Source organism: Leuciscus leuciscus (assembly GCF_965113295.1).
Source record: "Leuciscus leuciscus genome assembly, chromosome: 6".
In the NCBI taxonomy this organism is placed as follows: Eukaryota; Metazoa; Chordata; class Actinopteri; order Cypriniformes; family Leuciscidae; genus Leuciscus; species Leuciscus leuciscus.
In genome coordinates this window covers 2,420,031-2,480,978 of record NC_138730.1, presented here as the reverse complement: position 1 = coordinate 2,480,978, position 60,948 = coordinate 2,420,031, and the positions used below count along the sequence as shown (strand labels likewise).

Sequence of the window (60,948 nt, the reverse complement as noted above, 5' to 3'; positions counted from 1 at the left end):
CATCTACAATCACATCTGAGATTTCTCAACGGCAATCGGGTGAAAGAGACAAATTTAGCCGTCTAGCCCCATTGACTCCCATTCATTTTGCACTCATGGCGAGCGCCCCCAGTGGAACTCTGGTGGTACTACAACCAAAATTCGGTACAATAGGGCTTAATAGGGAGTGGACAGGCTCTCCGTAGACGGGCTCTGATAATAAGAATGATATAGAGCAGAATAACAATAAAAAAAGAATAATAGCATTGTTAGTTCATGTTAGTAAACACATTAACTAAAGTTAACTGATTAACCTTATTGTAAAGTGTTACCAATCATTCTAAAACACTGATTTGGTGCTCAGTTATTATCTGTTATTACTTAAGCTTTAAATATAAATCTTTTGTAACACTGTCTTTACTCTCACATTTGATTATTAATGCCTCTTTACTGAATAAAAGTATTTAAAAATATAAATCCAAACTTTTGAATGTAGCATCACGATTTCCACATGGAAAACTGTACAGATATAATTTTTGGCCTGACTGTCATACAAGTGACACTGAAGACTGGGGTAACCATGCTGAAAATTCAGCTTTCATCACAGGAATAAATAAATTACAGTTTACAATATATTACAATAGAAAACCATTATTTATAATGTAAGAATATTTACTGTTTTTGCTGCTTTTTGAATAAATGCAGCCTCGTGAGCGTACACATCTTTTTTTTTTTTAAGATAGTGTATGTGTTGTTCCTACATCGCTATTATCATCAGTCACTCGTTTAGTCATTTGCCAATGTGACTGCACTTATGTAGAATACAATTATTTATTTAAAACTAAAGTGTCTATAGAGTTATTCTATGTGATTAACTGTTTTAATGTAAAAAAATAAAACCTTTTGCAGTAGCAAGTATCACTTGGTGCATCTTAAACAAAGCGGGTTTGTCTGATTGGCTCAAATCAACCTGACATTAGAAGCGCGCGCCTGCGAGCATATTGTGCACTTCCGGGTGTCACGCGCCAGCGGAGCAACGGCCATTGATGAATGAGCTCAGACTCTCTCCAGATATTATTATCATAGACTGCGAGAGGAAAGCGGGAGTAACGGTAACTGTATGATTTACAGTAGTTTAATCGATCCGACAGTAGTTATGACAGCTCTGGTAAAGCCAGTGAGTGCTAGCCTGATCTGATTCTCATGTTTTCTCCGCTAAAATATCTGTTTATGTCGGCAGTATATGTGCTGAATGATTAGGCTAACGTTATATAGAAAGTTCCAAATACTGAACCGTGCTGTCTGATATCGGAATGGTTATTTTCAGCATAAATGAAGTCGTCCATAAACACGAGAGTAACGTACAATACTGAGTTTAGAAATAAGATTTCGGGCGATTCGATCATTTAAAATCCATTCAGTCATTGTATTTGTTCTGTAAATGTAATATATATAGATCTTTGTTATTATTAATTCCAAGGACACACATATGTGTAACGCTGACAATAGTGGAAATCAAGAGAGAAACATGACATTACCGTGATAGTAGAAGATTTTTTATTGGATATGTTTGTATAACTTAAAAAATTGTATTAAAAAAAGAGTTTTATCATTCATATACAAAACTAAAAATACTGAATATGTTATAATAGAAACACTGAAAGTCTTAATACAGTGGCATCGGTGCTTTGAATAGCTTTCTAAAGCTTTTCACAGAAACACGATCAGAGAAAAGGTTCAGTGTTATTTCACACAATCAGCTGTGAGTTTATGGTCCATATCCTCTCATGGCACACACCTTTTTAATATTCATGAGGGACATGTGACCATCATAATGATGAATTCAGCGCTAAATACTAATAATGACGTTCTGCTCCAACAGTTTCCAGGTGTAAAAGAAGAACGAGTGACAGGATTGTAAAGATGGAGTTTATTAAAGAGGAGAGTGAAGACACGAGTGATGCAGAAACATGCCGAGAGAAGGATGAAGAAACTGAGGAACAGAGAGGTCGGTGATCATTCTTCACTCTTCATTAATGACTGTTTGGTGAAAATCACAGGAGCATTTTTCTTTCATTTACTAATAATCACATTTGTTCCACTCTCTATGTATAGTGAGGGTTTGTCTTTAAAAACCCAAACAATGAATACAACGTTTTTTAGCATCTCGTGTCTCTCTTTCAGAATGATCTCTTTGCATCTTGTTGTGTTCTGGTGCTTAAACAAACGGCATATCTTTATTTAAAGCAGATGATCATTATAAAATGAGCCCAGAAATGATGTATAGCGTCACTTGCACATTTGATTTAGACATTATTGTACATTATATCTGCACACAAGAAGTGTACTTTGTAAATTTTTTGCCAATTTGGAAAACTTAAAGAGAAAGTTTTTATTTATATTCGTTGGACTATTTCCAGACTTCTATTTGGATATATTTTTAAAATGCATTTTATTCCTGTGATGTAAATCATTACTCCAGTCTTCAGTTTCACATAATCCTTCAGAAATAATTCTAATATGCTCATTTGATGCTCAAAAAACATTATTATTATGAATGTTGATAACAGTTTTTTCAGTTCAGGATTTTTTGATGAATAGAAAGTTCAAAACAACAGCATTTATCTGAAATAGAAATCTATTGTAACATTATTCACTACCGTTCAAAAGTTTGGGTTCAGTAAGAGTTTAGTTTTTTGTTGCTGTTTTTTTGTTTTGTTTAAAAAAAAAGAAAAGAAATTAATACTTTTATTTAACGAGGATGCCTTATATTGATCAATAGTGACAGTAAAAAAGACATTTATAATGTTACAAAATCTTTCTATTTCAGATAAATGTTGTTCTTTTGAACTTTTAGTTCATCAAAGAATCCTGATTTTTATTTTTTACACAACTGTTTTCAACATTGATAAGCAGAAATGTTACTTGAGCATCAAATCATCATATTAGAGTGATTTCTGAAGGATCATGTGACACTGTAGACTTGAGTAATGATGCTGAACATTCAGCTTTGATTACAGGAATAAATTGCATTTTAAATTATATTATATATTATACATTTCTTTTAAATTGTAAAAATATTTCACAATATCACTGTTTTTGCTGTAATTTGGATCAAATAAATGCAGCCTTGGTGCGCAGTAGAGACTTGTATGAAGGTAATATGATGCCATAAAGAATCGCATGCGTTCATAAGATTGCAAGCGTATAAATTTGCATGCGCAAATTTGTAAAGGTGTAAATCGCCTTTCATGTGTAAGAAAAAATAAATATTTGCAGCATTTTACTGTTATTCGTAAGTGTAATTCATGTTTTGTGAAACTGCAGCTTCATGCTAACACAAAATAAATAGGATCTGTATTCTTCTGACTTCCATTTTTCCGCGCTTACACTTTTGGCAATGTTTTTGCGCACAAATACGGCCAAAAGCATGGCAAGCCTTTGAACCGCAATTTGCAAGCGAAAACAACAGAGTCAGGAACTGCAAAACAGATTCATTGTGTAAAATCAAACTTTGTGTAAAAAAATAAACTGTTGCAAATGTCTAAATGACTTGTTGTGTACATGAGGCAAAAAAGTTCCCGAAATAACCCGTTTGTACAGTTGCGTCTTTCTTTAACCTGCGCTTCCAGTTTTGGCACGATTCTCTCACTCATTGAGTTTTGCAAGCATGAAGAGGAGGGCGGGTACACCTTCTTCACGTAGCTGATCAAATGAGCTTCTCACTGACTCGTTTTACTCTTATCTGATTGGTTCATAAAACATGCCAGTCAACAGAACACATCTTTATCTTCATTTGGCTCAGAAACGTTCTCGTTGCCGAAATTAGGGATGGACCCGAATATTCGAATATTCGTTCGGTGGGTTTTTTTTGCACACCTGGCATCCCCCTCGAAACGGTTCTCATTCGTGCTTGAATATGTTCAACAATATAAAATCTGACGAAATACAATACTCTTTTTTACAATGATCTTATATAGCCTAGCCATTTTTAATAGGATGGACAGTTGAAGAAACCCAACCTCGTTATTTGCTTCTTCGTGGCCTAGTAAAGTGTGCCTGCAACGGGAGTATTCTCTGGCTAGAGCGCAGAACAGCGGAGTGTGTGTGGACAGAAGTGCAGAACAGTGGAGTGTGTGTGTGTGGACAGAAGTGTAGAACAGCGGAGTGTGTGGGGACAGAAGTGTAGAACAGCGGAGTGTGTGTGGACAGAAGAGCAGAACAGCGGAGTGTGTGTGGACAGAAGAGCAGAACAGCGGAGTGTGTGTGGACAGAAGTGCAGAACAGCGGAGTGTGTGTGGACAGAAGTGCAGAACAGCGGAGTGTGTGTGGACAGAAGTGTAGAACAGTGGAGTGTGTGTGGACAGAAGTGCAGAACAGCGGAGTGTGTGTGGACAGAAGTGTAGAACAGCGGAGTGTGTGTGGACAGAAGTGTAGAACAGCGGAGTGTGTGTGGACAGAAGTGCAGAACAGTGGAGTGTGTGTGGACAGAAGAGCAGAACAGCGGAGTGTGTGTGGACAGAAGTGTAGAACAGTGGAGTGTGTGTGGACAGAAGTGTAGAACAGCGGAGTGTGTGTGGACAGAAGTGTAGAACAGCGGAGTGTGTGTGGACAGAAGTGCAGAACAGCGGAGTGTGTGTGGACAGAAGTGCAGAACAGTGGAGTGTGTGTGGACAGAAGTGTAGAACAGCGGAGTGTGTGTGGACAGAAGTGCAGAACAGTGGAGTGTGTGTGGACAGAAGTGCAGAACAGCGGAGTGTGTGTGGACAGAAGTGCAGAACAGCGGAGTGTGTGTGGACAGAAGTGTAGAACAGCGGAGTGTGTGTGGACAGAAGTGCAGAACAGTGGAGTGTGTGTGGACAGAAGTGTAGAACAGCGGAGTGTGTGTGGACAGAAGTGCAGAACAGCGGAGTGTGTGTGGACAGAAGTGTAGAACAGCGGAGTGTGTGTGGACAGAAGTGTAGAACAGCGGAGTGTGTGTGGACAGAAGTGCAGAACAGCGGAGTGTGTGTGGACAGAAGTGTAGAACAGCGGAGTGTGTGTGGACAGAAGTGTAGAACAGCGGAGTGTGTGTGGACAGAAGTGTAGAACAGTGGAGTGTGTGTGGACAGAAGTGCAGAACAGCGGAGTGTGTGTGGACAGAAGTGCAGAACAGTGGAGTGTGTGTGGACAGAAGTGCAGAACAGCGGAGTGTGTGTGGACAGAAGCGCAGAACAGCGGAGTGTGTGTGGACAGAAGTGTAGAACAGCGGAGTGTGTGTGGACAGAAGTGCAGAACAGTGGAGTGTGTGTGGACAGAAGTGCAGAACAGTGGAGTGTGTGTGGACAGAAGTGCAGAACAGTGGAGTGTGTGTGTGGACAGAAGTGTAGAACAGTGGAGTGTGTGTGTGGACAGAAGTGCAGAACAGTGGAGTGTGTGTGTGGACAGAAGTGCAGAACAGTGGAGTGTGTGTGTGGACAGAAGTGCAGAACAGCGGAGTGTGTGTGGACAGAAGTGCAGAACAGCGGAGTGTGTGTGGACAGAAGTGTAGAACAGTGGAGTGTGTGTGGACAGAAGTGCAGAACAGCGGAGTGTGTGTGGACAGAAGTGTAGAACAGTGGAGTGTGTGTGGACAGAAGTGCAGAACAGCGGAGTGTGTGTGGACAGAAGTGCAGAACAGCGGAGTGTGTGGACAGAAGTGCAGAACAGCGGAGTGTGTGTGGACAGAAGTGCAGAACAGCGGAGTGTGTGTGGACAGAAGCGCGGAACAGTGGAGTGTGTGTGGACAAGTGCAGAACAGCGGAGTGTGTGTGGACAGAAGTGCAGAACAGTGGAGTGTGTGTGGACAAGTGCAGAACAGCGGAGTGTGTGTGGACAGAAGTGTAGAACAGCGGAGTGTGTGTGGACAGAAGTGCAGAACAGCGGAGTGTGTGTGGACAGAAGTGTAGAACAGTGAAGTGTGTGTGGACAGAAGTGCAGAACAGTGGAGTGTGTGTGTGGACAGAAGTGCAGAACAGCGGAGTGTGTGTGGACAGAAGTGCAGAACAGCGGAGTGTGTGTGGACAGAAGTGTAGAACAGCGGAGTGTGTGTGGACAGAAGTGCAGAACAGCGGAGTGTGTGTGGACTAGGGGTGGGCGATATGGTAAAAATATCATATCACGATTTTTTTCAGGAAAATCACGATTAACGATTTTATCACGATTCTTTTTTATGTTGGTTTTACTATTTTGTGACTGAGCATTACAGCCAAACTAATGTCCATATTTTAAAAACAAAGCCTTAGGTAACAAAATATTAAATAAAAAAGAATGGCAGACGGGGCGAAGATAAAAAATATTTGTCATTATTTTCTTTGTTATTAAATATTAAGATCAAAGATACACATTACACACACAACTTAATATACAAATTAAATAAACAGGGCTTTGTTTTCAGCTACAGTAGGTGTATTTAACAGTAGCATAGAAGAAAGTAATTAAATGAACAAATATGAAAATAAAACAAAACATAGACTTCACTGTATAAATTATAAATTGATACTTATTAAAGCTACTATTAAAGTTATCAGTCAAGAGCAGTGAGTGATTTTCTCTTTGCATTTTGTTGTTTTATTAACAATAAAGGGATAGTTCTCCTAAAAATTCAAATTGTCATAATTTACTCTCTCAAGTTGTTTTAAACTCGAATAAGTTTCTTTCTTCTGTTGAAAATAAAAGTTATTTGGAAGAATGTGACTTCCATAGTATATTTTTCTCCTATGGAAGTCAATGGGGACCAGCTACTGTTTGTATAGCCACATTCTTCAAAATATTAATATTAGAAAAATATTAGAAACTATTAGAAGGAAATTAATACAGGCTTGGAACAACATTATAGTGCGTAAATAATGAGATCATTTTTATTTTTGGGTGAACTACCCCTTTAAGGACAAACGGCAGCGTGTTTACTATTGCTACTGTCTCTTTAAGAGCTGCACTCGACGCGTCTTTTATACACGCATTTGACAAGCAGATTTTCTCTCAATTTTCTCAAGTTTGCTTTCACTTTAGACATCACCGACTTTGTTTATGTAAACCTTGTGTGTATTTGACAGTATTAGCACAATAAGACTCGAAAGATAACTTAGACCAGTATCCAGGCGCTGGTACACAGGCTTTTAGTGCATGTGAGCTTCACATGTACGCGCTGAGAAACGCACACGTTAGAACAGCGCTTCAGCACGCGAATTAAATGTTTAACCGACAAGGCATTAAAGCACATGCAAATTATGAACTTTTGTGAACTGTAGTGTCCCGTTCCGCTGCGTTAACATTTGATCTGATACGTGGCGTTGTTCAGTATGTTGGGACAGAGGCGCCAGAACAGTAACTGAGGATGCGCGATACTACGATATTTCTTCAAAAGCAGATCGTGGAGACATTTTAATCGTCCACGATCAAAAATCGTCATATCGCACACCCCTAGTGTGGACAGAAGAGCAGAACAGCGGAGTGTGTGTGGACAGAAGCGCAGAACAGCGGAGTGTGTGTGTGGACAGAAGCGCAGAACAGCGGAGTGTGTGTGTGGACAGAAGTGCAGAACAGCGGAGTGTGTGAGGACAGAAGTGCAGAACAGCGGAGTGTGTGTGGACAGAAGTGCAGAACAGCGGAGTGTGTGTGTGTGGACAGAAGTGTAGAACAGTGGAGTGTGTGTGGACAGAAGTGCAGAACAGTGGAGTGTGTGTGGACAGAAGTGTAGAACAGCGGAGTGTGTGTGTGTGGACAGAAGTGTAGAACAGTGGAGTGTGTGTGGACAGAAGTGTAGAACAGCGGAGTGTGTGTGTGTGGACAGAAGTGCAGAACAGCGGAGTGTGTGTGGACAGAAGAGCAGAACAGCGGAGTGTGTGTGGACAGAAGTGTAGAACAGCGGAGTGTGTGTGGACAGAAGTGCAGAACAGCGGAGAGTGTGTGGACAGAAGTGCAGAACAGCGGAGTGTGTGTGGACAGAAGTGCAGAACAGCGGAGTGTGTGTGGACAGAAGTGCAGAACAGCGGAGAGTGTGTGTGGACAGAAGTGTAGAACAGCGGAGTGTGTGTGGACAGAAGTGTAGAACAGTGGAGTGTGTGTGGACAGAAGTGCAGAACAGTGGAGTGTGTGTGGACCGAAGTGCAGAACAGCGGAGTGTGTGTGTGGACAGAAGTGTAGAACAGCGGAGTGTGTGTGGACAGAAGTGTAGAACAGCGGAGTGTGTGTGGACAGAAGTGTAGAACAGCGGAGTGTGTGTGGACAGAAGTGTAGAACAGCGGAGTGTGTGTGGACAGAAGTGTAGAACAGCGGAGTGTGTGTGGACAGAAGTGTAGAACAGCGGAGTGTGTGTGTGGACAGAAGTGCAGAACAGCGGAGTGTGTGTGTGTGGACAGAAGTGCATGAGAACAGCGGAGTGTGTGTGGACAGAAGTGTAGAACAGTGGACAAGTGTAGAACAGCGGAGTGTGTGTGTGGACAGAAGTGCAGAACAGCGGAGTGTGTGTGTGTGGACAGAAGTGTAGAACAGTGGAGTGTGTGTGGACAGAAGTGCAGAACAGTGGAGTGTGTGTGTGTGGACAGAAGTGCAGAACAGCGGAGTGTGTGTGTGTGGACAGAAGTGTAGAACAGTGGAGTGTGTGTGGACAGAAGTGTAGAACAGCGGAGTGTGTGTGTGGACAGAAGTGCAGAACAGTGGAGTGTGTGTGGACAGAAGTGCAGAACAGCGGAGTGTGTGTGTGTGGACAGAAGTGTAGAACAGCGGAGTGTGTGTGGACAGAAGTGTAGAACAGTGGAGTGTGTGTGGACAGAAGTGCAGAACAGTGGAGTGTGTGTGGACAGAAGTGCAGAACAGTGGAGTGTGTGTGGACAGAAGTGCAGAACAGCGGAGTGTGTGTGGACAGAAGTGCAGAACAGTGGAGTGTGTGTGGACAGAAGTGCAGAACAGCGGAGTGTGTGTGGACAGAAGTGCAGAACAGCGGAGTGTGTGTGGACAGAAGTGTAGAACAGTGGAGTGTGTGTGGACAGAAGTGTAGAACAGCGGAGTGTGTGTGGACAGAAGTGTAGAACAGCGGAGTGTGTGTGGACAGAAGTGCAGAACAGCGGAGTGTGTGTGGACAGAAGTGCAGAATAGCGGAGTGTGTGTGGACAGAAGTGCAGAACAGCGGAGTGTGTGTGTGGACAGAAGTGCATGAGAACAGCGGAGTGTGTGTGGACAGAAGTGCATGAGAACAGCGGAGTGTGTGTGTGGACAGAAGTGCATGAGAACAGCGGAGTGTGTGTGGACAGAAGTGCATGAGAACAGCGGAGTGTGTGTGGACAGAAGTGCAGAACAGCGGAGAGTGTGTGTGGACAGAAGTGCAGAACAGCGGAGTGTGTGTGTGGACAGAAGTGTAGAACAGTGGAGTGTGTGTGTGGACAGAAGTGCATGAGAACAGCGGAGTGTGTGTGGACAGAAGTGCAGAACAGTGGAGTGTGTGTGGACAGAAGTGTAGAACAGTGGAGTGTGTGTGTGGACAGAAGTGCAGAACAGCGGAGTGTGTGTGTGTGGACAGAAGTGCATGAGAACAGCGGAGTGTGTGTGGACAGAAGTGCAGAACAGCGGAGTGTGTGTGTGTGGACAGAAGTGCATGAGAACAGCGGAGTGTGTGTGTGGACAGAAGTGCAGAACAGCGGAGTGTGTGTGGACAGAAGTGCAGAACAGCGGAGTGTGTGTGTGTGGACAGAAGTGCATGAGAACAGCGGAGTGTGTGTGTGGACAGAAGTGCAGAACAGCGGAGTGTGTGTGTGGACAGAAGTGCAGAACAGCGGAGTGTGTGTGGACAGAAGTGCAGAACAGCGGAGTGTGTGTGTGTGGACAGAAGTGCATGAGAACAGCGGAGTGTGTGTGTGGACAGAAGTGCAGAACAGCGGAGTGTGTGTGGACAGAAGTGCAGAACAGCGGAGTGTGTGTGTGGACAGAAGTGTAGAACAGTGGAGTGTGTGTGGACAGAAGTGTACAACAGTGGAGTGTGTGTGTGGACAGAAGTGCATGAGAACAGCGGAGTGTGTGTGGACAGAAGTGCAGAACAGCAGAGAGTGTGTGTGGACAGAAGTGCAGAACAGCGGAGAGTGTGTGTGGACAGAAGTGTAGAACAGCGGAGTGTGTGTGGACAGAAGTGCAGAACAGCGGAGTGTGTGTGGACAGAAGTGCAGAACAGCGGAGAGTGTGTGTGGACAGAAGTGCAGAACAGCGGAGAGTGTGTGTGGACAGAAGTGTAGAACAGCGGAGTGTGTGTGTGGACAGAAGTGCAGAACAGCGGAGTGTGTGTGGACAGAAGTGCATGAGAACAGCGGAGTGTGTGTGTGGACAGAAGTGCAGAACAGCGGAGTGTGTGTGGACAGAAGTGCAGAACAGCGGAGAGTGTGTGTGGACAGAAGTGTAGAACAGCGGAGTGTGTGTGGACAGAAGTGCAGAACAGCGGAGTGTGTGAGGACAGAAGTGCAGAACAGCGGAGTGTGTGTGGACAGAAGTGCAGAACAGCGGAGTGTGTGTGGACAGAAGTGCAGAACAGCGGAGTGTGTGTGGACAGAAGTGTAGAACAGCGGAGTGTGTGTGGACAGAAGTGCAGAACAGCGGAGAGTGTGTGTGGACAGAAGTGCAGAACAGCGGAGAGTGTGTGTGGACAGAAGTGTAGAACAGCGGAGAGTGTGTGTGGACAGAAGTGTAGAACAGCGGAGTGTGTGTGGACAGAAGTGTAGAACAGCGGAGAGTGTGTGTGGACAGAAGTGTAGAACAGCGGAGTGTGTGTGGACAGAAGTGCAGAACAGCGGAGAGTGTGTGTGGACAGAAGTGCAGAACAGCGGAGAGTGTGTGTGGACAGAAGTGCAGAACAGCGGAGAGTGTGTGTGGACAGAAGTGTAGAACAGTGGAGTGTGTGTGTGGACAGAAGTGCATGAGAACAGTGGAGTGTGTGTGGACAGAAGTGCAGAACAGCGGAGTGTGTGTGGACAGAAGTGCAGAACAGCGGAGAGTGTGTGTGGACAGAAGTGCAGAACAGCGGAGAGTGTGTGTGGACAGAAGTGTAGAACAGCGGAGTGTGTGTGGACAGAAGTGCATGAGAACAGCGGAGTGTGTGTGGACAGAAGTGCATGAGAACAGCGGAGTGTGTGTGTGGACAGAAGCGCAGAACAGCGGAGTGTGTGTGGACAGAAGTGCAGAACAGCGGAGTGTGTGTGGACAGAAGAGCAGAACAGCGGAGTGTGTGTGGACAGAAGCGCAGAACAGTGGAGTGTGTGTGGACAGAAGTGTAGAACAGCGGAGTGTGTGTGGACAGAAGTGTAGAACAGCGGAGTGTGTGTGGACAGAAGTGTAGAACAGTGGAGTGTGTGTGGACAGAAGTGCAGAACAGCGGAGTGTGTGTGGACAGAAGTGCAGAACAGCGGAGTGTGTGTGGACAGAAGCGCAGAACAGTGGAGTGTGTGTGGACAGAAGTGTAGAACAGCGGAGTGTGTGTGGACAGAAGTGTAGAACAGTGGAGTGTGTGTGGACAGAAGTGCAGAACAGTGGAGTGTGTGTGTGGACAGAAGTGCAGAACAGCGGAGTGTGTGTGGACAGAAGTGCAGAACAGCGGAGTGTGTGTGGACAGAAGTGTAGAACAGCGGAGTGTGTGTGGACAGAAGTGCAGAACAGTGGAGTGTGTGTGGACAGAAGTGTAGAACAGTGGAGTGTGTGTGGACAGAAGTGCAGAACAGCGGAGTGTGTGTGTGGACAGAAGTGTAGAACAGTGGAGTGTGTGTGGACAGAAGTGCAGAACAGTGGAGTGTGTGTGTGGACAGAAGTGCAGAACAGCGGAGTGTGTGTGGACAGAAGTGTAGAACAGTGGAGTGTGTGTGGACAGAAGTGCAGAACAGCGGAGTGTGTGTGGACAGAAGTGTAGAACAGTGGAGTGTGTGGACAGAAGTGTAGAACAGTGGAGTGTGTGTGGACAGAAGTGCAGAACAGTGGAGTGTGTGTGGACAGAAGTGCAGAACAGCGGAGTGTGTGTGGACAGAAGTGCAGAACAGCGGAGTGTGTGTGGACAGAAGTGTAGAACAGCAGAGAGTGTGTGTGTGGACAGAAGTGCAGAACAGCGGAGAGTGTGTGTGTGGACAGAAGTGCAGAACAGCGGAGTGTGTGTGGACAGAAGTGTAGAACAGTGGAGTGTGTGTGGACAGAAGTGTAGAACAGTGGAGTGTGTGTGGACAGAAGTGTAGAACAGTGGAGTGTGTGTGGACAGAAGTGCAGAACAGCGGAGTGTGTGTGTGGACAGAAGTGCAGAACAGTGGAGTGTGTGTGTGGACAGAAGTGCAGAACAGCGGAGTGTGTGTGGACAGAAGTGTAGAACAGTGGAGTGTGTGTGGACAGAAGTGCAGAACAGCGGAGTGTGTGTGGACAGAAGTGTAGAACAGTGGAGTGTGTGGACAGAAGTGTAGAACAGTGGAGTGTGTGTGGACAGAAGTGTAGAACAGCGGAGTGTGTGTGGACAGAAGTGCAGAACAGCGGAGTGTGTGTGGACAGAAGTGCAGAACAGCGGAGTGTGTGTGGACAGAAGTGCAGAACAGCGGAGTGTGTGTGGACAGAAGTGCAGAACAGCGGAGTGTGTGTGGACAGAAGTGTAGAACAGCGGAGAGTGTGTGTGTGGACAGAAGTGCAGAACAGCGGAGTGTGTGTGGACAGAAGAGAAGAACAGCGGAGTGTGTGTGGACAGAAGTGCAGAACAGCGGAGTGTGTGTGGACAGAAGTGCAGAACAGCGGAGTGTGTGTGGACAGAAGTGTAGAACAGCGGAGTGTGTGTGGACAGAAGTGCAGAACAGCGGAGTGTGTGTGGACTAGGGGTGGGCGATATGGTAAAAATATCATATCACGATTTTTTTCAGGAAAATCACGATTAACGATTTTATCACGATTCTTTTTTATGTTGGTTTTACTATTTTGTGACTGAGCATTACAGCCAAACTAATGTCCATATTTTAAAAACAAAGCCTTAGGTAACAAAATATTAAATAAAAAAGAATGGCAGACGGGGCGAAGATAAAAAATATTTGTCATTATTTTCTTTGTTATTAAATATTAAGATCAAAGATACACATTACACACACAACTTAATATACAAATTAAATAAACAGGGCTTTGTTTTCAGCTACAGTAGGTGTATTTAACAGTAGCATAGAAGAAAGTAATTAAATGAACAAATATGAAAATAAAACAAAACATAGACTTCACTGTATAAATTATAAATTGATACTTATTAAAGCTACTATTAAAGTTATCAGTCAAGAGCAGTGAGTGATTTTCTCTTTGCATTTTGTTGTTTTATTAACAATAAAGGGATAGTTCTCCTAAAAATTCAAATTGTCATAATTTACTCTCTCAAGTTGTTTTAAACTCGAATAAGTTTCTTTCTTCTGTTGAAAATAAAAGTTATTTGGAAGAATGTGACTTCCATAGTATATTTTTCTCCTATGGAAGTCAATGGGGACCAGCTACTGTTTGTATAGCCACATTCTTCAAAATATTAATATTAGAAAAATATTAGAAACTATTAGAAGGAAATTAATACAGGCTTGGAACAACATTATAGTGCGTAAATAATGAGATCATTTTTATTTTTGGGTGAACTACCCCTTTAAGGACAAACGGCAGCGTGTTTACTATTGCTACTGTCTCTTTAAGAGCTGCACTCGACGCGTCTTTTATACACGCATTTGACAAGCAGATTTTCTCTCAATTTTCTCAAGTTTGCTTTCACTTTAGACATCACCGACTTTGTTTATGTAAACCTTGTGTGTATTTGACAGTATTAGCACAATAAGACTCGAAAGATAACTTAGACCAGTATCCAGGCGCTGGTACACAGGCTTTTAGTGCATGTGAGCTTCACATGTACGCGCTGAGAAACGCACACGTTAGAACAGCGCTTCAGCACGCGAATTAAATGTTTAACCGACAAGGCATTAAAGCACATGCAAATTATGAACTTTTGTGAACTGTAGTGTCCCGTTCCGCTGCGTTAACATTTGATCTGATACGTGGCGTTGTTCAGTATGTTGGGACAGAGGCGCCAGAACAGTAACTGAGGATGCGCGATACTACGATATTTCTTCAAAAGCAGATCGTGGAGACATTTTAATCGTCCACGATCAAAAATCGTCATATCGCACACCCCTAGTGTGGACAGAAGAGCAGAACAGCGGAGTGTGTGTGGACAGAAGCGCAGAACAGCGGAGTGTGTGTGTGGACAGAAGCGCAGAACAGCGGAGTGTGTGTGTGGACAGAAGTGCAGAACAGCGGAGTGTGTGAGGACAGAAGTGCAGAACAGCGGAGTGTGTGTGGACAGAAGTGCAGAACAGCGGAGTGTGTGTGTGTGGACAGAAGTGTAGAACAGTGGAGTGTGTGTGGACAGAAGTGCAGAACAGTGGAGTGTGTGTGGACAGAAGTGTAGAACAGCGGAGTGTGTGTGTGTGGACAGAAGTGTAGAACAGTGGAGTGTGTGTGGACAGAAGTGTAGAACAGCGGAGTGTGTGTGTGTGGACAGAAGTGCAGAACAGCGGAGTGTGTGTGGACAGAAGAGCAGAACAGCGGAGTGTGTGTGGACAGAAGTGTAGAACAGCGGAGTGTGTGTGGACAGAAGTGCAGAACAGCGGAGAGTGTGTGGACAGAAGTGCAGAACAGCGGAGTGTGTGTGGACAGAAGTGCAGAACAGCGGAGTGTGTGTGGACAGAAGTGCAGAACAGCGGAGAGTGTGTGTGGACAGAAGTGTAGAACAGCGGAGTGTGTGTGGACAGAAGTGTAGAACAGTGGAGTGTGTGTGGACAGAAGTGCAGAACAGTGGAGTGTGTGTGGACCGAAGTGCAGAACAGCGGAGTGTGTGTGTGGACAGAAGTGTAGAACAGCGGAGTGTGTGTGGACAGAAGTGTAGAACAGCGGAGTGTGTGTGGACAGAAGTGTAGAACAGCGGAGTGTGTGTGGACAGAAGTGTAGAACAGCGGAGTGTGTGTGGACAGAAGTGTAGAACAGCGGAGTGTGTGTGGACAGAAGTGTAGAACAGCGGAGTGTGTGTGTGGACAGAAGTGCAGAACAGCGGAGTGTGTGTGTGTGGACAGAAGTGCATGAGAACAGCGGAGTGTGTGTGGACAGAAGTGTAGAACAGTGGACAAGTGTAGAACAGCGGAGTGTGTGTGTGGACAGAAGTGCAGAACAGCGGAGTGTGTGTGTGTGGACAGAAGTGTAGAACAGTGGAGTGTGTGTGGACAGAAGTGCAGAACAGTGGAGTGTGTGTGTGTGGACAGAAGTGCAGAACAGCGGAGTGTGTGTGTGTGGACAGAAGTGTAGAACAGTGGAGTGTGTGTGGACAGAAGTGTAGAACAGCGGAGTGTGTGTGTGGACAGAAGTGCAGAACAGTGGAGTGTGTGTGGACAGAAGTGCAGAACAGCGGAGTGTGTGTGTGTGGACAGAAGTGTAGAACAGCGGAGTGTGTGTGGACAGAAGTGTAGAACAGTGGAGTGTGTGTGGACAGAAGTGCAGAACAGTGGAGTGTGTGTGGACAGAAGTGCAGAACAGTGGAGTGTGTGTGGACAGAAGTGCAGAACAGCGGAGTGTGTGTGGACAGAAGTGCAGAACAGTGGAGTGTGTGTGGACAGAAGTGCAGAACAGCGGAGTGTGTGTGGACAGAAGTGCAGAACAGCGGAGTGTGTGTGGACAGAAGTGTAGAACAGTGGAGTGTGTGTGGACAGAAGTGTAGAACAGCGGAGTGTGTGTGGACAGAAGTGTAGAACAGCGGAGTGTGTGTGGACAGAAGTGCAGAACAGCGGAGTGTGTGTGGACAGAAGTGCAGAATAGCGGAGTGTGTGTGGACAGAAGTGCAGAACAGCGGAGTGTGTGTGTGGACAGAAGTGCATGAGAACAGCGGAGTGTGTGTGGACAGAAGTGCATGAGAACAGCGGAGTGTGTGTGTGGACAGAAGTGCATGAGAACAGCGGAGTGTGTGTGGACAGAAGTGCATGAGAACAGCGGAGTGTGTGTGGACAGAAGTGCAGAACAGCGGAGAGTGTGTGTGGACAGAAGTGCAGAACAGCGGAGTGTGTGTGTGGACAGAAGTGTAGAACAGTGGAGTGTGTGTGTGGACAGAAGTGCATGAGAACAGCGGAGTGTGTGTGGACAGAAGTGCAGAACAGTGGAGTGTGTGTGGACAGAAGTGTAGAACAGTGGAGTGTGTGTGTGGACAGAAGTGCAGAACAGCGGAGTGTGTGTGTGTGGACAGAAGTGCATGAGAACAGCGGAGTGTGTGTGGACAGAAGTGCAGAACAGCGGAGTGTGTGTGTGTGGACAGAAGTGCATGAGAACAGCGGAGTGTGTGTGTGGACAGAAGTGCAGAACAGCGGAGTGTGTGTGGACAGAAGTGCAGAACAGCGGAGTGTGTGTGTGTGGACAGAAGTGCATGAGAACAGCGGAGTGTGTGTGTGGACAGAAGTGCAGAACAGCGGAGTGTGTGTGTGGACAGAAGTGCAGAACAGCGGAGTGTGTGTGGACAGAAGTGCAGAACAGCGGAGTGTGTGTGTGTGGACAGAAGTGCATGAGAACAGCGGAGTGTGTGTGTGGACAGAAGTGCAGAACAGCGGAGTGTGTGTGGACAGAAGTGCAGAACAGCGGAGTGTGTGTGTGGACAGAAGTGTAGAACAGTGGAGTGTGTGTGGACAGAAGTGTACAACAGTGGAGTGTGTGTGTGGACAGAAGTGCATGAGAACAGCGGAGTGTGTGTGGACAGAAGTGCAGAACAGCAGAGAGTGTGTGTGGACAGAAGTGCAGAACAGCGGAGAGTGTGTGTGGACAGAAGTGTAGAACAGCGGAGTGTGTGTGGACAGAAGTGCAGAACAGCGGAGTGTGTGTGGACAGAAGTGCAGAACAGCGGAGAGTGTGTGTGGACAGAAGTGCAGAACAGCGGAGAGTGTGTGTGGACAGAAGTGTAGAACAGCGGAGTGTGTGTGTGGACAGAAGTGCAGAACAGCGGAGTGTGTGTGGACAGAAGTGCATGAGAACAGCGGAGTGTGTGTGTGGACAGAAGTGCAGAACAGCGGAGTGTGTGTGGACAGAAGTGCAGAACAGCGGAGAGTGTGTGTGGACAGAAGTGTAGAACAGCGGAGTGTGTGTGGACAGAAGTGCAGAACAGCGGAGTGTGTGAGGACAGAAGTGCAGAACAGCGGAGTGTGTGTGGACAGAAGTGCAGAACAGCGGAGTGTGTGTGGACAGAAGTGCAGAACAGCGGAGTGTGTGTGGACAGAAGTGTAGAACAGCGGAGTGTGTGTGGACAGAAGTGCAGAACAGCGGAGAGTGTGTGTGGACAGAAGTGCAGAACAGCGGAGAGTGTGTGTGGACAGAAGTGTAGAACAGCGGAGAGTGTGTGTGGACAGAAGTGTAGAACAGCGGAGTGTGTGTGGACAGAAGTGTAGAACAGCGGAGAGTGTGTGTGGACAGAAGTGTAGAACAGCGGAGTGTGTGTGGACAGAAGTGCAGAACAGCGGAGAGTGTGTGTGGACAGAAGTGCAGAACAGCGGAGAGTGTGTGTGGACAGAAGTGCAGAACAGCGGAGAGTGTGTGTGGACAGAAGTGTAGAACAGTGGAGTGTGTGTGTGGACAGAAGTGCATGAGAACAGTGGAGTGTGTGTGGACAGAAGTGCAGAACAGCGGAGTGTGTGTGGACAGAAGTGCAGAACAGCGGAGAGTGTGTGTGGACAGAAGTGCAGAACAGCGGAGAGTGTGTGTGGACAGAAGTGTAGAACAGCGGAGTGTGTGTGGACAGAAGTGCATGAGAACAGCGGAGTGTGTGTGGACAGAAGTGCATGAGAACAGCGGAGTGTGTGTGTGGACAGAAGCGCAGAACAGCGGAGTGTGTGTGGACAGAAGTGCAGAACAGCGGAGTGTGTGTGGACAGAAGAGCAGAACAGCGGAGTGTGTGTGGACAGAAGCGCAGAACAGTGGAGTGTGTGTGGACAGAAGTGTAGAACAGCGGAGTGTGTGTGGACAGAAGTGTAGAACAGCGGAGTGTGTGTGGACAGAAGTGTAGAACAGTGGAGTGTGTGTGGACAGAAGTGCAGAACAGCGGAGTGTGTGTGGACAGAAGTGCAGAACAGCGGAGTGTGTGTGGACAGAAGCGCAGAACAGTGGAGTGTGTGTGGACAGAAGTGTAGAACAGCGGAGTGTGTGTGGACAGAAGTGTAGAACAGTGGAGTGTGTGTGGACAGAAGTGCAGAACAGTGGAGTGTGTGTGTGGACAGAAGTGCAGAACAGCGGAGTGTGTGTGGACAGAAGTGCAGAACAGCGGAGTGTGTGTGGACAGAAGTGTAGAACAGCGGAGTGTGTGTGGACAGAAGTGCAGAACAGTGGAGTGTGTGTGGACAGAAGTGTAGAACAGTGGAGTGTGTGTGGACAGAAGTGCAGAACAGCGGAGTGTGTGTGTGGACAGAAGTGTAGAACAGTGGAGTGTGTGTGGACAGAAGTGCAGAACAGTGGAGTGTGTGTGTGGACAGAAGTGCAGAACAGCGGAGTGTGTGTGGACAGAAGTGTAGAACAGTGGAGTGTGTGTGGACAGAAGTGCAGAACAGCGGAGTGTGTGTGGACAGAAGTGTAGAACAGTGGAGTGTGTGGACAGAAGTGTAGAACAGTGGAGTGTGTGTGGACAGAAGTGCAGAACAGTGGAGTGTGTGTGGACAGAAGTGCAGAACAGCGGAGTGTGTGTGGACAGAAGTGCAGAACAGCGGAGTGTGTGTGGACAGAAGTGTAGAACAGCAGAGAGTGTGTGTGTGGACAGAAGTGCAGAACAGCGGAGAGTGTGTGTGTGGACAGAAGTGCAGAACAGCGGAGTGTGTGTGGACAGAAGTGTAGAACAGTGGAGTGTGTGTGGACAGAAGTGTAGAACAGTGGAGTGTGTGTGGACAGAAGTGTAGAACAGTGGAGTGTGTGTGGACAGAAGTGCAGAACAGCGGAGTGTGTGTGTGGACAGAAGTGCAGAACAGTGGAGTGTGTGTGTGGACAGAAGTGCAGAACAGCGGAGTGTGTGTGGACAGAAGTGTAGAACAGTGGAGTGTGTGTGGACAGAAGTGCAGAACAGCGGAGTGTGTGTGGACAGAAGTGTAGAACAGTGGAGTGTGTGGACAGAAGTGTAGAACAGTGGAGTGTGTGTGGACAGAAGTGTAGAACAGCGGAGTGTGTGTGGACAGAAGTGCAGAACAGCGGAGTGTGTGTGGACAGAAGTGCAGAACAGCGGAGTGTGTGTGGACAGAAGTGCAGAACAGCGGAGTGTGTGTGGACAGAAGTGCAGAACAGCGGAGTGTGTGTGGACAGAAGTGTAGAACAGCGGAGAGTGTGTGTGTGGACAGAAGTGCAGAACAGCGGAGTGTGTGTGGACAGAAGAGAAGAACAGCGGAGTGTGTGTGGACAGAAGTGCAGAACAGCGGAGTGTGTGTGGACAGAAGTGCAGAACAGCGGAGTGTGTGTGGACAGAAGTGTAGAACAGCGGAGTGTGTGTGGACAGAAGTGCAGAACAGCGGAGTGTGTGTGGACTAGGGGTGGGCGATATGGTAAAAATATCATATCACGATTTTTTTCAGGAAAATCACGATTAACGATTTTATCACGATTCTTTTTTATGTTGGTTTTACTATTTTGTGACTGAGCATTACAGCCAAACTAATGTCCATATTTTAAAAACAAAGCCTTAGGTAACAAAATATTAAATAAAAAAGAATGGCAGACGGGGCGAAGATAAAAAATATTTGTCATTATTTTCTTTGTTATTAAATATTAAGATCAAAGATACACATTACACACACAACTTAATATACAAATTAAATAAACAGGGCTTTGTTTTCAGCTACAGTAGGTGTATTTAACAGTAGCATAGAAGAAAGTAATTAAATGAACAAATATGAAAATAAAACAAAACATAGACTTCACTGTATAAATTATAAATTGATACTTATTAAAGCTACTATTAAAGTTATCAGTCAAGAGCAGTGAGTGATTTTCTCTTTGCATTTTGTTGTTTTATTAACAATAAAGGGATAGTTCTCCTAAAAATTCAAATTGTCATAATTTACTCTCTCAAGTTGTTTTAAACTCGAATAAGTTTCTTTCTTCTGTTGAAAATAAAAGTTATTTGGAAGAATGTGACTTCCATAGTATATTTTTCTCCTATGGAAGTCAATGGGGACCAGCTACTGTTTGTATAGCCACATTCTTCAAAATATTAATATTAGAAAAATATTAGAAACTATTAGAAGGAAATTAATACAGGCTTGGAACAACATTATAGTGCGTAAATAATGAGATCATTTTTATTTTTGGGTGAACTACCCCTTTAAGGACAAACGGCAGCGTGTTTACTATTGCTACTGTCTCTTTAAGAGCTGCACTCGACGCGTCTTTTATACACGCATTTGACAAGCAGATTTTCTCTCAATTTTCTCAAGTTTGCTTTCACTTTAGACATCACCGACTTTGTTTATGTAAACCTTGTGTGTATTTGACAGTATTAGCACAATAAGACTCGAAAGATAACTTAGACCAGTATCCAGGCGCTGGTACACAGGCTTTTAGTGCATGTGAGCTTCACATGTACGCGCTGAGAAACGCACACGTTAGAACAGCGCTTCAGCACGCGAATTAAATGTTTAACCGACAAGGCATTAAAGCACATGCAAATTATGAACTTTTGTGAACTGTAGTGTCCCGTTCCGCTGCGTTAACATTTGATCTGATACGTGGCGTTGTTCAGTATGTTGGGACAGAGGCGCCAGAACAGTAACTGAGGATGCGCGATACTACGATATTTCTTCAAAAGCAGATCGTGGAGACATTTTAATCGTCCACGATCAAAAATCGTCATATCGCACACCCCTAGTGTGGACAGAAGAGCAGAACAGCGGAGTGTGTGTGGACAGAAGCGCAGAACAGCGGAGTGTGTGTGTGGACAGAAGCGCAGAACAGCGGAGTGTGTGTGTGGACAGAAGTGCAGAACAGTGGAGTGTGTGTGGACAGAAGTGCAGAACAGCGGAGTGTGTGTGTGTGGACAGAAGTGTAGAACAGTGGAGTGTGTGTGGACAGAAGTGCAGAACAGTGGAGTGTGTGTGGACAGAAGTGTAGAACAGCGGAGTGTGTGTGTGTGGACAGAAGTGTAGAACAGTGGAGTGTGTGTGGACAGAAGTGTAGAACAGCGGAGTGTGTGTGTGTGGACAGAAGTGCAGAACAGCGGAGTGTGTGTGGACAGAAGAGCAGAACAGCGGAGTGTGTGTGGACAGAAGTGTAGAACAGCGGAGAGTGTGTGTGGACAGAAGTGTAGAACAGCGGAGTGTGTGTGGACAGAAGTGTAGAACAGTGGAGTGTGTGTGGACAGAAGTGCAGAACAGTGGAGTGTGTGTGGACCGAAGTGCAGAACAGCGGAGTGTGTGTGTGGACAGAAGTGTAGAACAGCGGAGTGTGTGTGGACAGAAGTGTAGAACAGCGGAGTGTGTGTGGACAGAAGTGTAGAACAGCGGAGTGTGTGTGGACAGAAGTGTAGAACAGCGGAGTGTGTGTGGACAGAAGTGTAGAACAGCGGAGTGTGTGTGGACAGAAGTGTAGAACAGCGGAGTGTGTGTGTGGACAGAAGTGCAGAACAGCGGAGTGTGTGTGTGTGGACAGAAGTGCATGAGAACAGCGGAGTGTGTGTGGACAGAAGTGTAGAACAGTGGACAAGTGTAGAACAGCGGAGTGTGTGTGTGGACAGAAGTGCAGAACAGCGGAGTGTGTGTGTGTGGACAGAAGTGTAGAACAGTGGAGTGTGTGTGGACAGAAGTGCAGAACAGTGGAGTGTGTGTGTGTGGACAGAAGTGCAGAACAGCGGAGTGTGTGTGTGTGGACAGAAGTGTAGAACAGTGGAGTGTGTGTGGACAGAAGTGTAGAACAGCGGAGTGTGTGTGTGGACAGAAGTGCAGAACAGTGGAGTGTGTGTGGACAGAAGTGCAGAACAGCGGAGTGTGTGTGTGTGGACAGAAGTGTAGAACAGCGGAGTGTGTGTGGACAGAAGTGTAGAACAGTGGAGTGTGTGTGGACAGAAGTGCAGAACAGTGGAGTGTGTGTGGACAGAAGTGCAGAACAGTGGAGTGTGTGTGGACAGAAGTGCAGAACAGCGGAGTGTGTGTGGACAGAAGTGCAGAACAGTGGAGTGTGTGTGGACAGAAGTGCAGAACAGCGGAGTGTGTGTGGACAGAAGTGCAGAACAGCGGAGTGTGTGTGGACAGAAGTGTAGAACAGTGGAGTGTGTGTGGACAGAAGTGTAGAACAGCGGAGTGTGTGTGGACAGAAGTGTAGAACAGCGGAGTGTGTGTGGACAGAAGTGCAGAACAGCGGAGTGTGTGTGGACAGAAGTGCAGAATAGCGGAGTGTGTGTGGACAGAAGTGCAGAACAGCGGAGTGTGTGTGTGGACAGAAGTGCATGAGAACAGCGGAGTGTGTGTGGACAGAAGTGCAGAACAGCGGAGTGTGTGTGGACAGAAGTGCATGAGAACAGCGGAGTGTGTGTGGACAGAAGTGCATGAGAACAGCGGAGTGTGTGTGGACAGAAGTGCAGAACAGTGGAGTGTGTGTGGACAGAAGTGCATGAGAACAGCGGAGTGTGTGTGGACAGAAGTGCATGAGAACAGCGGAGTGTGTGTGTGGACAGAAGTGCATGAGAACAGCGGAGTGTGTGTGGACAGAAGTGCATGAGAACAGCGGAGTGTGTGTGGACAGAAGTGCAGAACAGCGGAGAGTGTGTGTGGACAGAAGTGCAGAACAGCGGAGTGTGTGTGTGGACAGAAGTGTAGAACAGTGGAGTGTGTGTGTGGACAGAAGTGCATGAGAACAGCGGAGTGTGTGTGGACAGAAGTGCAGAACAGTGGAGTGTGTGTGGACAGAAGTGTAGAACAGTGGAGTGTGTGTGTGGACAGAAGTGCAGAACAGCGGAGTGTGTGTGTGTGGACAGAAGTGCATGAGAACAGCGGAGTGTGTGTGGACAGAAGTGCAGAACAGCGGAGTGTGTGTGTGTGGACAGAAGTGCATGAGAACAGCGGAGTGTGTGTGTGGACAGAAGTGCAGAACAGCGGAGTGTGTGTGGACAGAAGTGCAGAACAGCGGAGTGTGTGTGTGTGGACAGAAGTGCATGAGAACAGCGGAGTGTGTGTGTGGACAGAAGTGCAGAACAGCGGAGTGTGTGTGTGGACAGAAGTGCAGAACAGCGGAGTGTGTGTGGACAGAAGTGCAGAACAGCGGAGTGTGTGTGTGTGGACAGAAGTGCATGAGAACAGCGGAGTGTGTGTGTGGACAGAAGTGCAGAACAGCGGAGTGTGTGTGGACAGAAGTGCAGAACAGCGGAGTGTGTGTGTGGACAGAAGTGTAGAACAGTGGAGTGTGTGTGGACAGAAGTGTACAACAGTGGAGTGTGTGTGTGGACAGAAGTGCATGAGAACAGCGGAGTGTGTGTGGACAGAAGTGCAGAACAGCAGAGAGTGTGTGTGGACAGAAGTGCAGAACAGCGGAGAGTGTGTGTGGACAGAAGTGTAGAACAGCGGAGTGTGTGTGGACAGAAGTGCAGAACAGCGGAGTGTGTGTGGACAGAAGTGCAGAACAGCGGAGAGTGTGTGTGGACAGAAGTGCAGAACAGCGGAGAGTGTGTGTGGACAGAAGTGTAGAACAGCGGAGTGTGTGTGTGGACAGAAGTGCAGAACAGCGGAGTGTGTGTGGACAGAAGTGCATGAGAACAGCGGAGTGTGTGTGTGGACAGAAGTGCAGAACAGCGGAGTGTGTGTGGACAGAAGTGCAGAACAGCGGAGAGTGTGTGTGGACAGAAGTGTAGAACAGCGGAGTGTGTGTGGACAGAAGTGCAGAACAGCGGAGTGTGTGAGGACAGAAGTGCAGAACAGCGGAGTGTGTGTGGACAGAAGTGCAGAACAGCGGAGTGTGTGTGGACAGAAGTGCAGAACAGCGGAGTGTGTGTGGACAGAAGTGTAGAACAGCGGAGTGTGTGTGGACAGAAGTGCAGAACAGCGGAGAGTGTGTGTGGACAGAAGTGCAGAACAGCGGAGAGTGTGTGTGGACAGAAGTGTAGAACAGCGGAGAGTGTGTGTGGACAGAAGTGCAGAACAGCGGAGAGTGTGTGTGGACAGAAGTGCAGAACAGCGGAGAGTGTGTGTGGACAGAAGTGCAGAACAGCGGAGAGTGTGTGTGGACAGAAGTGTAGAACAGTGGAGTGTGTGTGTGGACAGAAGTGCATGAGAACAGTGGAGTGTGTGTGGACAGAAGTGCAGAACAGCGGAGTGTGTGTGGACAGAAGTGCAGAACAGCGGAGAGTGTGTGTGGACAGAAGTGCAGAACAGCGGAGAGTGTGTGTGGACAGAAGTGTAGAACAGCGGAGTGTGTGTGGACAGAAGTGCATGAGAACAGCGGAGTGTGTGTGGACAGAAGTGCATGAGAACAGCGGAGTGTGTGTGTGGACAGAAGCGCAGAACAGCGGAGTGTGTGTGGACAGAAGTGCAGAACAGCGGAGTGTGTGTGGACAGAAGAGCAGAACAGCGGAGTGTGTGTGGACAGAAGCGCAGAACAGTGGAGTGTGTGTGGACAGAAGTGTAGAACAGCGGAGTGTGTGTGGACAGAAGTGTAGAACAGCGGAGTGTGTGTGGACAGAAGTGTAGAACAGTGGAGTGTGTGTGGACAGAAGTGCAGAACAGCGGAGTGTGTGTGGACAGAAGTGCAGAACAGCGGAGTGTGTGTGGACAGAAGCGCAGAACAGTGGAGTGTGTGTGGACAGAAGTGTAGAACAGCGGAGTGTGTGTGGACAGAAGTGTAGAACAGTGGAGTGTGTGTGGACAGAAGTGCAGAACAGTGGAGTGTGTGTGTGGACAGAAGTGCAGAACAGCGGAGTGTGTGTGGACAGAAGTGCAGAACAGCGGAGTGTGTGTGGACAGAAGTGTAGAACAGCGGAGTGTGTGTGGACAGAAGTGCAGAACAGTGGAGTGTGTGTGGACAGAAGTGTAGAACAGTGGAGTGTGTGTGGACAGAAGTGCAGAACAGCGGAGTGTGTGTGTGGACAGAAGTGTAGAACAGTGGAGTGTGTGTGGACAGAAGTGCAGAACAGTGGAGTGTGTGTGTGGACAGAAGTGCAGAACAGCGGAGTGTGTGTGGACAGAAGTGTAGAACAGTGGAGTGTGTGTGGACAGAAGTGCAGAACAGCGGAGTGTGTGTGGACAGAAGTGTAGAACAGTGGAGTGTGTGGACAGAAGTGTAGAACAGTGGAGTGTGTGTGGACAGAAGTGTAGAACAGCGGAGTGTGTGTGGACAGAAGTGCAGAACAGTGGAGTGTGTGTGGACAGAAGTGCAGAACAGCGGAGTGTGTGTGGACAGAAGTGCAGAACAGCGGAGTGTGTGTGGACAGAAGTGTAGAACAGCAGAGAGTGTGTGTGTGGACAGAAGTGCAGAACAGCGGAGAGTGTGTGTGTGGACAGAAGTGCAGAACAGCGGAGTGTGTGTGGACAGAAGTGTAGAACAGTGGAGTGTGTGTGGACAGAAGTGTAGAACAGTGGAGTGTGTGTGGACAGAAGTGTAGAACAGTGGAGTGTGTGTGGACAGAAGTGCAGAACAGCGGAGTGTGTGTGTGGACAGAAGTGCAGAACAGTGGAGTGTGTGTGTGGACAGAAGTGCAGAACAGCGGAGTGTGTGTGGACAGAAGTGTAGAACAGTGGAGTGTGTGTGGACAGAAGTGCAGAACAGCGGAGTGTGTGTGGACAGAAGTGTAGAACAGTGGAGTGTGTGGACAGAAGTGTAGAACAGTGGAGTGTGTGTGGACAGAAGTGTAGAACAGCGGAGTGTGTGTGGACAGAAGTGCAGAACAGCGGAGTGTGTGTGGACAGAAGTGCAGAACAGCGGAGTGTGTGTGGACAGAAGTGCAGAACAGCGGAGTGTGTGTGGACAGAAGTGCAGAACAGCGGAGTGTGTGTGGACAGAAGTGTAGAACAGCGGAGAGTGTGTGTGTGGACAGAAGTGCAGAACAGCGGAGTGTGTGTGGACAGAAGAGAAGAACAGCGGAGTGTGTGTGGACAGAAGTGCAGAACAGCGGAGTGTGTGTGGACAGAAGTGTAGAACAGCGGAGTGTGTGTGGACAGAAGTGTAGAACAGCGGAGTGTGTGTGGACAGAAGTGCAGAACAGCGGTGTGTGTGTGGACAGAAGCGCAGAACAGCGGAGTGTGTGTGGACAGAAGCGTAGAACAGCGGAGTGTGTGTGGACAGAAGTGCAGAACAGCGGAGTGTGTGTGGACAGAAGTGCAGAACAGCGGAGTGTGTGTGGACAGAAGTGTAGAACAGCGGAGTGTGTGTGGACAGAAGTGTAGAACAGCGGAGTGTGTGTGGACAGAAGTGTAGAACAGCGGAGTGTGTGTGGACAGAAGTGTAGAACAGCGGAGTGTGTGTGGACAGAAGTGTAGAACAGCGGAGTGTGTGTGGACAGAAGTGTAGAACAGCGGAGTGTGTGTGGACAGAAGTGTAGAACAGCGGAGTGTGTGTGGACAGAAGTGCAGAACAGCGGAGTGTGTGTGGACAGAAGTGCAGAACAGCGGAGTGTGTGTGGACAGAAGTGCAGAACAGCGGAGTGTGTGTGGACAGAAGTGCAGAACAGCGGAGTGTGTGTGGACAGAAGTGTAGAACAGCGGAGTGTGTGTGGACAGAAGTGTAGAACAGCGGAGTGTGTGTGGACAGAAGTGTAGAACAGCGGAGTGTGTGTGGACAGAAGTGTAGAACAGCGGAGTGTGTGTGGACAGAAGTGTAGAACAGCGGAGTGTGTGTGGACAGAAGTGTAGAACAGCGGAGTGTGTGTGGACAGAAGTGTAGAACAGCGGAGTGTGTGTGGACCGAAGTGTAGAACAGCGGAGTGTGTGTGGACCGAAGTGTAGAACAGCGGAGTGTGTGTGGACAGAAGTGTAGAACAGCGGAGTGTGTGTGGACAGAAGTGTAGAACAGCGGAGTGTGTGTGGACCGAAGTGTAGAACAGCGGAGTGTGTGTGGACCGAAGTGTAGAACAGCGGAGTGTGTGTGGACAGATGTGTAGAACAGCGGAGTGTGTGTGGACAGAAGTGTAGAACAGCGGAGTGTGTGTGGACAGAAGTGTAGAACAGCGGAGTGTGTGTGGACAGAAGTGCAGAACAGCGGAGTGTGTGTGGACAGAAGTGTAGAACAGCGGAGTGTGTGTGGACAGAAGTGTAGAACAGCGGAGTGTGTGTGGACAGAAGTGTAGAACAGCGGAGTGTGTGTGGACAGAAGTGCATGCCTTAGCTTGTGTTTTGGGTTAACCCTCTGGGGACCAAAAACGCGCCCGCGCGTTTTGCTCGTTTTTTTTTTTAGCAATGAAAAATAAACACAAAATGCTCTGTTAATTTTGATCTTTCATTTTCGTGTAATACATCAATCGATCCTGTTCAGTTTCTATTTTTTTTCTGTATACTCACAATACAAATAAAGTGTTTTGCTTTTTGACAAATAAAGAAAAACTAACATGATGCTATTTCTGCCTTCTCTCTGCCAGTAAACTCCCATTTGAAACGCGTTCGAAAATTATCTATAACTCCGCGAAAATTCAGTCAAACAGGGAAACAGACCCACGGGCATGAAGCTTGAGATCGCAGCTTTTAAATGAAGTAATTTATATAAAAAACAAATATTATCAGCTTCTGTAATCTGTATAAAAAGAGAGCTCATTACGAGATGATTCACAGTAATTTGACCACGCCCCGGAGAGCGCGTGCTATTCAAACGCAAATTCTGAGAACCATTTCAGTCTGTGAAACGCCCCCACATCAGCTGTAAACAAAGAGGCATAATATAGCCTACCTTATGGAGAAAATTTTCCGTGCTGATATGAGGAGCAGATCCCGCTGAGGAGTGAGGTAGGCTAAGTTATCCTTTCTCAAGTGTTAATGTGGAATAACGTTATGGAATAACGTTATGGAATAACGTTAGTGTAGGCCTATGTAAACAAAAAGATGAATCGCGTTTCTATAATATGAATCGCGTTTCTGTGAGATGAATGAAGGGTACATATTTGTAAAGACTGTTTAGCCTAAATATGAATCGCGTTTCTGTGAGATGAATGAAGGGTACATATTTGTAAAGACTGTTTAGCCTAAATATGAATCGCGCGTCTGTGTGTGAATAAACTGCTTTGCTAGAGCCTACTGAGATGAGTAAAAATCGACTGAAATATGTTGAAATAAAATGTATTTGTATAAGCAACGTATTAAACTGCAAATTAACATTTATAGGCTATGCCCTAATATTTCATAAAAACAACGTTACAGTCAGGCGAAGTATGAAAGACAATATTTTGTTGACTAGATTTGGGTACAGTTTTTACTGTAGAATATACTGTCACATCAAATAAGCTTTTCTGCTCATATATATAAAATACTATTTTGTCAAAAATAAAGTCATAGACTAAGATGTTCCAATGTTGGCTATATTCAAACTAATGAATACATATGATAAAATGTAGGCCTATAATCTTTTTTTTTTTTTTTTACAAAGAAAGAGTACTTTTTTTGCAGAAATATTGCTGAAATTGTAATTATTGTTGTAATTGTAACCTTTTTAATAAAATAGCAAAACATATTTACAAGATAGATGTAAGCAAAATCTTAAATGGTCAATATAAGTCTTCTTCTAAATATATAGGCTATTTTGTCCTTGCATTGTGGCTCAGTCAGTGTCACACCTGAATGAATGGCTAATTATGCAGAGTCATTATGCAGAGTGGGTGGGACTGGGTAATCTAAGGTGTAAACTACTCCTCCCCCTCGCATATTGGCTTTCCAAGCAAAACCTGTTTTACACCATTTAAATCAATGTATTTTTTTTGGTGAACGATAAAGCAAGACTATTTTCACATAATTTTGAAGCTAGAACTGAAAGGGACAACATCCATTAGTCAAAAGTCTTGTGGGCACATATTTTGTATGAGTTTTGTGGTCTTATTTCAGCAACTTTCATTTTTATTTTTTTAAATAACCACGCATAAACATTATTCTCTTAAAAATACAAACATCTACATACATGTTGCTCGCATATTATGGTAGGCCTGTTTGTGCTATATAGAGTGAATTTACACCTTTGCCATTAACATGTTTATAAATAACTGAAAAAAGCACAAATGTCAGAGCATGTCAGAACATCTCAAGGGCCCCAAAAACAGCTTGGTCCCCAGAGGGTTAAGCTGGGTTGCTTTGACATTGTGGAAAATAGAATAATAGAAACAAAATGTATTAGCCTTTTTACCCGTTATTATCAATTTAACTTAATTTCGTTTTTCTTTATTTAAATTTCGTTTTTCTTTATTTAAATTTAGTTTTTTTCTTTATTAAAATTTAGTTTTTCTTTATTTAAAATTTGTTAGTCAGAAAAATATTATACTACCTTATTAAAAGTATTGCTTAAGTTAAACTACCTGTGTGTGTGTGTGTTACGTGCGAGTGTATTTACTTTGTGTTGTTCATGGGGAAGATGTGTTTTATATCACTAGTGCAGTGTCCGTTCTCGGAGCATATAAGCCCTGTCCGCGTGAGGTGCGCCGCTTCCCGCTCGCGCTGTTCTGTAGTTTATTAAAAGTTTATTAATTCTGAATGTGTCGTGTCTTGCGTGTCCATCTATATTGCACCAAATGCGACACTGCACTTGTGAAGTCGATTGGATGAACTGTTCTCGAAATAATATAAATTCAAACGGACAGACAGACACATAGAGAATACTGCCTTTATTAGAGAGAAGAATATGTTCAGCACTCTCTCTCCGAAGCTTCGAATATTCAATGTTCACTACCGAAGCTTCGAAACTCAAAAAATGGTATTCGGACCAGCCCTAGCCGAAATAGTACTTTTAATGCAAACATAGGCCTACATGCTAAATAAATAAACAAACAAACAAAAAAAAGAGGCAACCATCCCGCTTCTCAGTGTAGATCTGCAAGATGAGTGCAAACGGTAGCAGAGACTGCTAAGTCTCGCTATAACGGTAAGAGGCTGTAGAGAGCACAACTGGCAGCACGACAGCTTCTCCTTGTATTTCCAGAGCTCCTGGAGGAGGTCGCGGCTACCTGGAAGGACAAGCTATTTACCAGCAAGATGCCCGTGCAGGGAGGATCCACTCTCGATGTAGAGGGATGGAGAAGGAAGGCCTTCTCCGAATGCTCCCCATGGAGCCATTAGTTGCTGTGCACTTGCACTCAAAGTGCACGGCGGCTGCAAAGCCGATGTTGCCATCAAAAGCTGACTGATTCCAGTCGAGCATGATGCATGAAGCAGTTGCTCTCTCTGTCTGGGCTACCAAGCGGAGCAGCAGGACGAAGCGTCTACCATGCTAGGTCAGACACATCGGGAAAAGATCTATTGTTAAGGATCTTTCTCTGCATCTTCAGAGATGTGTGGTTCAAGGGCATGGCCACAATTGTTATCCAAGAGAGAGGATGATGGCTTAATCTGGCTAATCTCTCTGACAGGAAAAAAGAAGCCATCCTGATCTGTGCTACCACAGAAACCGAAAATTCTCGGGCCAGCAGCATGTGTCCAAATTTCAGTCTTAACCATTGTATTTCATCAGAAACGATCTGAAAACAGGGCTTTAAGTGTAAAATACCGAACTTGTCCTTTAATGAAAATGTATTTGTAGGATTACTCACCAATACTGTGGAAATTTCGTATCCGCAACGCGGTATTCATACAGCAAAACAAGATGACGTCAGTAGTCACATGGTTTGAACGTGGACATTGTAATTTGATTTAAAGCAATTAGTTTAATTTACACCCAAAAAACTTAGTTTTACTTCAAGACAACTAAATTCAATTACATTAGACCAATGACAAGGCAGAAAAGTGAATTTATTGAGTCAGGTCAAGTATAAAAAGTTCTTTACATATAGATACATATGTTATATAAGAATATATAACATATACAACATAATGACAAGCCATATTCACATTTTTCAGTGTAATGGGGCTTCTGAGGAATACGCGGAAGGGGGGGATATAGTGAGACACCTCACTTAACGCTAACAGAGAACTGGGGTTACACAAATCACATTGTTTTCTGTGTTTTGGGCTGCAGAGATTAAGTCACAATGCTGACTGGTCATCTCCTCAGAAGTGGACGTGCCTATATGTACATTTCATACAGATTACATAATCTGAGAATATTTATTTTCCATTTAAATTTGTTTATTCAAAAGTAGACATTTCAAGCTTTTTATGGATATATTTGTTATGTCTGTGAGGCAAGTATGCGCTGAGTTTAGGTTAACTTTTGTGACGTGCTCAAGTTCACGGAGTCCGAGACGGCAGAAAGAGCATCCTGATTGTTTTCATTATTTTACAAAAGCACAACGTTTTGTTGTTATTGTGAATGCACAAAACTAAAAGTAGACACTTTACAGTTTGCATTACTCTTATCTGAATGACCAAGAATGACAGAGTATTTTAAGTTAAATGCAGGGATGCACTGGCGCCTGAATGCCAAGGAGTAAGTGGCTCTTCACACAAACACGGATATGCACCTAATAATAGCGCACATTAATCTAGGTTAACATTAGAGCGAGCGGACTTATAAAGTTGCTGCAACTTAAATGTTTCAAAAGATAAGCCATATTTGAGGTCGATGAATGATAGGCAAATGTTGAGATTTCCTGCCGTTAACGATCTGTCTCTCACGGACTGTGTGATTTCGCCACTTCCTGTGGAGTTTTTTTTTTTTAACTTTGGTCGACCAAACCTCTTCTAGTCAAATAACGGTTAGTTGAGAATAATACTTAAATTGCGGGTGTGTATTTGCAGCCTCTTACCGCTAAGAGGCGCTACAATCACAGACTTTGCAAAGTGTCAGTTTATTCTCTCTATTGCGTAATCTGCCGCCGCGGCTCATTGAGAGCGATTGAAAGCTGGTAGCAGATCAATTCAAATGAAACATTGAACGAATTCATAATCACAATACTGAAATTACTGAAATTAAATTGAATAAATTGAATAATGAAAACATTTTCAACATAAAACATTGCAATAGAAAAATATTAGGCCACATCAATGAGGCTTTGCACGACCATAAGACGTTATCTTAACAGCATTCAAACCATATCTCTGTGGTCGACGCAACAACATGAGCCTCGCGGAGCTTCAAGCGATCCGAGATCGAATCTCAGTGTAGCCGACAGTGTTTATGTTTTACCGTTCTTGATGCTTAAATATGTAACTGTTTATTAAAGTCAAGCGTTTTGTTTAATTATCAATTGTAGCCTACATTACAACATAAATTTGCTACATTCCATTTGAGCCTCTGCACAGACAACACAACTTATGAAGGAAGACTGTCAGCCGATCGCACCAGAAAATGAAGATGACGAAGCTCGTCTTTAATCTGCTGAATTATTGTTTTTCAATCACGAAATTGAGATGACTGACAGTGATACCCGGCCATAGCAACGGAAGACATTTTTCTAAACTGATCGAACAAATCAGAAAAATACTTTCAATAGCCTACAGTAGGCTATTGCTTTCACAAAAAAAAAAAAAAAAAAAATTGATTAACGAAAATTAATTAAGTTTGAAACCCATTGCACATTTCAAGGTTTAAATAAAGTGTCGGGACAGTTTATTTATTTAAAACAGGGTTGCATCGAGTTTAGAGTTTATTCCCTTTGCGATGCAAAATAAGAAACACAGAATCTTTTTACATGTGTATTGCCAACGAAATTGCAGCTAAGTTAATTAGCTCAAATGTCAAATGTTAATCTGAACTAAAATAAACCTTTGTTTATAACTACTACAATATTACATTTCATTTTTTCCAAGGAGCTGTTTTGTTTTATATGCTCCTAAGAAGAGTCAATTATAGCTCTAGAATTGCTCAAAGTAAAAAAATATCATACTTTATGATGTTAGTTTTAATTAAAAAAAATTTAAAAAAAATTAAATCAAGGAAATTTCTCTGGCATTTCTTTCTTTTTGCTGTATCAAAAACGTACCGAACCGTACCGAACCAAACCGGGACACAAGTGTATCGTATCGAACCAAACCGTGAATTTTGTGAACTGTTACACCCCTAATAATCAGGCTTTAGACATAGCCGATTTCATATCGTGACTGAGCTGAGGCAAGTGGCTTTCGGTTCATTTTTGTGACGAGCAGTTCCCGGAGACAGAGACGACAGACAAACTTTTGTCGTTAGCCAAATATGAATAAATTGGGGAAAGCATTTCAATAATCCTATGAATGCATATATAAAAATGCAGAATCGAATTAATCGAATTGCATCAAATTTTAATGTGAATGGTCTTGAATTGAATCTTTCTGAATTTGCAAAAATCATTCTTGAATCGAACCGAAAACCCTATGTAGGGCTGCAACTAACGATTATTTTAATAATCGAATAATCTGTCGATAATTTTTTCGATTAATCGATGAATCGGATAAAAAAAAACATTAATTTCCAACCCTTTATTCAAAAACAGAACTGACAGTGCAAATTCACAGTGCAAAGTGCACAAACAGGTTGCTCCTTGAACATCCCTGAGCTGTTAAAGTAATAAAAATAAAAAACACAAAAAACAAACACATGCTTTACATCTGCCAAATTTGTATTGAAGGCTTTTTTTAAATAAAGTGCACAAAAAGATGTATTTTTTGTTTAAAGGGACCTGAGCTGTCAGAACAATAAATAATTTATAAAAAAATAAGAAAAATACAAATCAGAAAACTTAACAGGATTTGTTTGAACGTCAGAACTTGTTCTCTACACTACTCACAGACGCACGCACTCTCACAAACTCTCACTCACAGATACACACACTCACAAACTCTCACTCACAGACGCACGCACTCTCACAAACTATAAAATAATAATAATAATAAAATAAAAACAATAAAAACAAATATAATGGATTGACCACCTGGTATGGTGTGTAAGGTATTTTGCAGCTCATCATTTCCGAGCATATAGTGAAGTTTCTCTTGAGTCATTTAGGTAAAGAATGAAAAATTCAGTGCTACAAATTGTGGAAAAAATATTCCCCTTGTAGTGGTACTTGGGACAGACAAGAAAGTGTTTTCATCTTCTGTCTATCTGATTCATATCACAGTGTGCTAATTCAGTGGTAAGAATTTAATTGTTGGTTTTATTTATGAATCGATGATGAAATTCGTAATCTATTCTTTTAATAATCGATTTTAATCGATTTAATCGATTTGTTGTTGCAGCTCTAAACCTATGAACCATGAATCGAATCGATTCTCTGTCTATCCAAAGATTCACAGCCCTACCTATAACACAAAAAAAGAAAAAAAAGAAAAAAGGTATCGTTAAGTGCATGGACTCATTTGATTGAAGACCTTTTTAAACTTTGATCATGTTTGGAGGCTCTTATGTTACAGCACTGCTGAGAAAAACTGGCACTCCAGCTGTAAAACAGTGCCCATGATCAAGTTTACATTGGTTGAACTTTTAAATGATGTTGGAAAACAACATCACCGTGACGTGATCCCGGAAGTCCTATAGCTTTAGCTAATCAGCATGTCAATGTCAATCTATGAGGATTTTTTCAAGATCTCATCATCATGTTGTGTGTGGCTCGTTTGAACAGAGACAACCTGCTCTAAATAAAGATGTGTGATTTACTATGGAGTTACTTCTAATGCTTTGTGAAGCTACAAATCATAACATGGAGCAAAAGCCTTATCTGTATACAGTTTACATGTGCGTTAGCAGCGACTTTTTATAGTTTTACGTCATTAAAAATTCTGATCAGTTTGTGAGATCGGCAAAATTTAGCGACAATCGATCGAGTCATAGAATTTTATTATAGGCATATACCGATCTGCCGATAATCGATCGGCGGAGCATCCCTAGTAAATATTATTAGTGACTGAACTGATTGTATTGGTGCAGTTCAATAATAATATGACTATTGTAATTTTCACTGGATCAGTTCATGTGTTCATCTGGAGCCCTGATGTTTAACCTCTTGCTTTCTGCCATGAAACTGTGAGTCACTTGTGTTTTTTATTTGTCTGAACTGATTTTAGACCTGACGGAAGTGAAGGTGGAGTGTGAAGAACTGAATGAAGTGGAGGAGGATCATCAGTATCAGAGACCTCAGAAGATCATAACCGGAGAAAAATCATTGAGTCGCTCACAGACCGAAAGTGATTTCTCCCAGAAAAGAACAGGTGCCAATAAACCACCATTCATCTGCCCTCAGTGTGGGAACAGTTTCACACTCAAAGTGAACCTTAAAAGCCACATCAAAATCCACAGCGGAGAGCGTGATTTCAGATGCCCACAGTGCGGCAGGAGCTTCTTCAAAAACGCAGATCTGAAGAGGCACCTGCAAACACACAGCGGGGAGAAGCCATTCAGCTGCCCTCACTGCGGGAAGAGCTTCACACGCAAAGAGAGCCTGGAGAATCACATCCGAATCCACACCGGAGAGAAGCCTTTCACCTGCCTGCTGTGTGCCAAGAGCTTCATACGCAAAGGACACTTCAAGAACCACATGCGCGTTCACTCCGGAGAGAGGCCGTTCACGTGCCACGAGTGTGGGAAGAGCTTCACGCAGGCCACCATCCTCAAAAACCACCAGCACTCGCACTCGGGAGAGAGACCGTTCGGCTGCGGCCAGTGCGGGAAGAGTTTCATTTCAGCCAAGCACCTGAAGATACACCAGAAAATTCACCAGAAGGTTTTCTTGTGCTCTTTCTGTGGAAAGATGTTCTCACAGCTGGGCTACCTGAAAGAGCACCAGAAAATACACACCGGCGAGAAAGCTCACATGTGCTCGGTGTGCGGGAATAGCTTCTCTAGAGCCAAATATCTGAAAGAGCATCGAAAGGTCCATACGGGAGAGAAACCCTACAAGTGCTCACATTGTGCCAAGAGCTTCAGTCAGTCAGGGAACCTGAAAATACACGAGCGAGTTCATACCGGAGAGAAGCCGCACCGCTGCCCGCCGTGTGGAAGGAGTTTCGTCACATCCAGCTCTCTGCTGTCTCATCGAAGGAAATGTCGCCAAAAGTTGTCGTAGTGAGCAGAAGTCAGTAGTGGGAAATTCTATGAACTGAAGTGTTATTTGCTTCTACATATTTGTGGACAGATACATTAAACATGTTAACTGTGTGTAGTGGCATTTGTTTCCATCCACATAATTATATGCAAATTTTGGGATATTGCATAAAAAAACGCTGGATGGAAATGTGTATACATTTTCATTTTAAAATGCACATAAATAACATGCGCTCAATTTAGGCGAACAATTGTTTTATCTGATAAGAAGATATGTGACTAAAACTGCAATGGAAAGACATTTACCGAATAAATCCCTCGATGTGCAACAATAAACTCGGGCCAGTTGTTCAAAAAGTTTCATCTGGATCAGAATGATCTGGATTTGGAAATCCCATGTTCTGCTTTCCAGGATCAGGTCATCCATCTTATTTTTGGGCCGGTTTTTCAAAGCAAAATTGGATTGGATCACCATGATCCAGATACACACTTTTTCAGATTACCAAATCTGAATCTCCACATTGGGAAATATGGTTGGATGGTTTTGCATTCTCTTTTAGAAAAAAACAACCCATTTTTAAGATTTTATCCAATCCGATCTGGTCAGATTACTTTTGAACAGCTGGCCCCTGGTGACTTTGGTTCAGCAGAGACTGTGATTGGATAACTGCACTAACCAGCAGACCAATGGCATTGCAGCATCACAAATGTTGGTTTGGTGGACCTCTGAGACGTCTGAGTCACCAGTCTGTCTGTCACAAGTCTGTCACCAGAATGATTTGGTTTAATTCCCTCCAGAAGCGTCTCACATGGTTGCGTTCATAAGAGAATATGACAGCGTTTATTGGGTTTCATCTTACACTCTGAGATGCAACTCATTTATGATAGAGGGAAAAAGAGCTGATTGAAGAAACTTAAATTTTTTGTACTAATATTTTGTGCCAGTATCCCAGGAAGTGACCATTTTGTTCTCTTGAACACATGGGATGGAAACGCTGCTTTCCCTTTTAGTTGGTCATGTTCAACATACGTCTACGTGCTGATGTATTGGGATCGCGTCAGAGAGCCCCAATCATCTTCGGGTGTAAACAGAATGAGCCAATGCATATTGGCAGGCAAGATTTGCATCTCGCGCTCCACCCCGAAGCGCGGGTATAAATAGGAAGCAGATGCAAGCACCAGTTGTCTTTCACCTCGGAGTCGAACAGATCATTCTGTATGTTGTCTCTAAGAGTGGTATAAATACAGTCAACCAGTGTGTCGAGTGTTCTTGAGGAAGACGCCTCTACAGCAGTGTGGGTATTACGGCATATGCTGCGGTGGTTGTGAGCTCACAGCTCTCAACTGCTGTTTTCACAGCATCGGTTGGTTCAAGGGCATCTTTAATAACTGCCAGTGTCGCTGTGGCCATTTCCCCTGTGTGCTTCAGCACAGAGAGCTAATTCCTGAAAGAGTGAACGCGGGTGTGACTGTTTCTTTTTCAAGATGTCATACCACCTGTGCGTTTCTGGATGCGGTCGTTACCTGGCACCAGCTGACGGTCACAATCGCTGCATCACATGTCTGGGCATGCAGCACGCTGAAGCAGCTTTTGTGGATGACTCATGTTCTCACTGCGGGAACATGACCATCTCTCCGTTAAAATCGAGACTCTCATACCTTCAACGAGGTGGAGTCCCCTTACCTATGCCTCGATCTAGTGTCTCTTCTGGCCAAAACCAGAAGAGAGCTACTTTGACAACTAGCAAGGATGATCTGAGGATTATAGTGAGGGCTTCCCTGCCCGGTAACCAATCCCTGTGGGCTCCTCACTCCTGATAGGGCCCAGATATGTGCCCAAGGTTTCTACCACTCCCTTTCGGGACCAGGTAGTAAAACTTGCAAGTGCTGCCCATGGAGGAGGCAGACCAAGACCTGCCTTTTCTCTGTCCCGTTCGTGCTATGCGCCTATACTTAGAACAAAAAGCCTCAGGACCCCAGACCAGCTCTTCATCTGTTACGGAGGCCAGCAGAAGGGAAAGGCTGTCTCCAAGCAGAGGTTGGCCCACTGGATAGTGGATGCCAAACCCAAGACGCACCATGCCCCCTCAGGTTGCGAGCCCACTCCACTAGGTAAAAAAAAAAGGTTATGCCATTACCCTCCTATGGACTGGATGCATGCACCATTTCTACTCCAGGTGCGTTCCTCATCTAAGCTGGGTCCCATATGTTGTGATCCCTATGGTGATCCCATATGTGTATTCTCCCACGGTACGGCTCCCTGCAGCGAGCCTGTGTCTCTGCCATCTCTGAACGTTATTGCCTTCCCCCTACATAGGCCGGAGCCACCTCAGTGACATTCCATATGTTGTACAGCCATGACCGGCCAGTCCTTATGTGTAACTCCCACGATACCTCCTTACGGGCAGGATGTGGCTTCTGCAGCGTTCCTCTCCCCTGAAAAGGGCACGCTATCCCAGTGTTATCCAATAGTCTGACTCTATGGTTCATGCGGAACAGCAGCAAAGACTTCCTCTGCGGATGTCCCATCTTCAGCCCCTCATGAGGCTTACACTGGGTGCTGAAAGGTGTCAGCAATAGGTGGCGTTATATTTGGGATCCCAATATGTTGGCATGTCGACGTATGTAGAACGTGACCGACTGAAAGGGAACATATCGGTTATGTATGTACTCTCGTTCCCTGAAGGAGGAACAGAGACGTACATCCCGTCGCCACCGTTGCTGGACCACCGCTGATGTGGTGTTTCTGCTTAGCTCCTCAGCAAAAAAACAACTGGTGCCTGCATGTGCTTCCTATTCATACCCACGCTGTGGGGTGGAGCGCGAGCTGCAAATCAATGTGAATTGGGTTGTTCTATTAACACTCGAAGATGATTGGGGCTCTCTGATGCGATCCCAATATGTAAGTAAATTAAGTTACATTTTCAGCTTTTGATTGAAGCATAGGTCATGATTAACACAAGTCTATTATTTCTCCATGCATAGCCTTAACAAATCAATTGTATAAAAGTATATTTGTTTTGTGAGAAACAGAAAATGATTTATAAAAGTAGACACTAAAAACAGCATTTTTTATTGTCTCCCCCCCCCCCCCCCCCCCCCCCTTTCCTAAATTGTAGACCAATGGATGAAGAAATTAACACAACTTTTTTCATTCATGATTCATGGCAGTTAAATTGTTTCTCCTTCTCTTACAAAAGAGGGTGATGTGCCTGTTTGTTGACATTCTGTTTTAATTTGTTAATGTGGAGCTCTTTTGATTTTACATTATTTAGGAATAAATGTAATTTTATTCACCAGATTGGAAGACCCACCTGGATCCAACAAATGGAAACCCAACAATTTCCTTGTACAGAAAGGAAATTCTCTGACTGCATGAGACACGGAAACCTCTTTTAATGTGTATGGACTTGAGATCATGTGCTGTAGAACAGGAGAGGCAACTGATCAACTTCTACAACAAAACAATGTAGACTGGGCCTCCCCTGTTAAATGAGTACAGCCTAGAGAAGATGAAACTGTGAATGCATTAAAATATGCAGCTCATATAGTGTATTTCTGATGTAAAGTCCTGGAACTGTGTTTGTCTTGGGATTTTCCTGGTCCAACAGAACAAGATAGAAGGTGGTTTTATAAATATCTGCTGTCATATGTGGCAATTAAAATGTGTAGTTCACACTTACAAATAATCAGGCTCCGAGCTCTGTATTTTGGCCCAGAATACTTCCCCCTTATCTCTGGTTAGGATAGTAACCAGGCGAGTGAGGAGACGGGGTGGTGGAGGGATGCTGAAAACTGTCGAGGACCATAGGTGAGTCAGCTCTCTCTCTCGCTCTCTCTCTATATATATATACACACACACACACATTAGGGGTGTAACGATACACGTATTCGTATTAAACCATTCGCTACGAGGCTTTCGGTTCGGTCCACATTACATCAAATGGCAAACGTAATGAAAGCGGAACGAAACTGCGCTACTCATTTGTGCTTTATCAGTTTTGACCAATATCAGTGCAGCGCGAGCAGATCTTGATCAAGTGACACTGTTACTACACAGTGCTAAGAGATCCAGTAAAGAAATCATTTGAATTCGCCACAGAAAGTAATAACTTCTCTGCGAGATCTAGTGAGAAGCATTCAAATTTCTCCGTTATTAACTGTAGATCTCTATAATCCTACCCTTGTGAAAAAAAGTGCTCTAAAATGTACTTATGCAGCGGATTTCACCTAGCACCACAAATAAACCACCAACACCAGGCTCTTTGGGGGAGCACGTCTGCAGTCTGCAGTTTATTAAAGACAGGACGGGAATTAATTAACACACTCTCAGTTCTGTTGTCTCGGTCTCGCTCAAATCCAAAGCTGTTCTAAACAACATTTACTAATTAAACTTTTTTTTACAATGTCTCTTTTCATTTGTTTCCTTTCACAACATGCATCACAAATTACATTTGATTTAAAGCAACACTATATAACTTTTCAACCTTCATAATATATTTCCAAGATCCTTGTGATGGTACATCGACTTACAATAGGTTGAATGACACGTCTGCCATAGCCTGACAGGGTCTGTATCGCTTTTACTGGCACTATGTAACTTCGGGGTTCGGGTAGTAACCAGAGCACAAAAAGAACTACAAAATTCGACTGCTTTACGGCATACGTCACTTCCCCCACCACTTCCTCAAATTTGGACGTGAGAGGCCAACCAGCATTTGTTTTCGGCTGTCGTGCGTATGTTTTTGTCATGGGGGTTGTTTACGCCTGGCCACTTCATGCATTTTCTCAGATCGGATAGCTATCCGATCGTGAAAAGTCCAGGTTTAAATGCCCTCCGAAACGCATTTGAGACGGATTTGAATCCGATCCCTCAAACCATTTCAGGAGGAGATCTGAGACGCATTCCAGACGAAACTGGACAAGTGTAAATGCATATGGTTTTTGAAACCACATATGTAAATTGTACTCCTCCCAAAAATGCTAAAAAAAAAAAAAAAAACGTGTGAGAGCGTTGTACAGGCTATATGTTATATCCAGATATGACGACGCGCTGGAACACGCATCACCGCAGATGAGCAACTGCATCAAGCCAACGTGCAAACTATCGCAAATCAAAGTGAAAGTAAGTCGCAGACGCTTAAAACACAATCTTCATCATTAAAAGTAAAGAAACGAAATGATCTTACCAGGGCTGTTACTGCTCTCTCTTATTGCGGTCTTTGATTTAGAAATTTTAGCTGATGATCTATAAAATGCAGCTCATATCTGTTGCTTTGGGTGACGTGCACTCCATTAAATCTGCATATAGCGCGAGAATTGAAGATCGAATTTAAATCCGTTTCGCAAAAATACATTTATGTGACCAGGTGTAAATGGAATCGTTTTGATAAATCAGATAGCTATGCCTCACAAATTAGTTTGCCAGCTGAACTCAGGTGTTGTGAGGTGTATTTATCACGTAGTCCTGAGGGATATCAGACAATGCCGTTTGATGTTGATTCCTGCGATTATCATGAGAACAGCTTTCAATATCTCACATAATTATCATAAATAAGCCTAACGTAGAGGTTGTAAATAGTGTAAACGAGCACAATAATCATGTCTAATTAAAGCTGCAAGCAGCATTTAGCGGGGTTCAAGCATTTAGGGTCTTTAAGCACATAAGGCAGTTTAGTGAGTTGTCTGAGTTTTTGTTTAGGATTTACAGGCTTTTGAGTGTTTTTTGCCATACACATTTTCTAAATGATCCTGTTATGGCTACCCAATGGGTAAAGTTAAAGATTTTTATATAATTAATAATCTAGAGCTTCCAGAGAATTGTACTGCACTGGTATATTTCCGATCGGGCGAAAAACCTAGGACTAGTTCGCAAAAGTAGGTTTTTAACATAATCGCAAGTATTTAATGAACAAATTGATTGACAGCAGTAGTTCTTGAGGCAAAGTTGTTCTGTATGAGGAGATCTATCAAATGATATGCATCACGTGATTACATAGCCGTAAAACCTGTTAGTGTCAACTAGTGGCTGATTTTTCAAAATTCTTACAGACCTCTAGGGCCACGAGTCGAACATGCCCACCTAGTTTCGTTCTGATTGGCCTCCGTTAAGAGCAAACTAACAGCTTTGAATTAAAATGGTGAGGTATCCTGTTGTAAACATCAACCATGCCTGTTGACAGTTCTCTTTTGTGGGAAGGGAATGAAAAGTTCTCAAATCCGCAGCACAGCCTCAGACATAACATTTATATCCATGATCTGCCATTTTCACTATTGTCCTTGCTTGCTTCTTCACAATACCTGCAGATCTTCTGATGATTCGGCTGTGCAGGTCCACATTAACACTGCCTGGCCTAGAACATTGACTGGAAAATCCAAATTTGGGGGGTATAAATATTAATGATCCTGACTCCAACGTCACAGTCGGTGTTATGGTGGGATTCACTCATTTTTCAGCGGTCTTTTGCAAACAGGAGATTTACACATGAAGGAGGAAACAATGGTGTTTGAGGCTCACGGTATGTCAGTTCCATGTCCAGAACTCTTATCATTCATCTATGCCAAGATAAATACAGTTTTCAATTGTATGGCACCTTTAAAATAGATGATTAGTAATATAATGCTTACTTGGAGTCTGAAATGGCTTTAACAAAAGAAGAAAAATAGTCTTAGATTTCTGTTCATTCTAATCATGTACAAATAAAGTAGCACAGTAAGATTACATTTATTTGAATGCATTAGTGAGTGTGTGATTGTGCTGTGTGTGCAGCGTATCAATACCATGACTATAACCATGACAATAACATGATTTGCAATAGTAATAATATCAATAATATATGCACAATACACACAGATTAGACTATCAGGTCTGTGTTTTACAAAAACATTAGTATTGCAGCCAATGTGAGTCTGTGGGATTTATAAACAGACAAAATATGATTTGAAATGTTATTTTAATGATTTTATTAAGTTTAAACAATATTTCAAATGGAAAAAAAAAAGAAAAATAATATTTTAGTGAGCAGAATGAACCAATGAGTGTTCTTCTTCTGGTGGTTAAAATGTAAATGAAAACAATAATACTTAAACAATAATACTTAATACACTAACCATGCTTGAACACATGCACACACATTTTGTTGTAGATGTAGATATTTAAAATAAAAGATAGGTAACAAAATGATAATTGCAAATCTCCTCTGTATAACACCATTTTCAGATTTCAAATTAATCACTGAGAGGCAGAAATGTTCAAACTGAGAGCTCAGTAAAAATGAAGTGATAAACTTTGACAAAACATGACTGTGTTATAATAGGTGATTTTCATGCAAGTAATTTTATATAGTCCAAAAACTAATGCAAAAGCACAGATGAAAATATTTGATTAAGTAGAATGTCCTGCAGAGGGCAGTAGAAGACCACTAATTGACTCACTTTCATTTGAAAGACTTTTTTATCCACCAGTAAAACAAAGCAGTTTCTCCATGTTCTTTCCATTAAGCATGCTTACACACACAGACACACACACAAACACAAACACATCCATCCACACACACACACACACACAAAGACAAATATGTTTTCAATGTTTTTATGATGTGATATTGTGAAAATATCTTCATCTCCTCATCTTGAACAACTTTGCCTCAAGAATCACTAATGTCAATCAAACCGTTCATAATCATAATAAAAAAATAAAATATATACAAATATCATAATAAAACAAAAAAGATCGTAATAAAAAAGATTGCTTCTTAAAGCATTTGTTTATTTCCCAATACTGAAAGCGAATTAAAAGATCATGCGTAATCCTGCTGCTCCCTCTAGTGGACAACAGTGGTATTATAGCTTTTTTTACAGTTGAAGTGTTTGAATGAATGAATGGGAATTAGTTTTTTTACTTATATCTCAGGAACCAAAAGGCGAAAAATTCTGAAACTCAGAGCATAGATAGTGCTTGAGGAGCCCTGTTGAATGAGACCATCAAGGTGGTGTTTTTGGGCGATTGGGGCTGGGAGTTATGACTGTTATAAGGCATATCTGTTCGGGCTATTATCTCTGGAATGCCCAGGGCAAATAACACCACATTTGAATCGAAGCTAGCCAAGGACGCGCCCTTTCCAACGAGCTCTCACACAAGGTTCGGGGTGGTTTGGGTCGGGAGTTGCGGTCGTTCAAAGTCGGGGGTCCGCGGGCTTGCGATGCGCGGGGGGGCGCGCTCCCGAGGCCCGCGACGACACGTTTCGATCAAGAGCCCCGAGAGGTCCTCACCATCAAAATTTGAGCGCGCAACGACTTTCCGTTTTCGAGTTATGAATGAATTTGTATTTGGGGGCGTGGCTTAAATGCCGTTATACTTTCGTTTCATTTCATTCATTTACTTTCGTCCATTTCCATATCTCAGTGTAACACAATTGTCAATAGTAATACTCAATAGATGAGTTTTGACAAAATGTGATTGTAAATGTTAAAATAATGATTTTATAAAGTCTAAATATGAATTTTATAACAATATTAGGGAGTAGTATGATGAAATGACAGCAGGGGGCAGTAAAATACCACTTATTGGCTTAATATGTCATTATATTCATATAAAATCACCTTTTGAAGAAGTTAAACTTTTTTTCTGATAATTATTGATCTAGAGAGTTCAGAGAATTGTGCTGCACTGGTTTTGAACATTATGATATGAACATTATATGATAGAAGACACCATTTACAGCAAATACAGGCAATTTACCATAGGAAATATATGGTTTTAAAGCGTTTTAACAGTTATAGCGCCAACTATGGTCCGCTCTCCATAAAATTTTCCATGCTTCTTAAGCAGGTTATGACACATGTGCTCATCAATTTTCGTGAAGTTCTGAGTTTTCGTTTAGGATTTATAGGCTTTTGAGTGCATTTTACCACGCCCATTTTCTAAATGACCCTGTTAGCCATGCGAAAAATGCAAAAGTTCAACTTTTTTTTGATAATTATTGACCTAGAGAGTCCATAGAATTGTCCTAGACTGGTTTGGTTCCGATCGGGCGAAAAACCTAGGACTAGTTCGCAAAAGTAGGTTTTTAACATAATTACGAATATTTAATGAACGGTTTGATTGACAGCAATGGTTCTTGAGGCAAAGTTGTTCAACAAGAGGAGATCTATCAAATGATATGCAAATTGTGTGGATGTGTGCAACACCACGTGATTACAGAGCCATAAAACTCGTTAGCGCCAACTAGTGGCCGATTTCTTTCAAAATTCTTACAGACCTCCAGGGCCATGAGTTGAACATGCCCATCGAGTTTTGTTCCGATCGGCCTCCGTTAACCTTGTCTAATAGGTGCTCAAACTTCATTGGCCGATGGCGGCCATGTTTTTTGAGATACACCAATGTCCTCATAGACATACATGGCACCTTGGACCAAGACACTGCATACCAATTTTCAAGTCAATCGGACTAACGGTCAGGTGGTTATAGCCTGTTTTATGTTTTTTTCATATTATAGCGCCACCATGTGGCCAATCACCGCAATGTTTTTACTGTGACCTCAGATTGACCTCTTACACAAGTGAACCGAGTTTGGTGAATATACCTCATTTACTTCTGGAGTTATAGCCGTTTTAGTAAAATAGGCTCCTCCCACAACATACATTTTGGCGCCCCTTAGCGACCTTGAATCGAAATTTCAACTTTTTTTCGATAATTATTGATATTCAGACTCCAGAGAACATTTCTGCACTGGTTTGGTTCCGATCGGGCGAAAAACCACAGACTAGTTCGCAAAAGTAGGTTTTTGACAAAATTCAAAATGGCGGAAAATCTATCATGGCGGAAATGAAATCGGAGATATACGTTTTGTTCGTCAGCCGTCCAGCTTTCCAATGATATAAGACACTTGAGTCTACGACTTACGGTCTAGGAGTTATGAGCTGTTTCGCGCTTTTGGTCGCTATAGCGCCACCTATGGGCCAATCGGGTTCATAATCTCTGAACCTCTCCTCGATTTTTGTACTACCATCTGGCAAAGTTTCAATGCTCTAGCCCTTACGGTTTGGGCTGCACGATGCGTTTTACGGCAGAAGAAAAATAATAATAATTAAAGCTGCAAGCAGCATTTATCGGGGTTCAAGCAGTTAAGGCCTTTAAGGCCTTTAAGCACAAAAGCATCAAAAGTTATTAGTTTTATTTAGCAAGCATGTAACCACTGACATAATAGATGAAAAAGACAATTTACAGCCAATACAGGCAATGTACCATAGGAAATATATGGTTTTAAAGCTTTTTAACCCTTTCGCACGTACGATCACACCGGTGTGATCAGTCTAGGCTGGTCCCTGGAGCGTACGATCACACCGGTGTGATTAGAACGGTCAGTGCATGACGTGATCAACTGCTAAATTCAAATGTGCTTTCGCGCGTTGGCTGGCGCTGAGCCAGAGACAGGCGCGCTCAGAGCTGTCATATATCACAACTTTTCAGTGTTTTCAACCACATAATGTTTATTTTAGGTTCCAGACATATAAGTACTAAAAAAACAATACATTAGAGTTCGTAAAATACACACTGATGTCAAAGGAAGAGGCAATAATAATCCTTTCCATTATAATTAGTTTTATTCATATCAGATACACATTGTGTAAGTAACTTTAAAGTTTACTCTATTCTTCTCCCAGTTGACCTGCCACTTACTTGTATGTATTTCGGGAGAAGTGGATGAATTAACGTGTTGTAAATCCAACAGATCCGATTCTCTGAACTGCGCGTCTGCGGCACAAACTAAGATGGCGGCGCCCATCGCGAATACAGCTGAACTAACGCGATCGTTATAAATGTGTTTAAACAACAAAACACTTCCACTTGCATATATTTGACAACCGGAATATCAGATATTTCATGCCATATCTAAAAAATTTGTGAACATTTTGAATAAAAAAGGAAAAATGACATATAAGCAGATCATCATTCATTCAGCTCTGTTGTTGCTGCGGTGTGTCACGTGACAAGCAATGACGCGTCACCACGGAAACCATAAAGTGACACATTCTAAATAACGGTCGCCTTGAAAAACTCACGCTGGGGGGTCAGCCAGAATATTTTAAACTTACGTGTGAAAGGGTTAACAGTTATAGCGACACCTATGGTCCGATCTCCATAAAATTGTTTACTGTGACCTCAAATTGAACCCATACACATGTGTACTGAGTTTGGTGAAGATATCTCATTTACTTCTTGAGTTATAGCCATTTTAGTAAAATAGGCTCCTCCCACAACAATTTACCACATTCTAGTATTATTTACTATGATTCTAGCATGATTTGCCATATTCTAGCAGGATTTACCATGATATACTACATTCTAGTATGATTTACCATACATTCTAGTATGATTTACCATTGTTTACTGTGATTCTAGCATGGTTCACCATAGTTTATCATGATTTATCATAGTTTACCATGATTTACCCTGTTCTAGCAACGTTTACCATTATTTACCATGTTCTAGCATGATGTACCATGATATACCATGTTCTAGAATGATGTACCAGGATTATAGTATGATTTACCTTGATACACCACATTCTAGTATTATTTACTATGATTTACCATGTTTTTAGCGTGATTTACCATGATTTACCACATTGTTAGCAATTATGTGAAGTTAGGTTTCTGAATAAATTCTGAATAATCTGATTAATAGTTTACAAAGACTTTGTGAAGTGTTTATAGACCATTCAAATATATTTTCATAATGACATATCCCAATAGCATTGAAAAAACAACATTTGTGTGTGTGTGTGTGTGTGTGTGTGTGATCTGTCTGAAAATGTTCATGCATGTTTAGAGTGATATTTCACATGTTCTGACTTGTTTTTAAGAAGGTCTGAGCATCTTAAAAGATATAAGCTTTCGGGGACACTTGGTCAAGGCCACGTATTGAAGTGACCCTATTATAGTCATCCAAATGAAGTAGTTCAACTTTTTCTGATAATTATTGATCTAGAGAGTCCAGAGAATTGTACTGCACTAGTTTTGAACATTATGATATGAAAATTATTTGATCATAGATGAAACAGACCATTTGCAGCCAATACAGGCAATTTACCATAGGAAATATATGGTTTTAAAGCTTTTTAACAATTATAGCGCCAACTATGGTCCGATCTCCATAAAATTTGGCATGCTTGTTAAAGATGTTATGGCACATATTCCCACCAATTTTTGTGAAGTTCTGAGTTTTCATTTATGATTTATAGGCTTTTTAGTGCATTTTGCCACGCCCCTTTTCTTTATGACCCTATTATAGCCATGCGCAAAATGCAAAAGTTCAACTTTTTTTTGATAATTATTGATCTAGAGAGTCCATAGAATTGTCCTAGACTGGTCTGGTTCCGATCGGGCGAAAAACCTAGGACTAGTTCGCAAAAGTAGGTTTTTAACATATTCGCGAATAATTAATGAACGGTTTGATTGACAGCAATGGTTCTTGAGGCAAAGTTGTTCAGCATGAGCAGATCTATTAAATGATATGCATTTTGTGACAATAAGTGTAACACCACGTGATTACAGAGCCATAAAACTCGTTAGCGCCAACTAGTGGCCGATTTCTTTCAAAATTCTTACAGACCTCTAGGGCCATGAGTCGAACATGCCCACCGAGTTTCGTTCCGATCGGCCTCCGTTAACCTTGTCTAATAGGTGCTCAAACTTCATTGGCCGATGGCGGCCATGTTTTTTGAGATACACCAATGTCCTCATAGACATACATGGGGCCTTGGACCAAGACACTGCATGCCAATTTTCAAGTCAATCGGACTAACGGTCAGGTGGTTATAGCCTGTTTTATGTTTTTTTCATGTTATAGCGCCACCATGTGGCCAATCGCCACGATTTTTTTACTGTGACCTCAGATTGACCTCTTACATATACGTACCGAGTTTGGTGAAGATACCTCATTCATTTCTGGAGTTATAGCTGTTTTAGTACAATAGGCTCCTCCCACAACATACATTTTGGCGCCCCTTAGCGACCGTGAATCGAAATTTCGACTTTTTTTCGATAATTATTGATATTCAGACTCCAGAGAACATTTCTGCACTGGTTTGGTTCCGATCGGACGAAAAACCTAGGACTAGTTCGCAAAAGTAGGTTTATAACAAAATTCAAAATGGCGGAAAAATTTGCATACCGGAAATGAAATCGGAGATATACGTTTTGTTCTTCAAGTGTCCAGCTTTCCAATGATATAAGACACTTGAGTCTACGACATACGGTCTAGGAGTTATGAACAGTTTCGCGCTTTTGGTTGCTATAGCGCCACCTATGGGCCAATCGGGGTCATACTCTCTGAACCTCTCCTCGATTTTTGTACTACCATCTGGCAAAGTTTCAAGGTTCCAGCTCTTACGGTTTGGGCTGCACGATGCGTTTTAGCGGAGAAGAAAAATAATAATAAAAATCAGTACAATTACAATAGGGTTTCAGCACTTCGTGCTTGAACCCCTAAAAATCAGGACAATTACAATAGGGTTTCAGCACTTCGTGCTTGAACCCCTAATGACATCATAACGGCCAATGTTATGAAATAATGCGACGTACATTTAACTTAATTTGTCATGGGCTATGTTCCATTCAGCTTAAACACTCCCAAGAAACTCCAGGACACAGTTGAATCATTTCCATGAAGTTTACTGGGAATTTTGTGAAACTGCAATACAGTACAATGAGATGTCAATATTATTAATCAAACCCAGATACACAGTAACAGTGTAAATAGCACAGCTTAGCTAACATAGCAATGTAGCCTATATGATAAACGCGATCGAGCTAGTCAAAAAAATAACCAGCAGCAATAAACAAAGCTAACTTAGCCTTCTCAATAATCTTACAAAATTAAAATAAGCAGTAATCTAATGTTAAACAATGATAAATACTCACAGACGTTGCCTTAGCAAAAAGGGAGAAGGAAAAGCGATCGACACAGAAACTGACGACTGATAGAGCTCACGCATTACTGTAGCTGATTACCGTATGACGATATCATTTCCTGTTTCCCTACGTGCACGGGTACTGCGTTACTATGGTTACAAATATAATCGAACCACACCGAACTACTGAAATAAAGTAGAAACGCATTTCAAGCGGCATGACACTCCCCGCTTGGGATCTTTAAAGAGCCCACATTAATTAACAGAATCAGTCTTTGGAGAGAGAAGCAGAACCACTTCTGTAATGGGCCGAGAAAAGGTCTTTCTGGTTCCATCCTTGACGACTTCAACTTGAACCTTCCGAACCAATCCATCTTCTCCTGGAAGGGTTTTTGTGATGATGCCCGTAGGCCATTGATTTCTCTTCGCCTGATTGTCTTTCAAGAGAACTATGTCTCCTTCTATAAGGTTCGGCCTTTTTCCTTGCCACTTGTGCCGAAGCTGCAATGTTTTGAGGTATTCATGTTTCCACCTGTTCCAAAACATGTCTGCTAGGCCCTGAACCCGCTTCCACTCCTCTCTGACGAGATGCGCTTCCTCAAAGCTTCCTGACGGAGGAGGTGGTGCAGAGCCAGTCTTAAGAGTCAGAAGCATTGCTGGCGTGAGGATGACAGGCGATTCCGGATCCGATGATACTGGGATGAGCGGTCTAGCATTCATGATTGCAGCTACCTCGGCCATAAGTGTGGTCAGAACTTCATGTGTAAGGTGAGACCTCCTCTGCTCAAGCAGCATGCAGTCCAAAATACGGCGGGCAATGCCAATCATGCGTTCCCACGAGCCACCCATATGAGACGCGTGGGGCGGGTTGAATACCCAGGTGCAGCTCTGGGTGTCCAGGTACTCTTTCACACTGTTGAAGCCTGGATTAGTCTTGTCCATCTCCAGCTCACGAGAGGCGCCGACGAAGTTAGTTCCGCAGTCAGAGCGAATCTGCTTTGCAGGGCCCCTGACTGCAAAGAACCTCCTCAAGGCGTTGATAAAGCTGCTGGTACTCATTGCTTCAATTACCTCGATGTGAACTGCCCTTGAGCACATGCACGAGAACATCACAGCCCATCGTTTAGAGTTGGAGACTCCTCCTCTTGTGCGGCGTGAAACAACGTCCCATGGTCCAAAGACGTCGACACCTACGTAGGTGAAAGGAGGTGCTACTTGTAGCCGTTCTGCTGGTAGAGCTGCCATCTGCTGATGTTCGGTCTTCCCCCTCAGCCTTCTACAAGTGACACATCTGTGAAGCAGACTGCTGATGCAGCGTTTAGTGCCTACCAGCCAGAACCCTGCCGCTCGAATGGCACCTTCGGTCAGATGTCTTCCTTGGTGTTTCACTGCTTCATGATAGTGAGACACAAGCAGGGTTGCGAGATGATGTCGGCCAGGAATGATGATGGGGTGAGCCTCGTCCATCCTCAGATCTGACTGTCCAATCCGACCTCCCACTCTAAGAAGTTGATCTTGGTCCATGATGGGGTGCAATTTCCACAGGCTGCTGGAAGATGGGATGTTGGATCCTGAGTTGATACACTTGAGTTCCTCTGTATAGCACTCATTCTGGACACTCTTCACAATGCACACTTTAGCCCTTAGCAACTCTTCCTCTGTAGAGCGACAGATGTGCCAGCCCTGACATTCATTCTGGGTGGAGTGGGCAAAGGAACGAGCCACGTGGATGAGGTGTGCTATGGCTGTAAGGAGAATGCTGAACTTGGAGAAGCGTTCAAAGCGTTGTGGGTGTACCACATCTCTGGTCACATGTGTGAGACTTGTCACCACCTGGGGACGCACTTCAGAGTCAGTGTCAGGGTCAATAAGGTTATAAGTCTCTTGAAGCTCAGGTGAATGCGAAGGCGCATCATGGAGAAAGGCTGGTCCTTTGAGCCAAGTTGTGCTGCTAAGCAAAGCTGGTGTCACAGTTCTTGACCCAATGTCAGCTGGGTTGAGGTGCGTTGGGACGTACTTCCACTGGCCGGAACAAGGTGATTGATGGATTCGTTGGACCCTGTTGTGTACATAGACATAGAATCTCCTTGATTGGTTCTGGATGTACCCCAATACAACCTTGCTATCCGTGTAGTAGGTGATGTTGTCGAATGTTGTGTCCATCTCTGTGACTACCATCTCGGCGATCTCGATGGCGAGTACAGCCGCACAGAGCTCAAGTCTCGGGATAGTCAAACCAGGCTGGGGGGCCAACTTCGCTTTCCCGAAGACAAAGCCAATCTCAGTCTGTTCTTGGTGGCTTGTCACCTTGATGTAGGCTACGGCTGCTATTGCCTTGATTGATGCGTCTGCAAAGACACAGAGTTCTCTTCTTAGCGCGCCCGCGGTGGAGAAGGACGTGTAAGGGCGTGGTATCTGGAGCCCCTCTAGGTCTTGGAGTGACTGTTTCCATCTAGTCCACTCAATCTCCATGTCTTTGGGAAGAGGTGAGTCCCAGTCCTTTGATTGCGTGGTGAGTTCCCTGAGTATCAGTCTTCCATGAACCGTGATGGGTGCAAGGAACCCTAGAGGATCGTAGAGGCTGTTCACGGTTGAGAGTACCCCTCTGCGAGTGAATGGCTTCTGATCATCTTTGATTTGAAACATGAAGGTGTCTGTGCACATGTTCCAAAACAATCCGAGGCTACGTTGGATGGGCAGATCATCAACAAAAAGATCTAGGCTGTTGATGTCCTTGGCGCGATCTTCGGATGGAAATGCTTCGATGACTGCTGGTCGATTTGAAGCAATTTTGTGCAGCCTGAGGTTAGAAGCTGCAAGCATTTTCTGTGCACGCCCGAGGACGCTGATGGCCTCTTCCTCGGTGCCGAAGGACTTTAAAGCGTCGTCAACATAGAATTCGCGGTCAATGAATCTTCTTGCATCACTGCCATAGTCAGCTTCTGCTTCCTTAGCTGCCCGTCGCATACCATACACTGCGACGGCAGGCGAGGGACTGTTCCCAAAAAGGTGAACCCGCATTCTGTAGTCCACGATGTCGGAGGTAGGGTCGTTATTCCTATACCACAGGAAGCGGAGAAAATCACGGTGTTCCTCCTTAACGACAAAGCAGTGGAACATGTGCTCGATGTCAGCGGTGATCGCCACCTGTTCCTTCCTGAACCTCATAAGAACACCTAGCAAGCTATTATTAAGGTCGGGGCCAGTGAGCAAGATGTCGTTGAGCGACACTCCTTCACATGACGCGCTGCTGTCGAAGACCACACGGATCTTATCTGGCTTCCTAGGATGGTACACACCGAACAGGGGCAGGTACCAGCACTCTTGTCCAGGCTGCACTGGCGGGGCAACTTCTGCGTGTGCCTTCTTAAACATCTTCTCCATAAACTCTAGGAAATCGGCTTTCATCAGTGGTCGTTTTTCCAATGAGCGCCGGAGTGAGACAAGACGGTCGAAAGCCTGTTTCCTGTTGTTAGGCAGCCGCTGTCTTGGTGACCGGAAGGGTAAAGGAGCAACCCAACTTTTGGAGCTGTCCTGATAGCACTCAGCTTCCATTATCTTCAGAAACTCTAGATCCTCCATGGATGGACCGAGTCTGTGGTCGTTGGGAGTACGAGCGAAGACAGTCTGCCCCAAGCAGTCTCCACTGAGCATCATTAAGCCACGGGTGGAGGTAGGTGCTGGATGATGCTGAGGTTTAAACACTTGACCAAATACCTCTTTCACTCTGATCTGGTTGTTGCATGGCTGAAGATAACTCGTACGACCGTTCTCTAAGATGGCTGTTTTGTAACTCCGCACTTCAAGTGGTCTGTGGGCACCTCCAAGACACACATCACCGACGACAACCCATCCTAGGTCAAGCCTTTGAGCAAACGGTGCATCTCCTGGGCCACTTATCTGCTCTCGGACCTTGTGTGCCTGTAAGATGTCTCTGCCCAGTAAAAGGAGTATTTTGGCGTTCGGATCCAGTGGTGGAATCTTATTGGCGATGTGCTTCAGGTGGGCATGATGGTAGGCTGCTTCCGGCGTAGGAATCTCGGAGCGAACGTTAGGGATTTGGTTGCACTCGAGGAGTGTAGGCAGAGGAATGCTTAATTTCTTGTCCACCGACTCCACAGTGTAACCACTGGCTCTCCTCCCCGCTGTCTCTGAACGCCCCGCACAGGTCTTGAGTGTATATGAGTAGGAACTTCCGGAGATTTTAAAAACCTCAAAAAACTCTGACCGCGCCAGGGAGCGATTGCTTTGCTCGTCCAGTATGGCATACATTCTCTTGGACTCCTCCCTGCATCCGTTTGGGAACACACTGACAAGGCAGATCTTGGCACATGCTCTGGAACTCAATCCTTCACCGCATACCTGAGTGCACGTCGACTTGACCTCCTGGATGTCTGCTCTGTCCTCCTCCCCGCCATCCTCTGAAGTGGAAGGGGACGACTTAGATTTCCAGGTAGGTGGGCAGGGGTGGAGCGCTGTCACATGAGCAGTGCTCTCACACTCTGTACATTTTAACTCAGCAGTGCAGTTTTTTGCAAGATGCTCTGTGGAGGAGCAACAGCGAAAGCAGATGTAATGCTCTTTCAAAAGCTGTTTGCGATCATTTATGCTCTTCTCACGGAAGCCTCTGCATTTCCTCAGAGGGTGGGGCTTTTTATGCAGAGGGCAATGTTTATTTGGATCAATGCGTTCCGTACTTTCTCTACACTCAGCTTTAGCAGTTCCTGAGACCTGCGTCTTGTGAACATAAACCGATGTCTTTGTAGGCCTCTCCCATTTACTCTTTCTCTCTGCAGGAGCTTGCGAGAAGAGGTTAAAGCTTGGGTCTGTGCGAGCCCTTGCTTCTGCTGCGATGAAGTTTACAAACACGGAGAAAGGTGGGAAGCTAACTAAATGTTCCTGTTTGTATCTTGTACCAAAGTAAAGCCACTTTTCTTGCATGTTGTATGGCAGTTTCTCAATGATAGGCTTAATTCCTCTGGAGGTATCCAAGTATGACAAGCCTGCAAGGTAGCCGTCTTCCTTGGCGGCTTGTAGCTCTGACAACAGGTCGGCTAGATCCCTGAGTCTCTGTGGATCCTTTGTTGTGACCTTTGGAAAGTTTTCTAGTTTGTTGAACAGAGCCTGCTCGACGGCCTCTGGCGAGCCATATATTTCGTCGAGGCGCCCCCATGCCATGTGCAGTCCAGTTGCTGGATCCTTAATGTTGACTGTTTTTATCCTTCTTACTTGTTCTGCTGACTCTTTTCCCAGATACTTGGTGAGGAGGTCGAGTTCTCCTGCAGCAGACAAGTCTAGATCGGCGATAGCGTTCAGGAACGATGTTTTCCAGGCCCAATAGTTCATTGGCTGGTCATCATATGTGGTGATGCCTGAAGTCACCAGGCGGCTGCGAGCTAGGTATTTGATGAGGTCTCCAGTGGACGTAGAATGGTCATAGCTACCTCCATAAGGCGTCCTGTGAACAGGCGGGTGCGCAGGAGATGAGGAATCCTGTTTGATGTTCTGTTGCGGACGATTCCCACCAAGCTGAGGAGCTGGAGAGGTGTTGAGGGGCTGATTGAAGCTTTGTTGTGGCGGTGCCCCACTGGTCTGAGGAACTTGGTGTGGCATAATGTCAGCGGAAGCAGCAGCTTGGGTTTGACTTGCATTGAGTGGGTGGGGTGATGAAGGGATAACATTGATTGGTTGGTGGTGTGGAGGATAAAGCGTTGGCGAAGCATAGTCACTCCCTCTTCTGACAGATAGACCCCTGCTGCATAGGCTGGCTTGTGTCGACACATAGGCGGCGACGCGCTGGTCTTTGACCGATTGGGGGACTGGGCTGTTAGCCTTACTGTTTACTTCAAAGCCCATATCTTGTAAACCAGCCACGAGAGCATTTGCCTCTGCTATGGCAGCATCCTTTTCTTTTTCTTCATTTAAAGCATCAAGATTAGCTTGAACTCTTGCCTGCTCCACTTTAAGTTGAATTTCTTTTAGCGCATGTGCCGCTCTAGCTTGCGCTGCTTCAGCCTTTGCCTTTGCCATGGCGACGGCCATGCTAATTTTCGAGCTGGACGATGTACCAGATGAGCGACTGCTTCTTGAGCGCACAGTCTCAGACTGGTTATCTCCATTTCCTTTTTTACTGTTGCTACGTTGTGACATTGTGACTCACCGCGTTTTCAATATCAGGGGAAGAAGCTAGTTTGAAGCTGACAGGGCGCTGTAGTGTTAGCCGCTTATCACTTGATATTGAGTTGCTCCGTAGGATGGCAATCCTTATGTCCTTCGTTAGCTGTGTTGCCGTCTTTTCACTGTCATGGGCTATGTTCCATTCAGCTTAAACACTCCCAAGAAACTCCAGGACACAGTTGAATCATTTCCATGAAGTTTACTGGGAATTTTGTGAAACTGCAATACAGTACAATGAGATGTCAATATTATTAATCAAACCCAGATACACAGTAACAGTGTAAATAGCACAGCTTAGCTAACATAGCAATGTAGCCTATATGATAAACGCGATCGAGCTAGTCAAAAAAATAACCAGCAGCAATAAACAAAGCTAACTTAGCCTTCTCAATAATCTTACAAAATTAAAATAAGCAGTAATCTAATGTTAAACAATGATAAATACTCACAGACGTTGCCTTAGCAAAAAGGGAGAAGGAAAAGCGATCGACACAGAAACTGACGACTGATAGAGCTCACGCATTACTGTAGCTGATTACCGTATGACGATATCATTTCCTGTTTCCCTACGTGCACGGGTACTGCGTTACTATGGTTACAAATATAATCGAACCACACCGAACTACTGAAATAAAGTAGAAACGCATTTCAAGCGGCATGACATAATTGATGTTATCTGCCATTTTGTAATGTTTACATTCCAATAAAAACAACACAAATTTAATTATACAGTAGGCCTAGACTATAGACTATTTACTTGTGATTTAGCTGCAATCATGTAAAAACGTTATAATATATTTACGACAGTGCAAGTATTCCACAGCGACTCTAGGGGTCGCTGTTTGACAAAAACACAATTTCTACTTAGTGTGGCTTTAATAATTTATAATACATTATATGTTAATAATTTTAGCAATAATAGGGATCACAAAAATGTGCATGTGCAGTACTGCCCTGATGAAGCAGTTTATTCTGCAAAGTGTGTGTAAACTTTTGACTGCTACTGCGTCACCCCAAAGTGATGAATTACCTTAGTCATCAGGGCCACATCATAGTAGAATGCTGGGAAAGGTTCCTTCACATTTTCCTCAAACACCAGGATTCCTTTGACCACATCTTCACTGACACTGGGCTTTAAAAAAATAAAATTTGTATTCCTACTTTATAGGGAATTAAACATAACTTTATCTATTACAGAAATATAGATAAATAACCCAAGACCCTTGCAAATTGAGAAAGTTAATCTTCAATTGTTCTCATTTTGCCTTGTAAGTTTCAGCTTACTGTACACATCTTTCATGAAGAATGTTCTTTTATTTACCACGGTTGACACAGCAATGCTGCTGCCCTTTTCCTTTGGTTTGTTACTTATGTACAGGTGGGAATTTATTACTTGCAAATGGAAAAGATTCAAAGCATTTAAACACTTTTGGGATAGTTAGTGATTTGATAGCAGTGTTTTAGCTTGATGAGTGTGTGCTGTCTGTCAGGTTTCTGTCACCTTTGGTCTAGTGTGTTTCTTGGTTTTGTGACAGAGCCCTGACACTCCCGTTTTCTACTGTCTTTGTCTGTGTCTTGTTGTGTTCTGTTCTGCACGTGGTCCGTGTTTGCCATGTTGTGTTTCTGTCTTGTGAAGCGACGCACGCAGCTAGTGTTTCTCACTGGCTGTGTGCGTTCATGTTATCTTGTTCTGTGTGAACACTTGGCTTATGAGTATCCCTCATAGCTGAACAGGGAACTTCAGTGTGTCTGTCAAAACAGGAAACTCGAGTGGGACCATCTGAATAGGCAGATCAGACTCGAGGAGAACAGGAATCAGGGTGAAAAATGGGAACAAAATGAAGGTGACAGTCCCAATGGGAGTTTGGCTGCCAGTATAGTGGGCATGGGTCTGGCCAGCCTTCAGGTAGGGAATAAGGGTCATGGTGAAACAGTTCCAGGGCTTAAGAGCGGGCTCAAGATAGGCTTCTGGGCAGACAGTGGGCTCTGGGATGGTCTCTGGGCAAGCAACAGGTTCTGGGACAGTCTCTGGGCAAGCAGTGGGCTGTGGGACAGTCTCCGGGCAAGCAGCAACCTCCAGGCAGACAGCAGGCTCTGGGAAGGTCTCAGGAGTACAGACAGGACAGGAGACTAGCTGAGAGATGTGTGCTGCCCAGGCACGCAGGGCAATCATGACATAAAAGGTAAGGTTCGCCCTCTGGGCCATGGCAGGATTGACAGGGGAAACGGATGGCTCAGGAATAGTCTCTGGGCAGGTAGCGGACTCCAGGGCAGCCTCTGGGCTGGGAGCTGATGATGTGTGAGTGGCCCAGACACACACAAGGGCAGTGACATAGAGAGAAAGGGCAACCTCTTCAGACATGACAGGGAATTCAGGAACCGATAGGCTTGATGTTATAGAGGAAGCCTTCCTTCTATTTCTCCATCTACGTTGGCAGGGCAATGGCATGGAGATAGCTGCTTCTAGGGGAACAGCAACATTCACGGCTGTCTCTTGGAAAGCAGCAGCATAAATTAAGCATCTGTTATTTAACAGAGCTCAAATAGGCAGGAGACGGGAAGAGGAAAGTGCCCATTGTCCGCTGAGTCCTCTTGTGGCCAGATCGCTATGTTATGTGTTTAGGTAATGGTTGAAGTGAGGACTCAAGGATGCAGAATATTTTATTAATATAAAAGTAAAACACAAACAGAAACTACCCCGTGGGGGAAAACACTACAGGCGAGAGTTGACTAGGCAGGAAACATACACGACAGGCATCATCAGACAGGCAGGGTAACAACAGCATGTAACAATGTGCGAGAACAATCTGGCACAGGACAGCAAGGGGAATAAATAGGACAGCAAACAAGGCAGGTTACCAGCCCACTCAAGTTCCCACTCAGGCTGCCGCCCCGAGTCAAGCATCCTGACCCCCCTGGCCTTCAGCCAGGTATCCAGACCTGCCTGATCCTCCTTGGTTTTTTGCCAGGACTTCTGACCTGCCTGAGCCTCCCTGGCTTCACCCACCTTCCCCTCTATGGTCCCTTCTAAAGACTTGATTATTTTTTTATATTTTTTTTTTTGTGTTGACTTGGCTCCCCATCCTCCCTGCTCTTGTCTGTTTTGTTCTCCTGTCTTGTGTTGTGCGCTGTCCCTTTTTAGAGGGAATAGTGTCTGGGTTCTGTCACCTTGGTCTACTGTGTTTCTTGGTTTTGTGACAGAGCCCTGACACTCCCGTATTCTCCTGTCTTTGTCTGTGTTTTGTAGCGTTCTGTTCTGCACGCGGTGCGTTTCCATGGCCACGTGCTCTACTGTTGTGTTTCTGTCTTGTGAAGCGTCACATGCAGCTAGTGTTTCTCACTGGCTGTGTGCGTTCATGTTATCTTGTTCTGTGTGAACACTTGGCTTATGAGAATCCCTCATAGCTGTGTGTTCGTGTCTCGTTCTGTGTTAGCTCATGGCTAGCGATTGGTTATTGCTGGTCATGTGCTTGTGTGTGATTCATGTTTGATGTGAGCACATGGCTTGTCTCATTATGCTTCCCTGTGCCATGTCCCTGTCCCTGTGCCATGTGTCTTGTCTATTGTCTGACCCTGCCCATATTGTTATCTGATGTCCTCTGCCAGATCATTGTTGCACACTGTTGCATGCTGTTGTTACCCTGCCTGTCTGATGATTCCTGTCGTGTATGTTTCCTGCCTAGTCAAGTCTAGCCTGTAGTGTTTTCCCCCACGTGGTAGTTTTTATTTTATTTTTGTACTTTTATATTAAAGCCCATATTCCTCTGCATCCTTAAGTCCTCACTTCAACCATTACCTCAACCCATAACAGCAGTCTGTACAACAATTAATGTCAAATCTTGTGACATCACCTCATCAATACGGGTCTGTGATTCCACACAGCTTGCACTGTATCTCCAATGACAAATATGAACTGATCCTGCAAAATAAATATATAACTCTAGATAAGCACAAAAATATTACATATTAGAAATACAAATAGAAACTGAACAATTCACTCTTCAAATGCAAATATATATATATGTTACGCTATTAAGAGCGAAGTGAACAGTGTTTGTGCTGCTTTGTTGCGTTTATGCTCCTGCTGTTCCTTCTGTTTCCCCTAGAGGCCACGTTACGTCCCGCTGGCTGCTGATTGTGGGTTGGGCAACCTCTATAAAGACGCCCTGTTTGACGTCCGGTCTCTCTCTCGCTCTCAATTCCCATCCACTCCTGTCGTAGCGTAGCTCCGTGGTGTCTCGCTGGCACGGCTCGTTATGTTCCTTTTTGAGGTTTTTGTGCTGATTTAATGATTTTGATTCACGAGCACGTTCCCGGTATGGGATTGATTTTTGTTGTTTTTAGTTTAGAATTTATATTAAGAGCTGGTGGTATTTTGGTGATGGGTTTTCATGTTGTTTAGTTTAGGGTTAGTTTAGTGTAGCAGTTAGAGGAACCGGAAGACTCACAACAAAACTTGTCTTTTGTTTTTGGTCGGAGGCAGGCAAGTTTTACTTTCCCTGTAGATATATGTGGTCAGGGTTTTTCTTTCTGTCTGTTTTCTTTTGTTACTTTATTACCACCTTGCTCTGTTTATGTCAAATCATTATATTTCATTAAATTTAAGGGTAACACTTTATTTTGATAGTCCGTTTGTTGAGACTATACTAGTTATTAGTAGCCATTCAGTAGCTTGTCAACAGTGCATCAGTTGACATTCAACAACACTGTTTCAACTGACAAGTAACATACGTTCAACTGACTGCCTATAGACTATGAGGTACAATTCAAGTGTTAATCTACAGATTTTACG

The 60,948-nt window shown here is 44.2% G+C and overlaps 2 protein-coding genes and 1 long non-coding RNA gene across 4 annotated transcripts; 1 reads left to right on the top strand and 2 right to left on the bottom strand.

The window, feature by feature from the left end:
• The first annotated feature begins 998 nt into the window (after positions 1–998).
• On the top strand, positions 999–40,516 carry LOC309501982 (uncharacterized protein). Of its 2 annotated transcripts, XM_082174288.1 has the most exons (4): positions 999–1,091; positions 1,862–1,987; positions 35,088–36,094; positions 39,364–40,516. In XM_082174288.1, exons 2-3 carry the CDS (start codon positions 1,903–1,905, stop codon positions 36,083–36,085), a joined length of 1,083 nt encoding a protein of 360 aa, XP_082030414.1. In that variant the 5' UTR covers positions 999–1,091; positions 1,862–1,902; the 3' UTR covers positions 36,086–36,094; positions 39,364–40,516. The 2 variants fall into 2 exon arrangements, with proteins under 2 accessions (XP_082030414.1, XP_082030413.1); XM_082174287.1 differs by lacking the exon at positions 39,364–40,516 and having other exon boundaries at positions 35,088–39,155.
• A 9,208-nt stretch (positions 40,517–49,724) lies between these two features.
• Positions 49,725–51,166, bottom strand: LOC309501286. The gene is made up of 2 exons (XR_014206848.1): positions 49,990–51,166; positions 49,725–49,759 (listed from the first exon to the last, which is right to left on the bottom strand). It is a non-coding gene; the product is annotated as an uncharacterized lncRNA (long non-coding RNA).
• A 3-nt stretch (positions 51,167–51,169) lies between these two features.
• Positions 51,170–56,814, bottom strand: LOC309500476 (uncharacterized protein; the record flags this gene model as incomplete). Its single annotated transcript, XM_082172088.1, has 3 exons — positions 56,606–56,814; positions 51,222–56,375; positions 51,170–51,190 (listed from the first exon to the last, which is right to left on the bottom strand). The coding sequence occupies exons 2-3, from the start codon at positions 56,127–56,129 to the stop codon at positions 51,170–51,172; spliced, it is 4,929 nt and encodes a 1,642-aa protein (XP_082028214.1). The 5' UTR covers positions 56,130–56,375; positions 56,606–56,814.
• Positions 56,815–60,948: the final 4,134 nt, after the last annotated feature.

Bases quoted from the DNA above. Each gene is read 5' to 3' on its own strand.
- LOC309501982 (XM_082174288.1), top strand. From the start codon at position 1,903: ATGGAGTTTATTAAAGAGGAGAGTGAAGACACGAGTGATGCAGAAACA. The intron at 1,988-35,087 runs GTCGGTGATCAT...AACTGATTTTAG, and splicing joins AGAAACTGAGGAACAGAGAG to ACCTGACGGAAGTGAAGGTG.